The 64,446-nt window shown below is 44.7% G+C and overlaps 1 protein-coding gene across 1 annotated transcript; it reads left to right on the top strand.

Moving 5' to 3' along the window:
* Nucleotides 1-15,812: 15,812 nt before the first annotated feature.
* On the top strand, nucleotides 15,813-33,733 carry LOC307180918 (uncharacterized protein). The gene is made up of 5 exons (XM_079911545.1): nucleotides 15,813-16,128; nucleotides 16,285-16,493; nucleotides 16,542-16,720; nucleotides 29,848-29,893; nucleotides 33,057-33,733. The coding sequence occupies exons 1-5, from the start codon at nucleotides 16,023-16,025 to the stop codon at nucleotides 33,582-33,584; spliced, it is 1,068 nt and encodes a 355-aa protein (XP_079767671.1). The 5' UTR covers nucleotides 15,813-16,022; the 3' UTR covers nucleotides 33,585-33,733.
* The last annotated feature ends 30,713 nt before the right edge of the window (nucleotides 33,734-64,446 follow it).

The raw sequence follows: 64,446 nt of genomic DNA, 5'->3' as shown, positions 1-64,446 counted from the left end.
ATTCATCACCCCAAAATGACACCCCTATTTATTCAGCAGTCATTCCCCAGTCCTCCCTCCTCCAGCCCCTGGCAACCACTAATCTGCTTTCTGTCTCTGGATTTGCCCACTCTGGATATTTAATACTCGTGGAATCATACAATATGTGACCTTTGCTGCCAGCTTCTTTCACTTGGCATAATGCTTTTGAGGTTCACCCACACTGTAGGAGGTGTTAGTACCTCATTCTTTTTTTCTCTATGTGCCATTATATGTTAAGATTTATAGGTGACAAAAGAACGGGGCCCTGGGGATTTACAAAGTTACAAAATATACATGTAAAAAGTCTAATAAAATATTTAAGCTTAAAAGCAAACCAAGCCAAATCATTCTAAAAGGAAGAGAAGAAAGTGCTTTCAAATCTCAGATTTCTCTTACTAGATCAATAAACTGGACTTGATTTTATAATCACTAATGTTAAAAGAATAATATGGATGTATAATTTTTCATTTTCTGATAACATACCACTTTAAATGAAAGAACTGTACCCTACACCCAGGAGACTAGGGTCAAGCGATAATCATCTGGATCATTATATAAAGTACCTTCAGTGAGTCAGAGAACAATAAAGTCAAGTCCTTTTTATAAAATAGCCAACATGCGATAGAAACTATTTTTCTCGCTCCACAGATGAGGAAGTTGAGTCTCAGGTGTTTAAAGCCATTTGCTGGGAATTCCCTGGCGGTCCAGTGGTTAGGACTCGGGCTTTCACTGCCAGGGGCCCTGGATCAATCCCTGGTCGGGAAACTAAGATCCCGCAAGCTGCACGGTGTGGCCAGAAAACGAAACCAAACCAAAACAAAACACTCACTTGCTTAAATCAGTAGGGGAGCAGAAAACCAAGGGTAGGATTGCAGGCTTGCCTCTGCCTCTTCTGGGTGTTGGGGTTTGGAGAAGTGGAACTTTGGGGTTTTTCTGTGTATTATCAAACTTTTGAAATAAGATGTACTGATGAATTAATTATGTAATAAAAAAAAGCTAATTCAGCTTCTCGAATACACTTTGTAGATAGTGGGCCACAAACAAATCTAAGCTATCACTTTGTAAGGAGCCAAAACAGATTTGCAGGTGGCTGCTTGTACTCATGATTTAATCATCACACAAGTACCTACAACGCGTGGTTACTGTTAGGAATTAAAATGATACTATCATTTCTCCTAACTAGCTATAATCTATTTCTAGATAGAGCATAATGTTACATGATTCTTTATGGTGTAATACAAGTGAGCCAAAGATAAACTCTGTATATTGCTTCTATATTGTTTACTTCTTCACAGCAGACCGGGACCCGTTAGCTCAAAGGTACCTATCCAACTGGTGTAAATATAGCCTAAATAAGCAGACACTTATAATATTGTTAAAATGGCCACACAACACAAGGGAACTGGCAAACAAGCCGTAGAGTCTGCTCCGCAGTTGGAGAACGCATTAAACAACCTCCTGCAACACCTGAAGGCCTCGGCTTCTAAAAATACAGAAACCAAACTCTCACGCTTCATGAAAACGTTCCTGGATCAACAGACCAGGAACATAAGCTATCTGGAATACCAGCTTAACTATCCCAAGGACTTAGAAAAGGCAGCCCAGAGTGAGGGACAGCTTGAAAAGGCTGCTAAAGCATCTGAAGCATCAGGTAAAGAGACAACATCTGAAGGCAACACGGCAAGTCTTCCCACCCAGCAGGTCCCAAAGTCAGCTACAAGGACACACGTTCTTTCTCAGCATCGAACTTGAAATAACCGAAGGCAAGGACAACAGGCCACTAGATACGTTTCAGAAGGGTTATTTTAACAACACAAGCCAATTCTGCTTGTGTTCCGGGTATTTTCCGGGTATGTCTGTGCTTCTATCACAGACATGTGCTATAGGGTGCACACCTGTGTAGTATGTGTGTGTGTGCGTGTGTGTTTTCTACCTGGCAGTTCCATTGGAAGAAGGCCCCGTGAACAACATAAGGTCTACCTGCTGCTCTTATTTTATTTTTCATTTTTATTTTTTTAACATCTTTATTGGAGTATAATTGCCTTACAATGGTGTGTTAGTTTCTGCTTTATAACAAAGTGAATCCGTTTTTCATATACATATGTTCCCATACCTGCTGCTTTTATTTATTTTTATTTTTAAAATGAATTTATTTTATTATTGGCTGTGTTGGGTCTTTGTGGCTTGCACGGGCTTTCTGTAGTTGCGGCGCTTCTCTTTGCAGTGGCTTCTCTTGTGGTGGAGCACGGGCTCTAGGTGTGCGGCCTTCAGTAGTTGTGGCACACAGGCTCAGTAGTTGTCGCGCACGGGCTTAGTTGCTCCGCGGCATGTGGGATCTTCCCACAGGCAGACTCTTAACCACTGCGTCATCAAGGAAGCCCTACCTGCTTCTTTTAAATAAAGTGATTATCCTGGATCAGTGCTCAGGGACCACCACCTCCTGGCTTCAGGCAACACTCACCCAAGAGGTTCCCTTTCAGTGTTGAATTAGCTGGAACCAGAGTTCTCCCAAGGATGTTGAAGGTGACAAAATACACTTGAAGGCCACATCATCCGTCAGCTCTGAGCTGCGGAAGGAGCTATGATATGCTTTCCGCATCTGGGGGTGGGGGAGAGGGGGTGAGAAGAGCCGCATGCGGGCCTGGACAGTCTCCTCTTGTGTTACCTTCGCAGAGGTAGGCCCCTCCCCCTCCGCTAGCATGGTTTCTGTCCCCAGGTGCCCTCCACAACAGGGAAGGCGGTGAACAGAACTGGGAGAGAAGCCGACAGTGCCCCGCTCCCTCTCCTCCATAGAGCCCTATGAGTAGTCACTGCAGAAGTGTCCCTTGGAGTCCTCCTTGTACCTGAGCTGGTCACCATGAATGGGCCTCAGGCCTGCTTTGAAACACACTGCTCTCCCATTCGAGACTCACACCACCCGTCTTGCACATCTAGGTGGTCCCAATGGGGCAGCGTGCGGGGAGCATGGGTGCTGGGGGAGAGGGTGGAAGAGAACAGGTGGGTCTGTGTAAACCCCTCACGGGCACCTGGCAAACTTCTGAGATGTGCATGGCCTATGATGGTGACTCAGGGCTGTTACTGCATGAAAGGAGGCCTCCTGGGCATTCGGTCTGAATGCAGTTGGCTTAGCCATTTCCATCAAATTTACTAACCCCATGTGACACAGAGAACAAATATGCAGAGAACTCACAACTTTATTGAAAATACAAAACATGCCCTAAAACAGTGGGTCAAGGCCTCTACTTCTATTTAATATACTTGGCAGGCATTTGGGGAACTGTTCTTGGTGGTGAGGTATGCAGAATTTGAAACTGGCTCAAAGGCCCTTTGGAAAAAACCGTCACAGACACAATTCAATAGAAAGTCGGGGCAGCTGAAGGATCTCCAATGGAAAGGAACGACGCGATGCCACATGAGGGCACCAACAGTGAAGCACGTGTGGAAGATGACAGGGCGGAGGTGGCAACAGCATAGGAGGAAAGGGTGGCAAGGGTGGCACAGGTGGCTCAGGTGGCACGGGTGGCACGGGCAGGTTAGGTGGCACGGGCGGCATGGGTGGCACGGGTGGCTCAGGCGGCAGGGGAAGGTTGGGTGGCATGGGGGGCATGGGTGGGACGGGCGGCATGGGCGGCATGGGTGGCACGGGCAGGTTGGGTGGCATGGGCGGCATGGGCAGCAGAGGCAGCTCCAGTGGCACTTGCTCCAGAAAAACGTGGACCCAATCCAGCTCCTGAAGCAGAATGGCACTGCAGGGTCGACACACGCTGACGACAGCAGGGAGGACCGGGGGCACGTGGGGCACGTTTCTGAGCATTACTGCCCTCTGATGTCTCCGACACTTGGCCCTTCTACTCCTAAACCAAACCTTCAAGCAGAGAGAAGAAGGGATTGATTAGTATATTGAGCATTTCATGTCAGACATGAAAAATTGCAGCAGGGAGCTCTCGGTGCCTTGAAGATTTGAAAGTGCATCAGGAGAAGCTATTTCCTTCTTGCTAAAGTATCTTAGGATATGTAGCTGAAGGCGCTCCCTTCAGCCGCCCTCCCCCCCAAGAGCGAGCACCGACTATGTGCCAGGCTCTGGATTGGCATATGGCTTTGTCTCTCCCCTCCCACCTTTTCTATTATTTCCCCCACTCTTACACGCAGGTGGAGCTGACCAACTGCACTCTGTCCCTGCTGTTATTACTGTGCCTGGGAGGTCTGCGTCCTGACAACTGACCGTCAGCTCCAGCTGCCACTAATCCCTACTCATTGGGCAGGTGTCACCTTAGTTATGGGGGAAGTTGAGCATAGGAAAAAGTGGGTGCCTTTTAAAATCATACTGAGGGGAACGGTCCCCATTTTGAAAAACCCATCTTTGGTTACAGTAAATAATCAATAGGAGTGGGTTGGATTTTTAAACAAAAGCTTTCCCCAAGGATGACTAAAAAGGGTCATTCATCCTCTGGAGCCTTGGGAAGGTTATAAAGAAGGAGATGGTATTGTGAGGGAGGTTTGGTCATGGGGGGCCCAGGGACTTTGTGGCTTGTCTTGCTGGACACCGGCGGAACTGAAGCCCTGGACACTGCCTTAATATTAGACTATAGGGGTAACGAATGCTTAGACGAACTCAGCCCAAATTTACTAAAACTCTTAAAATCTTTGCCCAGACAAGAGTTTGGGGGGAAAGAGGCATACCATTGTCACCTCTGTCAATTCTGCACTCTCCAACCTGCCCCACCCTCCAAACCTTCCTGGGCTCAGGACCAGGTCAGCTCACTCCGCTCTGGCTACAGTTGCAGGGCCTCGGAGCAGAGCCTCTGGTGCCCAGCAAGGTTGCGCCCTCTAGGAGCTGCTAATCAACCAGGAGATCCCCATCCTGTCCCTTATGCTTAAGTCAAGAGGGTGCAACCTGCATTTTAGGAAGACAGCCGACAACCACGTGAGTGAGGGGTCACAAAACGGCTCCCCCCTAAATATCTGCCAACTATTAACAACTGAAAGTAAAACCTGTCCTGTGGACTCCACTGCTCCCTCAGCATCTCAGTTAATGGAATTGTGCCATATTTAGTATTTTTGGATGTTTCCACTCGGCAAATTTTACATGAGACCAAGGGCCTCCTCTCTCTGTCGCCCCATCTTCCCTCTCCCATCTTAGTATTTGGGTCCTTCTGCTGCATGAATATGTAGTCGAGAAAAGCCAGTGTAATAGAGCTCATTTTGGGGGGTTCGAGTGTACCAATGGTCAAATCTGCATAAATATAAGCAATGTGCAAAGCTGGCTATGTGAGGTTCAGGCTGACACTACTTCCATATTTCCAATACTGGTTTCATAAAACAGCTCCTACTGTCCTTGCAAACCAAGGGAGGGTGTCCATTAAATGTTTCTTTGGGACGCTCATGCTGTAGAGTTTGGAAATAGATGAAAACATTCTCCCGTCTTCTTCATTTGTTTCTTGTTGCTCCTTTTCCCTTCAGAACTCCATTAAGAGACCACTACGTAAACCCAGGAGAAGCAAGCCACCAAAACTTCAGTTTCTCTTTTCCTCTGAGCTTGCTTTGCCTGCTTGAGAAAGCAGAGGCCTGCGCCTCCCAAGCCCTGGCCAGACCTGACTGTGAGCCCAGCCCGTGGCCTTAGGCCGCCAGCACTGCTTTCCAGACCCCACCACCAGCTCTGCAGCCCGTGTCCATCACTGCCCTCACACACGCTCTCTGCAGCAAAGCTAGTGAACCCGTCCTGATTCTTCTGTTTCTCTCTTTCTTTCTTTTCTTCTTCTTTCCCCCCACAAATACTCCTTGGATTTAACTTAGGCTTTTCTATAGTCTCAAATAATCACTCCTGATCCTTTGACTCACAAACTAGTCATCACTGGAAGAGCATATGTATTTCACCTTACCACAGGTAAGAATCCTGCCTGAAGTAAGAGTCATCCTCCACTGCCAACAAATTCCACACACCCCATCTCTTCGTAACAGTACCACGAAAAGGAAGAAAAGCCTCAGGTGTCAGAAATTCCTCAAGAGACTATTCACGAATGCATTCGGTAGTCTCAAAACTTTGAACGTGTGAGGAATCCTCACGGCGTACGTTCCACTCTGTATAACTCTTGCCTGACTTCCACCTTTCTCAGGTCGGTGGAACTTTGTTTGAAATTGTTGTTTTAGTTTGTTTTGTTCTTTAAGACATATGTCAAAGGTTGCAACTCGCCCTCCCACCTGCACTATAATGCAAAACCTACTATGTTAGCAACGCTTTCAGGCTGGCATAGCAAAGAATTCCAGAAAATGAGGATTTAGGGCTGCCACTCTCTCCACTACGTTACCAAACACTTAGAAACTCCAGCAGGAGAGGGCCTCTCTCCCATGGGGCTGTGTGTGTCGCGGGGAGGGGACCTCTTCTCCTCAGCCCTTGGGCTGGAAGCGCAGATCAGCCCTGGGGGATCCCTGTCGGGGCTGCCATGAGCTGGGCACCCTTGTTTTCCTACCTCAGACGTTTGTAGTTGCTGGGAGCCCCTACTTGGTCTACACCAGGCTGGGCCTTACGTGGCAGCACTGGGCACGGGGCCTCTGGCTTTCTTTCCCAGGACACTGCCAGGCTCTCATGGGCTGATCCTGGCCTAGGCTGTCCCCAGGCAAGGACGTATGCACCCCCAACAAGTGACCACCTACTGTACAGACACCCGCCAGTGAGGGGGCCTCTCACCTCCTGCCCTCCTAGACGCAACTGCTTGTTCCCAGCGGATGTCACCTGGAACGGGGTCCAGGCACGGAGGCTGTTGTACAAGGGCTTCTGAGGCCACCTCAGTTGGGGGGAAGCTCACCGTTTTCCCCGCCTGGACTGACCTGGGCGCCAGCCAGGCCGCTCCAGCCCTCAGCCCCCAGCTGTGTCTCCTGCACAGGGTCCCGTGCAGGATTGTGAGGCGGGGGTGGCGAGGAAGAGCCCTGAGTGGGTGCTGGAGAAGAAGGGCACCCCGGGCGTCGGGGCAAGGAAGCCAGACCTGCCCCTCAGCACACTGGCAGCAGCTCAAGCCCTGCCCTAGGCAGCGAGCTGCCTCCAGTGGGACAGCTCGGGGACCCAAAGCCTATGAGCTGTGCCACCCAGCCCGGGCCCTCGCCTCTGGAAAGTGTTCGACATCCAAGTGCCTCCTTCATCCGCTGACAAAATGGTGTTTTACAAAAGTTCTAAAAGATTCTAAAGTCCTAAAAGTATTTTCTTCGCTAACCAAAGTTCTGAGAGCATCTTAGTTTGTTCTGAAAGCAAGAAACCACTCTCTGTGGAAAAGATAACAAAAGAACAGCTGCGGGAGGAGCAGACTTGGACTCTACGCTCTCCCCTCCGCATCAGCGTCAGCGTAACGAAACCTACATCAGTTGCTCGTCTGTTGTGTGCTGAGTGTGAATTATCCCCTCACTCCGATGCCTAAGTATTCATATATTCACTCCTTATGCAAAGCATTTATGCCTGGTTTTATATAATTTAATATAGTTGGGCTCCTCGGTGCATTAATTTGAATAATTGCCACTTCAGACTTAACCTCAGTGTGACTCCACACAGAAGTGGTACCTAAAGGATGCCAGTGTTAGAAGGAATTGGACGTGTGTGTGTAGAATTCAGAGACATATAATATATAAGTTCATATAGGTAGAGTCTAAACAAAGAGATATATAGATATATGTACATATATACACACACACATATATGTATATATATACACACACATACGTATATCTGTTTGTATATATATGTATACACCTTTGTGTAAACTATACCTATATACATATATTTGATTATGGATCTCTATCCATCTACTCAAGCACATATGAAGTCAATTCCTCAAGAATAGGTTCTTACGGGACTAAAGATGCAGACCTACTAGAGAATGGACTTGAGGATACGGGGAGGGGGAAGGGTAAGCTGGGACAAAGCGAGAGAGTGGCATGGACATATACACACTACCAAATGTAAAATAGATAGCTAGTGCGAAGCAGCCGCATAGCACACGGAGATCAGCTGGGTGCTTTGTGACCACCTGGAGGGGTGGGGTAGGGAGGGTGGGAGGGAGGGAGATGCGAGAGGGAGGAGATATGGGGATATATGTATACGTATAACTGATTCGCTTCGTCATAAAGCAGAAACTAACACACCATTGTAAAGCAATTATACTCCAATAAAAACGTTAAAAAAAGTGTACAAGGCAAAAAAAAAAAAAAAGAATAGGTCCTTAAAAGGTGTACAAACATTTTAAGTTCATTGTCTGTATGCCTTCTTCATATTCATTTGCATCAACATTTATGTAATTGCTGCCCAGGGCCTGGGAAACCAGGCTACAAAGGCTTTGCCCCTGCACGCCATCAGCTATTGAGCTAAGTGGTGGGTATAGTTACTGTCTGTGAAGTTTTGGTGTCCTAGAAGTTAAACCTTTGAGTGCCAAGATAATCTAGCATGAATTCAAATTACACAAAGAGCAGGACTCTGCACACTATCTACAGTATGTGGAATATAGTACTTGTAAAAGAAATTATAGGATAAGAAACTGAAAAGGTAGTTTTCATTATCACCCTTGCATGTTAGACAAGGTTATAGTTCAGTTTAATTTGTTTTAGTTTTGCTTTCTTCATCATCTCCATGTAAATTACAATGATAATCTGTTACTTTTGTTCTTGAGTGTTTCTTTGGGGAAGGCAAAGAAGAACTCCCACGCACACCTGAGTCATCTTTAAGTCCACTTCTTCAAGTATGCTTCCAGATTTGTATTGAAAGTAACATCTACCTTCTTTGAACTCCCATATTATTGCTTTGTTACTCACCTGTGGCATTTGTCTTGTTCCAGAATATATGTGACTTTAACTCATGTATTTTCTTTCTCTCCATGACTTGCTTATGTCTTTCTTTGGCCCTCATTTATAGTACATGGACAATGAATTAAAAAATTATACACACACACAGACACATACACACACTAATGATAGGGAGGAAAAGGATGATAACTATGAAGAAGGAGAGAGAAACAGGAGAGAAGAGCCTTTGCAATTCAGACTTCCAGGGCAGCTCCACACACAGTGCTTCAGACACAGAGGAGAGCACGTTGCTGATCTGTTTCTCCACCCCCATGGAAGGCCACCAGCTAAGTGCTAGAGGCTTTCTGGGAAGATCTTTGCTACCTCAGAGTCTGTCGCTCAGGACTGCCAGATGGGCTGGGAGGAAAATAAGAGAATGGAGCCAACACTGGACAAGCTCAGCTAGTAAAAGTCCCCAGGCTCAGTGGCCTTAGTCAAGGCCATCCACCCTTCTTCTATATTCACTTTCAACCAATCAACAAGTCCTTACTGAATGCCTGCTACGTACACAGCACTGCTCTGGGGTACTGCATGGGGAATGCTAAGAAGTGTGTCAAGTGCCAGATTACACCGTAACTGAGAAGTCACAAAATACACATACGTATACCTACGTATTACATCCGCCCATGGACACACACACACACATACATACACCATTCATGCTTCCATACATTTAAGACTGACTCGCAATGCAAGCAATGTGTGATAGGGATCCAATGAATTGGTCCCATTTCAAGAGCAGTAAGAGCTCAGAAGATGACAGTACTGTGGCTTCCTCCAAGAGATGGGGATTGAGCTAGAACTTGAAAAATCTGAAAGTTGACAGGAATTAGCACATTGCATTTCTTTTACCATCGAGTAGACTAAAAGGAAATAGCTTGGGCTTCCCTGGTGGCACGGTGGTTAAGAATCTGCCTGCCAGTGCAGGGGTCACGGGTTCAAGCCCTGGTCCAGGAAGATCCCACATGCCGCGGAGAAAATAAGCCCCTGCGCCACAACGACTGAGCCTGCGCTCTAGAGCCGGCGAGCCACAAGTACTGAGCCCGCGTGCCACAACTACTGATGCCTGCGCGCCTACAGCCCATGCTCCGCAACAAGAGAAGCCACCGCAATGAGAAGCCCGCGCACTGCAACGAAAGGTAGCCCCTGCTCGCCACAACTAGACAAAGCCCGCACGAAGCAACGAAGACCCAATGCAGCCAAAAAAATAAAAAGAAATAACTAAAAAAGCAAATAGCTTTTCCCAGTCCTAGCAAGGCTCAAGAATGTCACGTAAGGTTTCCCTCTGAAGGATGCCCGCAGAGAATGTGGCTGCAGGGAGCAGCCCTTGAGGCTTGAGCCCAGGCTGCCTAAGGTAAAGACATCCTTAGCGAGACGCCTGGTTCATGCTTCACCACATGGAGCCACGAACAGCGGTGGTTCTACAAGCTTGCTGCTCATAATGGCCTAATATCTCTGGCAGAATTTAAAGGAAAATCATGCAATTTTACCCTTAATGCCTGGTTACAGCAAAGGGATGCACTGTCCCAGTGTCTGGACTGGGATTTAGTCTGCAAATGATTTGGAACAAACCCAAAGGGTCCATGCTGTCCTGAGATAGGGCAGTGAATGCAAACACTGAATCACTTTTATTGCCACATACAACCACCAGCAGTAGTGTATATCCAGGGCTGTCTTTAATTTCCTGCTCCGCTTTCTAAGGCTGGGATTAGATATGCAAATGCCCACCCCCTCAAGTTTTCCTTTTATTTTATCAGCGTAGACACAGAAAAACTTATATCCTAAAGAAACCAACTGTAAGAAGTCATTTTTGAGGCAATCAGGGAATTCAGAATACAAGCGACTGGGTGATGGCGCCAAGGGATTATTATTACCATTCAGGCGCCTGGATGGCACTCTGGTTATGTAGGAAAAAAGACTGTATTTTTTAGAAAGCGCAGAGACACATAAAGATACAGGGATGAAAACACAAGTTGCCTTGAGTTTCTTTTAAATCAGCACAGCAAGAAGAGGAGAGTGAGTGGGGAGGGGAGGAAGAGAGAAGGACAGAAAGAAGGAAGGGAGGGAAGAAGGGAGGGAGGGAAGCAGGGAGGGAGGGAGCAAGGAAAGAAGATAGATGAAACAGTTTGGTAAGATCGTGATAAATGCTGAAGCTGGGTGATGCTTTTTATGGGAGTCCCTTCCAGTACTCTTGCCATTGTTGTGTATATTTGAATATTTTCATGATAAAACGTGTTTTTCAAAAGAAATGAGTAAAACCCCTATCACAAGTAACAATTACAATGCAACTAGAGATTATCATCCTAAGTGAAGTAAGTCAGAGAGACAAATACCATATGATATCACTCATATGTGGAATCTAAAATATGACACAAATGAACTTATCTATCAAACAGAAACAGAATCAGGGACATACACAATAGACTGGTGGGACTTCCCTGGTGGCACAGTGGTTGAGAATCTGCCTGCCAATGCAGGGGACACGGGTTTGACCCCTGGTCCAGGAAGATCCCACATGCCCTGGAGCAACTAAGCCCGTGCACCACAACTACCGAGCCTGTGCTCTAGAGCCCGCGTGCCACAACTACTGAAGCCCGCATGCCTAGAGCCCATGCTCCGCAACAAGAAAATCCACCGCAGTGAGAAGCCCGTGCACCACAACGAAGAGTAGCCCCCGCTCGCGGCAACTGGAGAAAGCCCGTGTGCAGCAACGAAAACCCAACTCAGCCAAAAATAAATAAAATTAAACATTAAAAAAAAAAAAAGACTGGTGGCTGCCAAGGGGGAAGGTGGGGTGGGACAGGGATGGATTGGGAGTTTGCGATTAGCAGATGCAAGCTAGTATATATAAAATGGATAAACAACAAGGTCCTACTGTATAGCACAGGGAACTATATTCAATATCCTATGATAAACCATAATGGAAAAGAATGTGTGTATATATATATATATATGTATAACTGAGTCACTCTGCTGTACAGCAGTAATCAACAAAGCATTATAATTCAACTATACTTCAATAAAAATAAACCATTACATAAATCACCCCTTATGTTTATACACAATTAAAGTTAATAGAGTATCTTTCCATACTTCATTCTGACTTCATAAGAATTCCGTGAGATGATTATCTTTATTTTAGCAAATAGTAGTAGTAAGAGTAAAAGTTGTTTATAGTTCGGGAAACTAAGGCTCAGGGACACTAAGGCTTGTCAGTGTCGTGTAGTGAGAATTCAGGGCCAAAGCTCTTGCTATGAGCAGGAAAGTAGAAGTGCCCTAAAACCAGATGCATATGCTGCAACTCCAGAGACTGCTTCCGTTACTCAATTCCTTGGTCTTTCCGATTATTATCATTAGTTATTATTTATTCTTCTTATTATTTTGGGTGGGAGGGGGTGGTTAGGGGCATTGTGTCCCACTTTTTCTGATGAAAAGTGCACACACTATTCTAATGCCACCATACACACGGAACTTTACATTCAAATTCAAGGGGACTCCCAATCCCGCTGACAGCCAGCTGTGGCCTCCAAGTAAGCCCTCCGGATCTGTACCTTGTTCCGCAGGCCCAGTAACTGCAATGAACTGAACCAAGAGCCAGCCTAGAGATTCCCTTCCTATAAACACATCCTAAAACACTGCTTTCATTAAGGCACTCCCCCGGCACAAAACTCTTACAGTTTTCCATGATCCCAAATGCAGACATTCTAACTCCTTCCATAAATTGGACCCCAACCTAACTTTTAAACTTCACTTCCCACCCAGTACAGAGTTGTCTCCAGGCTCCCCCTCCAGCTCCCTCTCAAGGTCAGCACCTCATATGCATTCATTCTCCTGGCCATCCTGTTTGGGTTGGTGTTCCCTAAGCCAAGCTTTACACTTGATCACTCCTGGGGCTGCTCATACTACCTCCCTGAACTGAAGTTCCATGCACAGCCTGCTTAGCATTTACCAAAATTTGACTCACTCTGTGAGGTGTAAGGGAAACCCCACCACCCTGCAAAAAAAGCCAAATCTGCTTCTACCACGGGCTGCTAAGAACAAAGTCTCTTCAACGGTTTGAATCCTGGCCCTCTTCCACTGACCTATGTAACCTTAGGGAAGTCACTGGACCTCTCCGAGCCTCCACTTCTTCCCTTAGGAAATAAAGAGAGTGATGGCCCCCTCCTCAGGGGACGGCTATAAGATCGATTGGCCAGGCCCTGGTGCACAGTGAGTACCCACATGGTGTCACCAGCCTGAGCAAGCACAGCTCTGTGCCACTCCACAGACTCTCATATCCACTCAGGGGCAGGGGCGACACTCCGTGTCCAGCATCCTCAGTCACAGTGCAGGCCCCTGTGCAGAATGACCGCAGTCAGTCCCGACCCCTTAACTCTAGCATCAGCTAAAGTTATCTGAGCCCTCAGCATGGGCCTTATTTGTATTCCTTCATGTAAATTTCACAACACGGTACAGCAGGTACCATCATGATCCCCATCCTACAGATGTGGCACCTGAGGCACAGAGAGGTCAGCTAATTTAGCTCTGGCCACACAGCAAGTTAGTGGCGGTGGGGCTGGGCACTCTGTCTCCAGAATTTTCAGCTTCTTTCTCTCACATGGGCTGATCTCTCTCCCCAGACTGTGAGAACCCATGGCACAATAGCTGCGTCTGGAATCATGACACTCTCCACACTGCCTGAGGCAGGGCCTTGTAAACAGAGCAGCCAACAGAGGATTCCTGACTGAAGCCTGTATAGGGACACAAAAACATGGCAGCGACATATTCACAAGAAAACTTTCTGTCCTCATTGCCAACTGCCAGAGAATAGCCATCATCTTTCTTCTCTCATGGACCTTTGTGAATAAATAAACCACAAAATTGATGAAAATTGGAAATGTGAGACAGCATGATATGGCCGTTGGTAACACTGTGTTTTCACCATCTCAGTTAATCCTCACGATAACCTGGTGAGGTAGTTACTATTGCTAGCCTCATTTTACAGATGTGGAAACCACGACTAAGTGAGAATAAGCAACCTAACAGTTTAGCCAGCTAGCAAGCGTTGAGCGAAGCCAGGATTTAGATGCCAGCAATCTGGCTCCAGGGCCCCTGCTCCCATAAATCTGCTACATCGACTACGATTCATGGCTGTTACTGCTTAGGATGAAGCTCCGTTCAGTATTTAAGGTTTTCAAAGTGTGAAGTCAAGTAAAACTTTTAAATAAATACGACCATGACTGATGCCAAGGTAGGGCAACATTTGTCAAGGGTCACATGGGTGACTAAAGTTGAGAAAACACAAATTCACTGTGGAAATCTGAGATGTGGAAGGACACACCTCCTGAGCTGTCACAGACCTCCTAGCTTGTCTAATGCAAATCATGATAAAAACCCTCATAGGTCTCGCATGTGATAACTGATATGGAACCAAAATTGTGTACAGGGTATCCAGCCAAGAGAGGGACAGGCCTGCCGAACTCACCAAGGGCCAACCTGAGGAGGAAATGTCTTGGTTAAAATCAGGAGGAGGTACTCATATTGCCATGTCTTACCAGTTTTTGAAAGAGAATTGGTCAACAAACCTTTTTTAGTTTCTGGACCACCCTCCACAGACGTGAGGCAGGGGCACTTATCTCTTAGGCACTGTAGGTGAGGGGACTAGGTCCCATGATATGTTTAGGAGCCCACAAAAATGATTTGGCTTCTGATCCCCAATGGGGTTGATGAAAATGGTTGTCCAAGGAAACACAGGCTACATCAAGTACATTGTCAAGTATAGGGCCCATTATTATAAGCTATTTTCAATATTTAGGATATTAAGTCTTGGGGCATCTATAAAACACTTCTCCAAGGAAAAACCATAGAGCTGTAAATCTGGCCTGGCCCTCTTTTATTTGACAATAAATAAAATTTATTTACTCCTCAGCAAGGGCTCAGGAGAATATTTCGAGAAAACGTGAGGAGATGAGATGGGGGGATAGGCAGCGGCAAGAAAGCGGGTAAATTTACCCATGTCCACAGGGGCCCACCACAAGGGACATGTATGCTTTTGTAGAGGATCCACAGCCAGAAGCAATAGGAGCTTAGGAGCTGTGCACAAAGATGTAGCATAGTCCAGAGCTGCAACAAGGACCAAAAAAAAGAAAAAGAAAAAAGGCAGGAAATCTGTACCCGGCAAGCATTCTTGAGTGCTTGAAACACTGTGCAGGTTTCTACACCTGCAATCTGATGTTGATTCATTACTAAAAATCTATAGGCTAATGGGGGGGGGCGCTGGCTTTCGCTTTCTTTTGTTTTGTTTGCATAGTGCATCTGAGCACCAGGCATGCTCAGAAAACCCAGCCCTGAACTCCTGCTCCTGGAGACCCGGGGAGTATGGCGGACTCTGACTTCAACCTCATTGCAAAAATTCAGAGCAAGCAAACTCCTAGCTAATAATACGGTCGACCCTTCAAATACACGGCTTTTGAACTTGCAAGTCCACTTAAACACAGGTTTTTGGTGTTTTTTAAAAAAATTTCAATAAATATACAGGCGGCCCTCCATAGCCATGGGTTTCGCATCAGCAGATGCGGAGGGCCGACTCTGGGACTTGAGCATCCGCCGATTTTGGTATCCGCGGCGGGTCCTGGAACCAATCCCCCGCGGATACCGAGGGGCGACCGTATTACTTTGATTACTGTTCCCTTCTTGGTACTGGCTGCCGGATATGGAGGGCTCGGTCAAGAGATAGTCCCCAAACGCTTCTCCAAGGTCTATGGAGCTTGGGTGAGGTCTCTCTCTTACCCTCCACAAAACGGGCACAGCCCCTTGATCTGGGAAGGCGCCCGACCAAGTGCGGAGTACTTAGTCAGCTAGGTTGCAACCTGCGACCCGGAATTCTGCTCTCACGCATGCTCCCTACCAGCGCCTGGGCGGCGCGCAACATCCTCTGCGCCCTGCCCGCGCCCCCTTAGACGGTCCCTAGACGGCCGACGCCCTGCCGCATGCGCACATCAGCTAACCCAACCCCCAGCAGGCTGTGGTAAACCCACAGCGGGCGTCATACCAGAATCTCTGAAACCGGACCAGCCGCCAGAGGAGCCTTAACGTGCCAGATCGTGGGCCACCGCTCTAGCCTTGAGTCGTGAGCCGGGGGTCTCAGGAGATCCAGAGCAGCCTCTGCTGAAGCTCACAGCCTCCTCGACAGCAGTCGGGACATGGAGCGTCAGCCGCAGAGCAGCCACGATGCCTATGACGTCACGGATGCAGCCATTGCCCGCTTCTTCAAGCTGGGGGTCGAAGAGGAGCGGGAAGAAGCGAAAGGTCAGTGGCGGGTGGGGCATTCGCTTTAACGGATTCCAGGAAAGGTACTTTCCCAGGGCGGGGCGAACGGCAGGACCCCCCCTCGGACGCAGGCCCTCCCCAGAGCCGGGCTCACTCGACGGCCTGATCTTTCTCTTTGGGTTTCCTCCCTTGCAGAGGTGAAGCCCACGGAGATGTCGCCTCCCGGAGAGGGGGGAGAGGAGCAGAAGGCTCAGTCCGAACCGGAGCAGGGAGCAGCCGCGGAAGGGAAAGAGGCGGGAGACGAAGGAGAAGGAAAGGAAGGCTGCGAGGTCAGCGTCGGAGCCGCCGGCCCCGCGGACGGCGAAAGCCGCGAGGCCGAGGCCGAGGCCGAGGCCGAGGCCGAGGCCGAGGCCGAGGCCGAGGCCGAGGCCGAGGCCGAGGCCGAGGCCGAGGCGGGCGGCGGCGAAGGCGGAGAGCAGGGCGGCGAGGAGCAGCCCCCGCGGGCCGCCGTCGAGGGTCCCGAGACCGCAGACGGGCAGCGGCGGGGCCCCCGCGCCAGGTTCACGCAGGTGCAGGTGCAGGACCTGGAGAGCGTTTTCAAGCACACTCAGTACCCCACCGCGCTCATGCGGTAAGCAGGCGTCTCGGGTGGCGCGGGCTGCCGCGCGGGTGGTGGGCGGCGCTCTCGCGAGTCCCTCTCCTAGGCTCCGGATCTGAAAGCCCCGGGGCCTGGCGGCGGCCCGCCCTTCCGGCACACTCGAGGCCTAGGACGGGGGCGGGGACTCTGCCTGGCGGGAATCGAGGTCGATATTTCCGTGCGGTGTTTGAGTAAGTCACGTTGGGGAGCTTTGTGGGCCGCCGGTTCACATAAATAATGAGTCGCCCGAGACGTGGTGGAGCAAATGCAGAGTTGGAGTCTACTTTTATCTGAAATTTTGATCATCAGTTATTCATGGATTATATTTGCATTAGTTTAAACACTACATGAAAACATCCTTTATCTTTTCTTTTTTTTTTTTTTTTTTGCGGTGCACGGACCTCTCACTGTTGTGGCCTTTCCGGTTGCGGAGCACAGGCTCCGGACGTGCAGGCTCAGCGGCCATGGCTCACGGGCAGGCTCAGCGGCCATGGCTCACGGGCTCAGCCTCTCCGCGGCATGTGGGATGTTCCCGGACCGGGGCACGAACCCGTGTCCCCCGCATCGGCAGGCGGACTGTCAACCACTGCGCCACCAGGGAAGCCCTAAAACATCCTTTATCTTGATTACTGAATTTTTAAAAATAAATCAATTTATTTATTTATGGCTGCATTGGGTCTTTGTTGCTGCTCTCGGGCTCTGGGCGCGGGCTTTCTCTAGTTGCGGCGAGCGGGGGCTACCCTAAAATTGCGGTGCGCGCATTGTGGTGGCTTCTCTTGTTGCAGAGCGCGGGCTCTAGGCGGGTGGGCTTCCGTAGTAGTTGTGGCACGTGGGCTCAGTAGTTGTGGCTCGCGGGCTCTAGAGCGCAGTCTCGGTAGTGGTGGCACACGGGCTTAGTTGCCCCGCGGCATGTGGGATCTTCCCGGACCAGGGCTCGGACCCGTGTCCCCTGCATCGGCAGGTGGATTCTTAACCCCTGCGCCACCAGGGAAGCCCGATTACTGAATTTTTAGTTACCCCTGAAGTTTGTGCCTGAGGCAGAATTGTTCCCTAAAGCAAGCTTCTGTGTGGAGAATGAATGGGTTGCTGAGTACCTGTGAATGCGGCTAAAATTTAAAAAGCTATCATTTACATTGCGCTTACTGTGTGTTAAGCACTTGTTTTAAAGGGTTTTTCTACATACTGTCATTGAATCTTCACAACCCCTTGTGAATGTGGTAGCCACTGTTATTATCCCCACTTATAACTGTGAAAAAACTGAAGCTCAGAGAAGTGATGAGACTTGCCCAAGATGGCACAGCTGGAATGTGGCAGAGCTGGGATTCAGTCCTAGGAGGCTGTTCAGTAGGCAAGGCCAGAGGTGATGGTGTGTTGGTCCAGGGTAGTGGCGATGGAGAGAACTGAACAGATTAAAGAGATATTTAGCAGGTAAAATTGATAGCAATTCATGGTAATTTGAACACGGGGGTAAAAGGAAATGTTTAAGAAAAATGTATAAATTTCTGATTTGCCCAAATGAATGGCTGCTGGTATATTCAGTGAGCTAGGGAATATTGAAAGACAATAAAAGAAGCTTGCAAGAGACAGAGGAGGAGTGTTTGGAGAGGCTGTTTGTAGGCAAACCGTATCGTGGAAACCTGGATGGCGGTAGGAGACGATTCAACAAGAAGGGATGGTAACTAGCATCAACTTCGGTTTAGGATTTTCTGTTCAACTCGATTACTCCAAGTTCGGTTGCTTTTTGCTGTGGTGTGATAATTGGATCAGCCCAATTTCTCCCTTTCTCAAAAGTGTCAAACTCAAGATGCCCCTTGATTTGGATGTCTAGAGCTGCCTGATAAATATTTTTTCTTCCAGTCTATTATGATATAATTAACATTCAGTACTGTATAAGTTTAAGGTGCACAGCATAATGAGTTGGCTTACGTGCGTCATGAAATGATTATCATAATAAGTTTGGTGACCATCCATCATCTCATATAGATACATAATTAAACAGAAAAAAAGTTTTTTGTGTGATGAGAACTTTTAGGAACTCTCTTAACAGATTTCGTATATAACATACAGCAGTGTTAATTTTATTTATCATGTTGTACATTATATCCCTAGTACTTATTTATCTTATAACTGGAAGTTTGTACCTTTTGACTGCCTTCATCCAATTTCCCCACCTCACTCAATTTCATTTCTTTTTATGGCTGAGTAATATTCCATTGTATATATATGCCACATCTTCCCCATCCATTCATCCGATGATGAGCACCTAGGTTGCTTCCATCTCTGGGCCATTGTAAATAGAGCTGCAATGAACATCCTGGTACATGACTCCCTTTGAACCATAGTCCTCCCAGGGTATATGCCCAGTAGTGGGCCCGCTGGGTCACGTGGCAGTTCCACTTGTAGTTTTCCAAGGAACCCCCATACTGTTCTCCATAGTGGCTGTACCAATTCACATTCCCACCAGCAGTGCAGGAGCGTTCCCCTTTCTCCACACCCTCTCCAGCATTTATTGTTTCTAGACTTTTTGATGATGGCCATTCTGACCGGTGTGAGATGATATCTCACCGCAGCCCTGATCTGCATTTCCCTAATGATTAATGATATTGAGCATTCCTCCATGTGCTTGCTGGCAGTCTGTACAACTTCCTTGGAGAAATGTCTACCCAGGTCCCCTGCCCATTCCTGGATTGGGTTGCCCGTTTTTCTGTTATTGAGCTGCACGAGCTGCTTGCATATTTTGGAAATTAATCCTTTGTCAGTTGCTCCATCTGCAAACACCTTCTTCCATTCTGAGGGTCGTCCCCTGGTCTTGCTTATGGTTTCCTCCGCTGTGCAAAGGCCCTGAAGTTTCACTAGGTCCCACCTGTTCACCCTTGTTTCTATTTCCATTTCTCTAGGAGGTGGGTCAAAAAGGATCTTGCTGTGATTTATGTCACAGAGTGTTCTGCCTATGCTTTCCTCTAAGAGCCCGACAGCTTCTGGCCTTACATTCAGGCCCTCCATCCATTTTGAGCTTATTTTTGTGCATGGTGCCAGGGAGTGATCTAATCTCAAACCTTTACATGTACCTGTCCAGTCCTCCCAGCACCACCCATTGAAGAGGCTGTCCCTTCTCCACTGTACACTCCTGCCTCCTTCATCAAAGATAAGGTGACCATATGTGCGTGGGTTCATCTCTGGGCTTTCCATCCTGTTGCATTGATCCATCTCCCTGCCTCTGCGCCAGTACCACAGTGTCCCGACCACTGTAGCTCTGTAGTACAGTCCGAAGCCAGGGAGCCCGACTCCTCCAGCTCCGTTCCTCGTTCTCAAGACTGCCCTGGCCATTCGGGGTCCCCTGTGTTTCCTGTATGGATATTTTAGCAATATTAATTCTTCCAATCCAAGAACACAGTGTATCTTGCCATTTGGGGGGAACATTTTCAAATCCCTTCATCAGTGTTTTGTATATAGTTTTCAGAGTATAGGTCTTTCACTTCCTTGGTTAAGTTTATTCCTAGGTATTTTATTCTTTTTGATGCTATTTTATTTCTTATTATTAATTAATTAATTACTTTTATTTTTGGCTGCGTTGGGTCTTTGTTGCTGCACGTGGGCTTTCTTTAGTTGCGGCAAGTGGGGCCTTTTCATTGCGGTGGCTTCTCTTGTTGCAGAGCACAGGCTCTAGGCACGCGGGCTTTAGTAGTTGTGGCACGTGGGCTCAGTAGCTGTGGCTCGCAGGCTCCAGATCGCAGGCTCAGTAGTTGTGTCCCACAGGCTTAGTTGCTCCACGGCATGTGGGATCTTCCCAGACCAGGGCTTGAACCTGTGGCCCCTGCATCGGCAGGCGGACTCTCAACCACTGCGCCACCAGGGAAGCCCTGTTGGAAGATTTTTAATCACAGTTTCAATTTAATTACTTGTGATTGGTCTGTTCATATTTTCTATTTCTTCCTGGTTCAGTCTTGGAAGGTTATACCGTTCTAAGAATTTGTCCATTTCTTCCAGGTTGTCCATTTTATTTCCATAGAGTTGCTTGTAGTAGTCTCTTAGGTTGCTTTGTATTTCTGCAGTGTCTGTTGTAACTTTTCCTTTTGCATTCCTAATTTAATTGATTTGAGTTCTCTCCCTCTTTTCCTTGAGGAGTCTGGCTAATGGTGTATGAATTTCGTTTATCTTCTCAAAGAACCAGCTTTTAGTTCTGTTGATCTTTGCTATTGTTTTCTTTGTTTCTATTTCATTTATTTCTGCTCTGATCTTTATGATTTCTTTCCTTCTGCTAACTTTGGGTTTTGTTTGTTCTTCTTTCTCTAGTTCCTTTAGGTGTAAGTTTAGATTGTTTACTTGAGATTTTTATTGTTTCTTGAGGTAGGCTTGTATTGCTATAAACTTCCGTCTTAGAACTGCTTTTGCTGCATCCCATAGGTTTTGGATCGCCGTGTTTTCATTGTCATTCGTCTCTAGGTATTTTTTGATTTCCTCTTTAATTTCTTCAATGATCTCTTGGTTATTTAGTAACGTATTGTTTAGCCTGCATGTGTTCGTGTTTTTTACGTTTTTTTCCCTGTAATTGATTTCTAATCTTATAGCGTTGTGGTCAGAAAAGATGCTTGATATCATTTCAATTTTGTTAAATTTACTGAAGCTTGATTTGTGGCCGTAGATGTGATCTGTCCTGGAGAATGTTCCATGCGCAGTTGAGAAAAAAGTGTAATCTGCTGTTTTTGGATGGAATGTCCTATAAATATCAATTAAATCTATCTGGTCTATTGTGTCATTTAAAGCTTGTGTTTCCTTATTAATTTTCTGTTTGGATGATCTGTCCATTGGTGTAAGTGAGGTGTTAAAGTCCCCCACTATTATTGTGTTGCTGTCGATTACCTCTTTTATAGCTGTTAGCAGTTGCCCTATGTATTGAGGTGCTCCTATGTTGAGTGCATATATATTTATAATTCTTATATCTTCTTCCTGGATTGATCATTATGTAGTGTCCTTCCTTGTCTCTTGTAACATTGTTTATTTTAAGGTCTATTTTATCTGATACAAGTATTGCTACTCCAGCTTTTTTTTTTCTTTCTTTATTTTTTTTTGTGGTACGTGGGCCTCTCACTGTTGTGGCCTCTCCCGTTGCAGAGCACAGGTTCCGGACGCGCAGGCTCAGCGGCCATGTCTCGCGGGCCTAGCCGCTCCGCGGCATATGGAATCCTCCCGGACCAGGGCACAAACCCATGTCCCCTGCATAGGCAGGCAGACTCTCAACCACTGTGCCACCAGGGAAGCCCTCCAGCTTTCTTTTGATTTCCATTTGCATGGAATATCTTTTTCCATCCCCTCACTTTCAGTCTGTATGTGTCCCTTGGTCTGAAGTGGGTCTCTTGTAGACAGCATGTATATGGTTCTTATTTTTCTGTCCATTCAGCGAGCCTGTGTCTTTTAGTTGGAGCATTTAGTCCATTCACGTTTAAGGTAATTATCGATATGTATGTTCCTGTTACCATTGTCTTAATTGTTATGGGTTTGTTTTTGTAGGTCCTTTTTTTCTCTTGTGTCTCCCACTTAGAGAACTTCCTGTAGCATTTGTTGTAAAGCTGGTTTGGTAGTGCTGAATTCTCTTAGCTTTTGCTTGTCTGTAAAGCTTTTGATTTCTTCATCGAACTGAATGACATCCTTGCCGAGTAGAGTAATCTTGGTTGTAGGTTCTTCCCTTTCATCACTTTAAGTATATCATGCCACTCCCTTCTGGCTTTTGTAGAGTTCCTGCTGAGAAATCAGCTGTTAACCTTATGGCAGTTCCCTTGTATATTATTTGTCATTTTTCCCTTGTTGCTTTCAGTAATTTTTCTTTGTCTTTAATTTTTGTCAATTTGATTACTATGTGTCTCGGTGTGTTTCCCCTTGGGTTTATCCTGCCTGGGACTCTCTGTGCTTCCTGGACTTGGGTGGCTATTTCCTTTCCCACGTTAGGGAAGTTTTCCACTATAATCTCTTCAAATATTTTCTCGGGTCCTTTCTCTCTCTCTTCTCCTTCTGGGACCCCTATAATGCGAATGTTGTTGCGTTTAATGTGGTCCCAGAGGTCTCTTAGGCTGTCTTCATTTCTTTTCATTCTTTTTTCTTTATTCTGCTCCGTGGCAGTGAACTCCACCATTCTGTCTTCCAGGTCACTTATCTGTTCTTCTGCCTCAGTTATTCTGCGATTGATTCCTTCTAGTGTATTTTTCATTTCAGTTATTGTATTGTTCATCTCTGTTTGTTTGTGCTTTAATTCTCCTAGATCTTTGTTTAACATTTCTTGCATCTTCTCAATCGTTGCCTCCATTCGTTTTCTGAGGTCCTGGATCATCTTCACTATCATTATTCTGAATTCATTTTCTGGAAGTTTTCCTATCTCCACTTCATTTAGTTGTTTTTCTGAGGTTTCATCTTGTTCCTTCATCTGGTACATAGCCCTCTGCCTTTTCATCTTGTCTATCTTTCTGTGATTGTGGTTTTTGTTCCACAGGCTGTGGGATTGTAGTTCTTCTTGCTTCTGCTCTCTACTTCCTAATGTCTGTTTTTATTGAGGTATATTTGATTTACAATGTTATATTAGTTTCAGATGTGCAGCACAGTGATTCAATATTTTCATAGATTATTCTCCATTTAAAGTTATTATAAACTATTGGCTCTATTCCTGGTGCTGTAAAATATGTCCTTTTTTTATTATCCAATTCAGTTTCATTACTGATCATTGATGTATTCAAATTTTCTATTTCTTACTGCTTTAGTCTTGGGAGACGGTACATTTCTGGGAATTTGTTCATTTCTTCTAGTTTGTCCATTTTATTGATGTATGATTGTTCATAGTAATCTCTTATGATCCTTTGTATTTCTGTGGTGTTGGTTCTAACCTCTTTTTCTTTTCTGATTTTATTGATTTGGACCCTCTTTCTCTTTTTCTTGATGAGTCTGGCTAAAGGTTTATCAATTTTATTTACCTTTTCAAAGAATCATCTCTTACTTCCATTGATATTTTATATATTTTAAAATCTATTTCATTTCTTTCTTCTCTGATCTTTGTGACTTTGTCCCTTGTACTAACTTTGGGTTTTGTTCTCTTATTTTGTTTTTTTTGTTTTTTTAACATCTTTATTGGGGTATAATTGCTTTACAATGGTGTGTTAGTTTCTGCTTTATAACAAAGTGAATCAGTTATACATATACATATGTCCCCATATCTCTTCCCGCTTGCGTCTCCCTCCCTCCCACCCTCCCTATCCCACCCCTCTAGGTGGTCACAAAGCACCGAGCTGATCTCCCTGTGCTATGCGGCTGCTTCCCACTAGCTATCTATTTTACGTTTGGTAGTGTATATATGTCCATGCCACTCTCTCAGTTTGTCCCAGCTTACCCTTCCCCCTCCCCGTATCCTCAAGTCCATTCTCTAGTAGGTCTGTGTCTTTATTCCTGTCTTGCGCCTAGTTCTTCATGTCATTTTTTTTCTTAGATTCCATATATATGTGTTAGCATACGGTATTTGTCTTTGTCTTTCTGACTTACTTCACTGTGTAAGACAGACGCTAGGTCCATCCACCTCACTACAAATAACTCGATTTTGCTTCTTTTTATGGCTGAGTAACATTCCATTGTATATATGTGCCACATCTTCTTTATCCATTCACCTGTTGATGGACACTTAGGTTGCTTCCATGTCCTGGCTATTGTAAATAGAGCTGCAATGAACATTGTGGTACATGACTCTTTTGGAATTATGGTTTTCTCAGGGTATATTCCCAGTAGTGGGTTTGCTGGGTCGTATGGTAGTTCTATTTTTAGTTTTCTAAGGAACCTCCATACTGTTCTCCATAGTGGTTGTATCAATTTACATTCCAACCAACAGTGCAAGAGCGTTCCCTTTTCTGCGCACCCTCTCCAGCATTTATCGTTTCTAGATTTTTTTGATGATGGCCATTCTGACCGGTGTGATATGACATCTCATTGTAGTTTTGATTTGCATTTCTCTAATGATTAATGATGTTGAGCAGGGCTTCCCTGGTGGTGCAGTGGTTGAGAATCTGCCTGCCAATGCAGGGGACACGGGTTCGAGCCCCGGTCTGGGAAGATCCCACATGCCACGGAGCAACTGGGCCCGTGAGCCACAACTACTGAGCCTGTGCGTCTGGAGCCTGTGCTCCGCAACAAGAGAGGCCGTGATAGTGAGAGGCCCGCGCACCGCGATGAAGAGTGGCCCCCGCTTTCCGCAACTAGAGAGAGCCCTCGCACAGAAATGAAGACCCAACACGGCCAAAAATAAATAAATTAATTAATTAATTACAAAAAATGATGTTGAGCATTCTTTCATGTGTTTGTTGGCAATCTGTGTATCTTCTTTGGAGAAATGTCTATTTAGGTCTTCTGCCCATTTATGGATTGGGCTGTTGTTTGTTTGATATTGAGCTGCATGAACTGTTTGTAAATTTTGGAGATGAATCCTTTGTCAGTTGCTTCATTTGCAAATACTTTTTTCCATTCTGAGGGTTGTCTTTTGGTCTTGTTTATGCTTTCCTTTGCTGTGAAAAAGCTTTGAAGTTTCAATAGGTCCCATTTGTTTATTTTTGTTTTTATTTCCATTTCTCTAGGAAGTGGGTCAAGAAGGATCTTGCTCTGATTTATGTCATAGAGTGTTCTGCCTATGTTTTCCTCTAAGAGTTTGATAGTGTCTGGCCTTACATTTAGGTCTTTAATCCATTTTTAGTTTATTTTTGTATATGGTGATAGGGAGTGTTCTAATTTCATACTTTTCCATGTACCTGTCCAGTTTTCCCAGCACCACATATTGAAGAGGCTGTCTTTTCTCTACCATATATTGTTGCCTCCTTTATCAAAGGTAAAGTGACCATATGTGCGTGGGTTTATGTCTGGGTTTCCTATCCTGTTCCATTGATCTGTATTTCTGGTTTTGTGCCAGTACCATACTGTCTTGATTACTGTAACTTTGTAGTATAGTCTGAAGTCAGGGAGCCTGATCCCTCCAGCTCCATTTTTCGTTCTCAAGATTGCTTTAGGTATTCGGGGTCTTTTGTGTTTCCATACAATTTGTGAAATTTTTTGTTCTAGTTCTGTGAAAAATGCCAGTGGTAGTTTGATAGGGATTGCATTAAATCTGTAGATTGCTTTGGGTAGTAGAGTCATTTTCACAATGTTGGTTCTTCCATTCCAAGAACATGGTATATCTCTCCATCTATTCGTGTCATCTTTAATTTCTTTCATCAGTGTCTTATAATTTTCTGCACACAGGTCTTTTGTCTCCTTAGGTTGGTTTATTCCTAGATACTTTATTCTTTTTGTTGCAGTGGTAACTGGGAGTGTTTTCTTAGTTTCACTTTTCGATTTTTCATCATTATTGTATAGGAATGCCAGAGATTTCTGTGCATTAATTTTGTATCCTGCTGCTTTACCAAATACATTGATTCACTCTAGTAGTTTTCTGCTAGCATCTTTAGGATTCTCTATGTATAGTATCATGTCATCTGCAAACAGTGACAGCTTTACTTCTTCTTTTCCAATTTGGATTCCTTTTATTTTTTGTTTCTCTGATTGCTGTGGCTAAAACTTCCAAAACTATGTTGAATAAGAGTGGTGAGAAAGTGGGAAACCTTGTCTTGCTCCTGATCTTAGTGGAAATGGTTTCAGTTTTTCACCATTGAGGACGATGTTGGCTGTGGGCTTGTCATATATGGCCTTTATTATGTTGAGGAAAGTTCCCTCTATGCCTGCTTTCTGCAGGGTTTTTATCATAAATGGGTGTTGAATTTTGTCGAAAGCTTTCTCTGCATCGATTGAGATGATCCTATGGTTTTTCTCCTTCAATGTGTTAATATGGTGTATCACATTGATTGATTTGCGTATATGGAAGAATCCTTGCATTCTTGGAATAAACCCCACTTGATCATGGTGCATGATCCTTTTAATGTGCTGTTGGATTCTGTTTGCTAGTATTTTGTTGAGGATTTTTGCATCTATGTTCATCAGTGATATTGCCTGTAGTTTTCTTGCTTTGTGACATCTTGTCTAGTTTTGGTATCAGGGTGATGGTGGCCTCGTAGAATGAGTTTGGGAGTGTTCCTCCCTCTGCTATATTTTGGAAGAGTTTGAGATTGATAGGTGTTAGCTCTTCTCTAAATGTTTGATAGAATTCGCCTGTGAAGCCATCTGGTCCTGGGCTTTTGTTTGTTGGAAGATTTTTAATCACACTTTCAATTTCAGTGCTTGTGATCGGTCAGTTCATATTTTCTATTTCTTCCTGGTTCAGTCTCGGCAAGTTGTGCCTTTCTAAGAATTTGTCCATTTTTTCCCGTTGTCAAATTTATTGGCATATAGTTGCTTGTAATCGCTCATGATCCTTTGTATTTCTGCAGTGTCAGTTGTTACTTCTCCTTTTTCATTTCTAATTCTATTGATTTGAGTCTTCTCCCTTTTTTTCTTGATGAGTCTGGGTAATGGTTTATCAATTTTGTTTATCTTCTCAAAGAACCAGCTTTTAGTTTTATTGATCTTTGCTATCATTTCCTTCATTTCTTTTTCATTTATTTCTGATCTGATCTTCATGATTTCTTTCCTTCTGCTAACTTTGGGGGTTTTTTTGTTCTTCTTTCTCTAATTGCTTTAGGTGCAAGGTTAGGTTGTTTATTTGAGATGTTTCCTGTTCCTTAAGGTAGGATTGTATTGCTATAAACTTCCCTCTTAGAACTGCTTTTGCTGCATCCCATAGGTTTTGGGTCATCGTGTCTCCATTGTCATTTGTTTCTAGGTATTTTTTGATTTCCTCTTTGATTTCTTCAGTGATCACTTGGTTATTAAGTGGTGTATTGTTTAGCCTCCATGTGTTTGTATTTTTTACAGATCTTTTCCTGTAATTGATATCTAGTTTCATAGCGTGGTGGTCGGAAAAGATACTTGATATGATTTCAATTTTCTTAAATTTACCAAGGCTTGATTTGTGATCCAAGATATGATCTATCCTGGAGAATGTTCCATGAGTACTTGAGAAGAATGTGTATTCTGTTGTTTTGGGATGGAATGTCCTATAAATATCAATTAAGTCCATCTTGTTTAATGTATCATTTAAAGCTTGTGTTTCCTTATTTATCTTCATTTTAGATGATCTGCCCATTGGTGAAAGTGGGGTGTTAAAGTCCCCTACTATGATTGCGTTACCGTCGATTTCCCCTTTTATGGCTGTTAGCCTTTGCCTTATGTATTGAGGTGCTCCTATGTTGGGTGCTTAAATATTTACAGTTGTTATATCTTCTTCTTGGGTCGATCCCTTGATCATTATGTAGTGTCCTTCTTTGTCTCTTGTAATAGTCTTTATTATAAAGTGTATTTTGTCTCATATGAGAAATGCTACTCCAGCTTTATTTTGATTTCCATTTGCATGGAATACCTTTTTCCATCCCTTCACTTTCTGTCTGAGTCTTTAGATCTGAAGTGCATCTCTTGTAGGCAGCATGTATGTGGGTCTTGTTTTTGTATCCATTCAGCCACTCTTTGTCGTTTGATTGGAGCATTTATTCCATTTATATTTAAAGTAATTATTGGTAGGTATGTAATTACTGCCATTTTGCTAATTGTTTTTGGAGTTCTTTTTTGTTCCTTCTTCTTTTGCTCTCTTCCCTTGTGATTTGATGACTATCTTTAGTGTTATGTTTGGATTCCTTTCTCTTTCTGTGTGTGTGTATCTATTATAGATTTTTGGTTTGTGGTTACCATGAGGTTTATATATAGCAGTGCATTAGATTATACGTATATATGTATATATCTATATTCTTTTTTCTTATTCTTTTCCATTATATTTTATTACAAGATATTGAATAGAGTTCCCTGTTGCTATACAATAAATCCTTGTGGTTTATCTGGTATCTATGGTAGTGTGCATCTGTTAATCCTGTGCTCCCAATTTATCCCCCCACTTGGTAACCATAAGTTTGTTTTTTATGTCTGTGAATCTGTTTTTGTTTTGTAAATAAGTTCACTTGTTCTGTTTTTTAGATTCCACATATAAGTGATATCATGTAATATTTGTCTTTCTCTGTCTGACTTACTTCACTTAGGATAGTACTCTCTAAGTCCGTCCATGTTGTTACAAATGGCAGGATTTCATACCTTTTTATGGCTGAGTAATATTCCATTGTATATATATACCACATCGTCCTTATCCATTCATCTGTTGATGGACACTTAGGTTGCTTCCACATCTTAGGTATTGTAAACAGTGCTGCTCTGAACATTGGGGTGCATGTATCTTTTCGAATTAGAGCTTTCATCTTTTTCAGGTTTATGCCCAGATATGGGATTAGTGATGTTGAGCATCTTTTCATGTGCCTGTTGGCCATCTGTATGTCTTCTTTGGAGAAATGTCTATTTAGGTCTTCTGCCCATTTTTTGATTGCGTTGTTTGTTTTTTTGTTATTGAGTTGTATGAGCTATTGGCATATTTTGGAAATTAAGCCCTTGTCAGTTGCATGGTGTGCAAATATTTTCTCCCAGTTCGTAAATCTAATGTGCTTGGACCCCTTGCTTCTTGGGGAGAACCTCTGCAATTGTAATTATCCTCCCATTTATGGGTCGCCAACCTGGGGGTGTGGGTCTTGACTATACCACATCTCGGCCCTTCCTATCCATCTCATTGTGTTTCCTTCTTTATATCTGTAGTTGTGGAAGCTCTTGTCTGCTAGTCTTCAGGTCATTCTCATCAATAGTTGCTCTGTAGGCTTCCCTGGTGGCGCAGTGGTTGAGTGTCCGCCTGCCGATGCAGGGGACACGGGTTCGTGCCGCGGTCCGGGAAGATCCCACATGCCGCGGAGCGGCTGGGCCCGTGAGCCATGAGCGCTGAGCCTGCGCGTCCGGAGCCTGTGCTCCGCAACGGGAGAGGCCACAACAGTGAGAGGCCTGCGTACCGCAAAAAAAAAAAAAAAAAGTTGCTCTGTAAATAGCTGTAATTTTGGTGTACCCATGGAAGGAGGTAAGCTCGGGGTTTTTCCTATGTCATCATCTTGGCTACTCTCTGAATAAACATTTTAACATAGCATAAAATGTGCATTGTATATTTCGTTTCATCCATAATGTCAAGTGCTGAATATTTTCAATATTTTTCCCCTCAGAAAGGAGCTTGCAAGACGCCTGGGAGTGACTGAAGCCAGTGTGTGGGTCAGTAAACCTGAAAAAAGCAACTTGGCAGGGCAGCCAATCTAAAACCTGCTTTAGGAATTGGATACCTTGTCCTAGACATTCTCAAGTTGGTGTGTTTTTGTACACTTGTCGATGTTTTGGAAATAAGATTTGGACTTTTGGGGCTTTGGGGCCAGAATATATGTAGCTTCAGTAAAGTTAAACTCCTTCCAAAACTGGTATCCCTTAGGGGACAAGTCTCTGTGGAATCATGTTGGGGCTGATTCTGACTTGGCAGTTATTCAAATTAATGCACCAAATAGCTGGGTTAGAAGAGGGTTCAAGTATACTAAATTATTTAAAAGTTTTAAAGCCAGGCCTAAGCTCTTTGTATAAGGAGTGAATTTACAAGTATTCAGGCAATTGGGTAAGGGAATAAATAACTCACCTCGGAACACAACATGTGAGCAACTAATATATGTTTAGTTTAGGTGAGACTGATGGGGAGGCGAATAGCTTAAAATTCCAAGTGCCTGGTCCTCTTGCTGTTGTTTTTATGTGTTTGGTAGAGCAGTGTAGAGAGTTTCAGCCGTAAATTTTAATTTTCTGAAATTTTTTGATGTGCAGCCTGAAAACATTGCTAACATAGTAGGTTGTGCAGTATGATGGAGAGGGGGGAAAGGTTTGCAACCTTTAGGAATTTGTCTAAACATATAAAACAATAAAACAAACAAAAAGAACAAATTTGAATAAATTTCCACTGACCTCAAAAGGTGGACGGGTTTGAGAATAATTGGATACTATCGATATATGTCTTGGAGATACTGCGTAAATTCAACATTATGAAACTACCGAATGTATCAGTGAATATTATTTTCAGCAATTTCTAATGTCTAAGAATTCTTTTCTTCCGTTTTCATACTATTATGAGGGATTGGTTTCGAAGAATTTGTTTGTGATGGTCAGTGGTTGGCTCTCAGCTAGTCGCTTACCTGTGTTAATTTGAAATACTTGCTCATTCATTCAGGTAGTGGTTACTAGTTGGTAGCTCATGGCACAGAAGCTGATTATTTGTCCATAGAACACAGTAAGTTGTATCAAAGGAGTATATATATATATATTACATATATATATATATTTAATATATTTATTTATTTATATTTGGCTGCGTTGGGTCTTCGTTGCTGTGCGTGGGCTCTTCTCTAGTTGAGGAGAGCCGGGGTTACTCTTCGTTGTGGTGCGTGGTCTTCTCAGGGCAGTGGCTTCGCTTGTTGTGGAAGAGGAATATTTTTTAAAACACAAGATTGATAGAAAGGAAGGAAGAAGGAAGGAAGGAAAGAAGAATCAGGATGGGTTCACTAGCTTTGCTGCAGAGAGCGTGTGTGAGGGCAGTGATGGACACGGGCTGCAGAGCTGGTGGTGGGGTCTGGAAAGCAGTGCTGGCGGCCTAAGGCCACGGGCTGGGCTCACAGTCAGGTCTGGCCAGGGCTTGGGAGGCGCAGGCCTCTGCTTTCTCAAGCAGGCAAAGCAAGCTCAGAGGAAAAGAGAAACTGAAGTTTTGGTGGCTTGCTTCTCCTGGGTTTACGTAGTGGTCTCTTAATGGAGTTCTGAAGGGAAAAGGAGCAACAAGAAACAAATGAAGAAGACGGGAGAATGTTTTCATCTATTTCCAAACTCTACAGCATGAGCGTCCCAAAGAAACATTTAATGGACACCCTCCCTTGGTTTGCAAGGACAGTAGGAGCTGTTTTATGAAACCAGTATTGGAAATATGGAAGTAGTGTCAGCCTGAACCTCACATAGCCAGCTTTGCACATTGCTTATATTTATGCAGATTTGACCATTGGTACACTCGAACCCCCCAAAATGAGCTCTATTACACTGGCTTTTCTCGACTACATATTCATGCAGCAGAAGGACCCAAATACTAAGATGGGAGAGGGAAGATGGGGCGACAGAGAGAGGAGGCCCTTGGTCTCATGTAAAATTTGCCGAGTGGAAACATCCAAAAATACTAAATATGGCACAATTCCATTAACTGAGATGCTGAGGGAGCAGTGGAGTCCACAGGACAGGTTTTACTTTCAGTTGTTAATAGTTGGCAGATATTTAGGGGGGAGCCGTTTTGTGACCCCTCACTCACGTGGTTGTCGGCTGTCTTCCTAAAATGCAGGTTGCACCCTCTTGACTTAAGCATAAGGGACAGGATGGGGATCTCCTGGTTGATTAGCAGCTCCTAGAGGGCGCAACCTTGCTGGGCACCAGAGGCTCTGCTCCAAGGCCCTGCAACTGTAGCCAGAGCGGAGTGAGCTGACCTGGTCCTGAGCCCAGGAAGGTTTGGAGGGTGGGGCAGGTTGGAGAGTGCAGAATTGACAGAGGTGACAATGGTATGCCTCTTTCCCCCCAAACTCTTGTCTGGGCAAAGATTTTAAGAGTTTTAGTAAATTTGGGCTGAGTTCGTCTAAGCATTCGTTACCCCTATAGTCTAATATTAAGGCAGTGTCCAGGGCTTCAGTTCCGCCGGTGTCCAGCAAGACAAGCCACAAAGTCCCTGGGCCCCCCATGACCAAACCTCCCTCACAATACCATCTCCTTCTTTATAACCATCCCAAGGCTCCAGAGGATGAATGACCCTTTTTAGTCATCCTTGGGGAAAGCTTTTGTTTAAAAATCCAACCCACTCCTATTGATTATTTACTGTAACCAAAGATGGGTTTTTCAAAATGGGGACCGTTCCCCTCAGTATGATTTTAAAAGGCACCCACTTTTTCCTATGCTCAACTTCCCCCATAACTAAGGTGACACCTGCCCAATGAGTAGGGATTAGTGGCAGCTGGAGCTGACGGTCAGTTGTCAGGACGCAGACCTCCCAGGCACAGTAATAACAGCAGGGACAGAGTGCAGTTGGTCAGCTCCACCTGCGTGTAAGAGTGGGGGAAATAATAGAAAAGGTGGGAGGGGAGAGACAAAGCCATATGCCAATCCAGAGCCTGGCACATAGTCGGTGCTTGCTCTTGGGGGGGAGGGCGGCTGAAGGGAGCGCCTTCAGCTACATATCCTAAGATACTTTAGCAAGAAGGAAATAGCTTCTCCTGATGCACTTCCAAATCTTCAAGGCACCGAGAGCTCCCTGCTGCAATTTTTCATGTCTGACATGAAATGCCCAATATACTAATCAATCTCTTTTTCTCTCTGCTTGAAGGCTTGGTTTAAGAGGAAAAGGGCCAAGTGGAGGAGACATCAGAGGGCACTAATGCTCAGTAACGTGCCCCCCGTGCTCCCTGTTGTCGTCAGCTTGTGTGAGCCCTGCCCTGCCGTCTCGCGTCAGGAGCTGAATTCGTCATGCGATCTTCTGGAGCCACTGCTGATGGACCTGTCCCTGCTGCCCAGACCGCCTGTGCCACCCAGGCCACCTGTGCCACCCATGCTGCCCGTGCCGCCCGTGCCACCCGTGCTGCCCGAGGATCCCATGCCACCCATGCGGCCTGTGGTGCCCAGGCCGCCCGTGCCACCCATGCCGCCCATGCAGCTCATGTGGCCTGTGCACCCCATGCCACCAATGCCGCCCGTGCCGCCCATGCTGCCCGAGCCGCCCCTGTGGCACGTGCAACCCATGCCACACATGATGCCCATGCAGCCCTTTCCTCCAATGCCGTTGCCTTCTCCACCCAGGCTTCTTCCACACTTGCTTCCCTGTAGGTGCCCTCATGCAGCATGGCCTGGTCCCTAACCATCGGCGATCCTACGGTAGCCCTAGTTTCCTCTTAAATGGTGTCCATGACAGTTTTTTTCAAAGGTCCTTTGAGCCAGTTTCAAATTCTGCATACCTCACCACCAAGAGCAGTTCCCCAAATGCCTGCAAAGTATATTAAATAGAAGTAGAGGCCTTGACCCACTGTTTTAGGGCATGTTTTGTATTTTCAATAAAGTTGTGAGTTCTCTGCATATTTGTTCTCTGTGTCACATGGGGTTAGTAAATTTGATAGAAATGGCTAAGCCAACTCCATTCAGACCGAATGCCCAGGAGGCCTCCTTTCATGCAGTAACAGCCCTGAGTCACCATCATAGGCCATGCACATCTCAGAAGTTTGCCAGGTGCCCGTGAGGGGTTTACACAGACCCACCTGTTCTCTTCCACCCTCTCCCCCAGCACCCATGCTCCCCGCACGCTGCCCCATTGGGACCACCTAGATGTGCAAAACGGGTGGTGTGAGTCTCGAATGGGAGAACAGTGTGTTTCGAAGCAGGCCTGAGGCCCATTCATGGTGACCAGCTCAGGTACAAGGAGGACTCCAAGGGACACTTCTGTAGTGACTACTCATAGGGCTTTATGGAGGAGAGGGAGCGGGGCACCGTCGGCTTCTCTCCCAGTTCTGTTCACCGCCTTCCCTGTTGTGGAGGGCACCTGGGGACAGAAACCATGCTAGCGGAGGGGGAGGGGCCTACCTCTGCGAAGGTAACACAAGAGGAGACTGTCCAGGCCCGCATGCGGCTCTTCTCACCCCCTCTCCCCCACCCCCAGATACGGAAAGCATATCATAGCTCCTTCCGCAGCTCAGAGCTGACGGATGATGTGGCCTTCAAGTGTATTTTGTCACCTTCAACATCCTTGGGAGAACTCTGGTTCCAGCTAATTCAACACTGAAAGGGAGCCTCTTGGGTGAGTGTTGCCTGAAGCCAGGAGGTGGTGGTCCTTGAGCACTGATCCAGGATAATCACTTTATTTAAAAGAAGCAGGTAGGGCTTCCCTGGTGACGCAGTGGTTAAGAGTCTGCCTGCGGGAAGATCCCACATGCCGCGGAGCAACTAAGCCCGTGCGCCACAACTACTGAGCCTGTGTGCCACAACTACTGAAGGCCGCACACCTAGAGCCCGTGCTCCACCACAAGAGCAGCCACTGCAATGAGAAGCGCCGCAACTACAGAAAGCCCACGCGCAGCCACAAAGACCCAACATAGCCAAAAATAAAATAAATTCATTTTAAAAATAAAAATAAATAAAAGCAGCAGGTATGGGAACATATGTATATGAAAAACGGATTCACTTTGTTATAAAGCAGAAACTAACACACCATTGTAAGGCAATTATACTCCAATAAAGATGTTAAAAAAATAAAAATGAAAAATAAAATAAGAGCAGCAGGTAGACCTTACGTTTGTTCACGGGACCTTCTTCCAATGGAACTGCCAGGTAGAAAACACACACGCACACACACACATACTACACAGGTGTGCACCCTATAGCACATGTCTGTGACAGAAGCACAGACATACCCGGAAAATACCCGGAACACAAGCAGAACTGGCTTGTGTTGTTAAAATAACCCTTCTGAAATGTATCTAGTGGCCTGTTGTCCTTGCCTTCGGTTATTTCAAGTTCGATGCTGAGAAAGAACGTGTGTCCTTGTAGCTGACTTTGGGACCTGCTGGGTGGGAAGACTTGCCGTGTTGCCTTCAGATGTTGTCTCTTTACCTGATGCTTCAGATGCTTTAGCAGCCTTTTCAAGCTGTCCCTCACTCTGGGCTGCCTTTTCTAAGTCGTTGGGATAGTTAAGCTGGTATTCCAGATAGCTTATGTTCCTGGTCTGTTGATCCAGGAACGTTTTCATGAAGCGTGAGAGTTTGGTTTCTGTATTTTTAGAAGCCGAGGCCTTCAGGTGTTGCAGGAGGTTGTTTAATGCGTTCTCCAACTGCGGAGCAGACTCTACGGCTTGTTTGCCAGCTCCCTTGTGTTGTGTGGCCATTTTAACAATATTATAAGTGTCTGCTTATTTAGGCTATATTTACACCAGTTGGATAGGTACCTTTGAGCTAACGGGTCCCGGTCTGCTGTGAAGAAGTAAACAATATAGAAGCAATATACAGAGTTTATCTTTGGCTCACTTGTATTACACCATAAAGAATCATGTAACATTATGCTCTATCTAGAAATAGATTATAGCTAGTTAGGAGAAATGATAGTATCATTTTAATTCCTAACAGTAACCATCCATTATAGGTACTTGTTTGATGATTAAATCATGAGTACAAGCAGCCACCTGTCCAAATCTGTTTTGGCTCCTTACAAAGTGATAGCTTAGATTTGTTTGTGGCCCACTATCTACAAAGTGTATTTGAGAAGCTGAATTAGCTTTTTTTAATTACATAATTAATTCATCAGTACATCTTATTTTTTTTCTATTTATTTATGTATCTATATGAGATGATAGATGTTCACTAAACTTGTGCAAATTATCTCGTGATGTATGTAAGTCAAAACATTTACAGTGTTGTATGTCAATTCTATCTCAATAAAACTGGGGGGAGGAAGGAAATGCTACATTTCTTTACGAGGTAATCCAAAATAAAGGTGTCATTATCCCACCCAAATAAAAGAAATAAATGAAAACAGCCCGTTTCCCTCTAGCACCTGACTATTAAAATGCACAAAGGAAAAGAATAGCAAGACCTCCATCAAGGAACGTACCAAGAGGCAGTTTCAAAACTTGCCATTTGCACAGAAGTGTCCTGGAGTCACGAGGGAAGATGGTGCCCAGGACAGCTCTTGAGAGTGACACCTTGAGCAGGAGCTGTAGGATTGGTTTCGGGAGCCTGGGCTGAAGCCTCGACAGCTGATGGCTGAGGCCATTCAGGTCTCAGGACTGAGGTTAGAATGGAAGCGAGAGTGGTGGCTAAGCGTGGAGCCTGCGGCTTTGCTGGGCTTGGGGAACCGCAAAGAAAGGCTGTGTTTTCTCCATCCGGAGGCACGATGCTGAAACCATCGCTACTGCGTAAGAAGGAGGCAATTCCGATCTCAGAGAAGATCTCAGGTGTCCAGGTTCCAAGAACCCTCTGCAGTGCTACCGCCCAAACCTGACTACCGTGGAAACGGTTTTTGGTCCGTCAGCAAAACTCTTCCTCAGGCTGGGGTCGTCCTACCAACAAGAAGCGTTGTGTGTGCCTGTGTAAATAAACTGGCGATGCAGCATGGACACGGCTTCAGTTCCGCATGAGCCCCTCCCCGTCCCCAAGACCAGGGTGGACAAGGACACACGTTCTTTCCCAGCATCGAACGTGAAATAACCGAAGGCAAGGACAACAGGCCACTAGATACGTTTCAGAAGGGTTATTTTAATAACACAAGCCAGTTCTGCTTGTGTTCCGGGTATTTTCTGGGTATGTTTGTGCTTCTGTCACAGACATGTGCTATAGGGTGCACACCTGTGTAGTATGTGTGTGTGTGCGTGTGTGTTTTCTACCTGGCAGTTCCATTGGAAGAAGGCCCCATGAACAAAGGTAAGGTGTGCCTGTTGCTTTCATTTTATTTATTTATTTCCTTTTTTTTTAACATCTTTATTGGAGTATAATTGCTTTACAATGGTGTGTTAGTTTCTGCTTCATAACAAAGTGAATCCGTTTTTCATATACATATGTTCCCATACCTGTTGCTTTTATTTATTTTTATTTTTAAAATGAATTTATTTTATTATTGGCTGTGTTGGGTTTTTGTGGCTTGCACGGGCTTTCTGTAGTTGCGGCGCTTCTCTTTGCAGTGGCTGCTCTTGTGGTGGAGCACGGGCTCTAGGTGTGCAGCTTTCAGTAGTTGTGGCACACAGGCTCAGTAGTTGTGGTGCACGGGCTTAGCTGCCATGGCTTACGGGCCCAGCCACTCCGTGGACCGCTGCCCTAGTGCATTTTCTCTCAAATTCAAAGAATTTAATGAAATGAATTGAATATTTGATTAAATGAATTCTGTTGTAGCCACTTGTCAGCTGTGTGACTTTAGGCATATTATTTAACCCAGGGGTCCCCTACCCCTGAGCCGAGGACAGTACTGGCCCGAGGCCTGTTAGGAACCAGGCCCACAGCAAGAAGTGAGCAGCAAGTGAGCTAGGGAAGTTTCATCTGCCACTCCCCATCCCCGCCATGGCTCGCATCACCACCTGAATCATCGCCCACACCCCCCATCCCCCAGTCCACGGAAAAATTGTCTTCCACAGGACCAGTCCCTGGTGCGAAAAAGGTTGGGGACTGCTGATTTAACCTCTCTCTGCGTTAGTTTTCTCCTCTGCAAAACAGAACAATGATAATTCATGCATATTGCTTAGCACAGTACTTTGTACACATGAAGCCCTCAGAAAATTGTAGCTGTTTTTTTTTGTTTTTGTTTTTGTTTTTGCAGTACGCGCGCCTCTCACTGTTGTGGCCTCTCCTGTTGCGGAGCACAGCCAGCGGACGCGCAGGCTCAGCGGCCATGGCTTACGGGCCCAGCCGCTCCGTGGCATGTGGAATCCTCCCGGACCGGGGCACGAACCCACGTCCCCTGCATGGCTAAGCGGACCCTCAACCACTGCGCCACCAGGGAAGCCTGTGTAGCTGTTTTAATTGTCATTATTCATGATTGTAAAGCACCACCTAGCCAGCTGTATTGAGGGAAACAAAAAAGCTAAAGACTCAGTGGGTACTTCAGGTACTTTCTGTGCAGGTAAGGGACACAGGATTTATATCACAAAACAGTTAAGTTTCATTGGGAGGCCGTTGTTTATGACCTTTCTTGCCAAATGAGTGATCCACACTTCAGGTTTTCAGGAGTTCAGGTAGGGGAGACACCAGGTGCGCAGGCTAGGATGAAAAAGGAAGGAGGAAGAACGAAAGGAGAATAAGGCAAGACCTGAATGAATTGTCTAGATGAAAAAGCGGGAAGAGGAACAGAACAAGCAAACTGTAGGGTCAGAAATGAGCGACATGTTCTGGGGATCCGCTGTGAGGTTGCAGTGTCCCAGAGTCATCGTTCTGGAGATCAGATTTCATTGTCAGAAGACTACAGCTAGAAAATTTGACAGAATGTGTGCTGAACCCTGGGACTTTTCTCTGAATGGTTACAATGGAAACAGTAAGAAAAATAAAAAAGATTAAAACTCAGCAAAAGAAAAAAAAGACTCTTTCCTGGCAATTTGCCTTTTCCTGCAGTAAATATGCAATCCTATGAACCAAAATTACCTCCTAGTATGTTTCTATGTAATTGAGATATTGCTGTACAATATTACAGGACTACCAGTGGTGAGGGAGAGCAAGCCGTGCTTGTGCAAAAGGCCCTGAAATGGCAAGGGAGTGTTAAGAGCTATTGAAAGTACCATTGGTCTGTTTCCTGTGGATTGAAGTCTTCTTATGGCTCTCAGGGGAAGGAATGGTGAGAAGGAGCAGGGTGAGGCTCATGGATTTCTATTTCTGGCCTTGGATTTGGTTACTATTCTTGGACGGCTGCCTCATGACTATGAGCTCTCTTTCCTATCTCTTCACACTCCCATCTTGGTGTGGTCAGCCTTCTTTTTTTCTTTTTCTTTTTTTGTTAATTGAAGTATAGTTGATTTACAATATTGTGTAAGTTTCAGGTGTACAGTATAGTGATATGTTTTTCTTTTTTGCAGATTATATTCCATTATAGGTTATTATAAGATATTGAGTATAGTTCCCTGTGCTATATAGTAAGTCCTTGTTGGTTATCTATTTCATGTATAGTAGTTTGTATCTGTTAATCCCATACTCCTGATTTATCCCTCCCCCTTCCCTCTCCCCTTTGGTAACCATAAGTTTGTTTTCTATGTCTGTGAGTCTATTTCTGTTTTGTATATAGGTTCATTTGTATTATTTTTTAGATTCCACATGTTAGTGATATCATATAGTATTTGTCTTTCTCCATCTGACTTATTTTGCTAAGCATAATATTCTCTAGGTTCATGCATGTTGTTGCAAATGGCAGAATTTCATTCTTTTTTATGGCTGAGTAATATTCCATTGTGTATATATACCACATCTTCTTAATCCATTTGTCAGTTGATGGACATTTCAGTTGCTTCCATGTCTTGGCTATTGTAAATAAATAGTGCTGCTATGAACACTGGGGTGCATGTACCTTTTCAAATTAGAGTTTTTGTTTTTTTCAGATATATAACCAGGAGTGGAATTGCTGGGTCATATGGTAGTTCTATTTTTAGTTTTTTAAGGAACCTCCATACTGTTTTCCATAGTGGCTACACCAATTTACACCCCATCAACAGTGTATGAGGAATCTCCCTGGTGGTCCAGTGGCTAAGACTCTGCGCTCCCAATTCAGGGGGCCCACGTTCAATCCCTGGTCAGGGAACTAGATCCCACATGCCACAACTGAGAGTTCACATGCCTCAACTAAAGATCTCACATGCAGCAATGAAGATCCCGCATACCGCAACTAAGACCTTTATTTATTTGGTGCAGCCAAATAAATAAATAAAATATTTTTTATTTAAATAAATAAATAAATAAATAAAAAAATAAATATTTTTGAAAAACCCAAAAAACAGTGTACGAGATGAACACTCTTTTATTTTTTATTTTATTTTTTGTTTGTTTGTTTTGTTTTTTGCGATACGCGGGCCTCTCACTGTTGTGGCCTCTCCCGTTGCGGAGCACAGGCTCTGGACACGCAGGCTCAGCGGCCATGGCTCACGGGCCCAGCCGCTCCACGGCATGTGGGATCTTCCTGGACTGGGCCCTGCATCAGCAGGCGGACTCTCAACCACTGTGCCACCAGGGAAGCCCAACACTCTGTTAAACTGAGTGTTAAGCAGAGTTTTGAAACTATAGAATGCATTCATCTAATGGAAGGCCAGGTTTGGTCACAGAGACCCCTGAAGTCTAAGTTTCTATGTTAAGTAAGTAACAGAGCCAATTTAGCACCTGGCAATATTTCTGTCTGACTCCCTGTTGGAGTTAAGGTTTTGATGTGGTGGGTGGGCCCACAGAATTAATTGGATATTCTTTATTTTTTATTTTTTTTTTAATTTTTGGCCACGCCAGGTGGCTTACAAGATCTTAGTTCCCCGATCAGGGATTGAACCCAAGCCCCAGAAGCCAAAGTGCAGAGTCCTAACCATTGGACCGCCAGGGACTTCCCTAATTGGACATTCTTAGGAATTTCTTCTTGTTAAAATGAAGAAATAGGACCATTCTGGACGTTTTTTGAGGTGCTGGGGTTGGGGACCTGGGCTAGGGCCAGTCACAGTGAGCGCCCCCCCAGCCCCCCCCATTTTGACTTTCCCTCCTTCCTTATGAATATTTCAGTCCTGGTGAAATCCTTTAAGGTGACCAGTTGCGTTAAAAGGAAGGTAGGCAAGAGAGAAAAAAAGAAAAAAGAGCTCTGTTGCTTGACCTCGTGATGGGGGCTGTGGAAGGGGATGTAAGGAACTCATCTGCACATGAACCTGAGTCCTGTTTTTCCTTTCTCTTAGAAAGCCCAGCCAGCCAGAGCCATCTCCTTGTACACCCCCGACTACTATCCAGAGGACATGCTGAGCTGCCAGCCCCCCTCAATACCCAGCTCCCTAAACTGGATCGAGAGCTCTGGGCCCAGCTGTTGACATCGATTTCCTTTTCCCCTAGAGCCTCCTTTCCACTTACTATGAAAAAATATCCTTTGTTTCACCCTTTGTCTCTCTTGTTCAAGGGAGAGGTGGACAGAGACTTTTCTTTGGTCTCTACCTTGTCTCCATTTTTTTTCCCTAAACAAAGATTCTTGGGCCTGGAATAGGAGGAGGTGGTGCTCCAAACCTGCAATTCTCAATAGCAGCTCTCATTTTGTCTGGGGGCCGTGCTTCAAATGGGTCTAGGCATATCAATTACATACCCGTGCCTGAATGCCACCACTTCAGTGTCTTGTGTCCCTTGATTTTGAAAGCAAGCTTGTGGGTAGGAGACGTGTTTTGTACGTCTGCAGTCTAAAATATTGGCATGTAAATGTTAGGAATTCAGACATTTACCTTAAGACCTACCCTTGGCATGGTGGGGGGGCGTGGGTAGGTGGAGACAGCTCACTGCAGTTGAAAATTATATTTACACCATCGCACCCAGGGTCCCCGCCCCATAGCTTCATGCTGATATCTGAGAAGAAGCAAGTGTGACATTGATCAAGGCAAACCATAAATTATCAACTTCAAAGTGAGTATTAATTGCCTAGTGACAGTTTCCATTATCCTCCTTTCCTAAAACAGCGGATTCAGCACAAGCTTAGGGCTGGGTCTTGATCATGGGTCATGCCGCTAGTTGGCAGACTTGGCAGGCTTGGCATTGCAAGGACATTGGGAGAAATGAGGGCTGTTGTAATGGAAGCACACTAAGCCTTTTGTGAGGAGGGTATAAATTTCATCACTCTCAGGGCCTGAAACTGTGGACATCAGGAGGCCGAATGCCTCTGCAGGGGAGGTTGATGCCTTTTCCTACAGGTAAAATGGCTCAGTGATCAGGCTTTGGTGGGAGCTTTGAGTCTTCAGTCCTTTGAAGGAAAGAGTTCTTGGGCAGGATGGAGGTTTAAGTGCTGAGGAGCTGAACCTGGGCTGATGTTCACTGCCCGTAGCTGGATGATACAAGGCCCAGTGGAAGGCATGGCCACCAAAAGCCTGGTCTTCTCTGGGATGAACTCTGTGTGCTTTTTTGGGCTGGCCACTCCACTGCTCTGAGCCTATGTCCCAAATCTGTAAAATGAAGGGTGTGAAGTGGATGACCCCAAAAGTCCCTTGCAGTGTGGAGACCACCGTGGTCTCTTCCTTTAAGCTAGGTACAGAAAACAAAGGCACTTTGCCTAGAAGAGCCACATGACCCAATGGGACTGGTTCTCTGTGGCTGCCAGCCTTTTCCTGCAGGGTCTGTGAACATTTGTCTCTTTTGCCGAATGAAGGTATCTTGTGTAAGGGTTCCACAAAGGAAAATGAGAATATGCCTGCTAAGAAAGATGATCTGGCGAAGGTAAGGATTCACTCTCACTGGGACACCCTACTGCTTTGGCTTAATGGGAGGGAGTGGAAAGTCTCAAATGAATCCCCAAATAAAAGTAATGTCTTACAGCATTCTTAGGATGAGGGGTACGTCATGAGGTTTATGTTATCATAGCAACTGACTCCTGAGGTGTCCACTCAAGGTTTTGGGAACCCCAGTCCATGTCATGGGCTACGGGAAGTCAAATGAGACCAACTTGGGCTTACCAGTCAGGAAATCCAGTGAAGAACTCTATTTTAGCTCCACTATTTCACGTCCAGGATTCCTACAAGTAAACTAAAGATGACTGTGATAGGTGGAATAGTTAGTTGAATCCAGGAAGTTGAAAAACAGATTCTTCTCAGCTCTACCTGCTTATTTCTTGTTGGGAAAGTCAGATAACGCTACAGATAACTGAGTGTCCCTAGGGTGCTAGATAACTAGAAACAGGTAGAGATAAGTAGAAAAACTTATAGATGTCCAGAACCTGGAAAACACATCTTTTTTTCTAATTTAAATACAAATTACTTGTGGAAAAATGAGCAAAGAGTATGGTTATCTAGTGGTGCCTAGGTAATTAGTTAAATGAAGGTAACTAGAAACAAGCGGAATAAATACTTTAGATGAGGCTGTTAAGAAAAACATTATTCTGGGACTTCCCCTGGCGGTCTAGTCGTTAGCACTCGCACTTCCACCATGGGGAGCACGGGTTCGATCCCTGGTGGGGGAACTAAGATCCCACATGCTGCATGGCCAAAACAAGAAAAAAAGAAAAAGAAAAACATTATTCTGAAATATAACTTTTATTTCTTGTGATAATAATGGGTATTATCAGTGAGTAGTGGTACCTATCTATTTATTTAATTAGGGGAAACTAGATATTCCTTAGAAGAATAATTTGAAGCCACGAAGCTGAAATCCATTTCTCTCAAAACTAAATATTAATTCTTGTTGCAGTACTGAGTTAGACTATAGATAACTATTGGTACCTAGGTAATTTGTCTACTATGGATAGCTAGAGAAAACCAGGAATCTGTATAAATCTGGACGTTGAAAACCACTCCTCACAGCACAGTCTTATCTCTTGTGGGAATAAAGATTTAGTACTATGGATAACTACTGGTAACGAGGTAACTACCTAACTACAGACAACTACAGATAAGTACTTGTAGCCAGAATGTGGAAAACACAATCTTCTCAACCCAAACTTCTCATTTCTCATTGAAATGCTGCATCAGTAATAAGATAACTATTAGTAACCAGGTAAGTAATATACCAGATATCTAGAACAGTTTGAATCTAGGATGCTAGAAAGCACTCTGCTCAATTCTTATGTTTTGAATATTCAGTTAGTAATGTAGAAAATGACAGTTGCTTAGGTAAGATTTAAATAGAGATAATCATATAAAAACAGAATAAAAATTTGAAGCCAGAAAGCTAAAAACATTCTTCTTAACTGTTAGTGCTTATCAAAACCACAATGCGATACCACTTCACACCCAGTAGGATAGCTGTTACCAACAAAACAGAAAATACGTGTTGGTGAAGATGTGGAGAAGTTGAAACCCTGTGTATTACTGGTTGGAATATAAATGGTGCAGCCACTATGAGAAAAGGTATAGTGGTTCCTCAAAAAAATTAAAGATAGAATTACCACATGATCCAGCAATTCCACAGCGGTTCCCTAAGAACTGAAAGCAAGGACTTGAATACACATTCATAGCAGCATTAATCACAATAGCCAAAAGATGGAAACAACCCAAATGTCCATCGACAGATGAATGGGCAAACAAAATGTGATGTATACATACAATAGAATAGTATTCAGCCTTAAAAAGGAATGAAATTCTGACACGTGCTACAACATGGATGAAGCTTGAAGACGTTAAGCTAAACGAAATAAGCCGGACACAAAAGGACAAATATTGTATGATTCCATTTATGTGAGATACCCAGAGTAGTCAAATTTATAGAGACAGAAAGTAGAACAATAGTCCCCAAAGGCTGGGAGAAGTGGTATTTGGGAGTTTTTGTATGGAGTTTGGGAAGGTGAAAAAATTCTGGAGATGGATGGTGGTGATGGCTGCACAACAGTGTGAATGTACTTCATGCCCCTGAACTGTACCCTTAAAACTGGTTAAGATGGTAAGTTTTATTTATGTGTATTTTATTGCAGTAGAATAAGATTAGTCTTAACTTTTGTTGCAGTAATGACTTCGTACTATAGACATTGGCACTAGGTGTCTAGTTACTTAGAGCTATCTAGAATAAGTAGTTGAAGTCAGGAGCTTAAATGTACGTTCTTCTGGACCCTAAATTCTTTTTCTCCTGGTAGATTAATGAGTTAATAATATAGCTAAATAATAGAACTTAGGTTACTAATTACCTAAACAGTATTAGTATATGGAGTTGAAGCCCTGAATTGGAAAACATATCCTTCTCAATCTAACTTTATGTTTCGTGTTGAAAGAACTCCTAAGTCTGAGATAAATAGTGGTACATAGATAACTAGTTTACAGGAGATATCTAGAGATAACTACTAATACTCATTGATGTCAGAAAGCTGAAAAATACATTCTGCTAAAATGTAAATTCTTATTTTCTTTTGGAATAATGAGTTAGTACTGTCGACTGAAAAAAATGCACAACCTAAAAGTTGAGAATTATGTTTTATTTGGTAGACAAAACTGAGGACTTCAGCCCAGAAGACAGCTTCTCAGACTGCTCTGAGGGACTGACTCCAAAGAGGTAAGGGAGGAGCCAGGATATACAGGGGTTTTTGCAACAAAAACCAGGTAGTCAGAACATCAAAAGATTACTGTTAATTAAAGAAACCATACATCGCAAGTTATGGAGACGCGCTTCTCTCTGTATGGGAAGATGTAAAAGTCTGGGCTCCTTGAAGTCATTCCTTTGATAGGCGCCTTAGCGATCTAGGGCCAGTTTCCTGCTTTTCTCCATCCTGAATCCCCTCAGGGTGCACCGCTGTGGGGGGCTGTAGTGGCTGCTGGCTTGGTGGCTGCAACATCCCTTGTTGACTGATATGGCAGGCGACAGTTTTCATCCACAGTACCATAGATATGTAAGGGGACCTAGATGATTTGTTAGCTATAGATAACTAGTGATAACTAGAATAACCAGTCCAAACCAGTAAGGTGAAGAGCACAATCTTCTGTCTAAATTCTTATTCCTTGTTCTAATAACGAGTTGAGTGTACAGATATCCAGTGGAATCTAGGTAATCTGTTAACTAGAGCTACCTAGACTAAGCCAGAAAGATGACTTGTAGATGTTGTTTTGCAGCACCGTAGAGAGTATCTGGGTCAGAGAGCACCAAAGGGCAGCAGTGGCCTGTGGTCTTATTGGCCCAGGGCTCATCTTACTGATAGCTAGCAGATGTTAGGCACAATTTCATGGGGAAGGTAAAACAGCCAGGCTCTAAATGGATAAAAATGTGGTTAATTTGGATATGTTTTAAACAATTGGATGTGTAAAAGTTTGTTTGGCTCCAGCAGGCTTTTGAGGTAATGGGTCTCAGCCTCCAGTGAAGAAATAAACACCTAGCGGCCAATAGACCGAGGCCATTTTTGGCTCATTTGTATAACGTAAGTTAAAGTCCCCAAGCTGAAAGACACCATCCTCTCAACCCTAAATTCATATTTCTTGTTGGAATGAAATATTAGTGCTAGAGATAACTAGTAATACCTAGACAACTACTTTACTAGAGTTAAGTAGAGGTGACTAAGAAAACTGATGAATCCAGGAAGTTGTAAAATCATTCAACACTAGCTTCTTTGCATCTAAATGCAAAACAAATGCAATGCATGAAACAGATACCTATTCTAAAAATAGCTATAAAATACATGTGGGACAATTGCGGAAGTTGGAATATGGACTAGACATATGCTAATATTATTACATTATTGTTAATTTTATTAAGATGTAATAGCATTGTGGTTATGTAGGAACATCTCCTTTTTTAAGGAGATGTATAGTGGAATTTTTTAGAGTTATAAATGTCATGACAACTGTAACTATTTTTGCAAGGTTCAGGAGACAGACAGAGAAAGCAAATATGACAACATATAACAATTTTTGAAATACAGGTGAAAGTTGTGCCGGGGCGTTGTTGTTCCTGTGTGTTTGAAATGACTTGACATCCAACCCTGTTATTTGTTCAGCTTCCTCCTAGTTTAAAGAACTAGTGTAGGAAGAGTCATCTGCAACTTATGACCATTTTCTCCTTCCGTCCTCCTTGGACCTGATGAGGGGTGTGGTGACTTGCTCCCGGCTGTGATAGGAGACCAGGCCCCACCGTGGGAATGTGTGCCAGCTGTGATTACATGGAGATTCTCTCCTTATAAGATGTTGGGATGTGTGAACTTGACAGACCAGGATAAAAGCCTCTTCATTTTAATGGTAATTTTATTTCAACAGAGATTCATATGCCAGGCACTCTTCTAGGCTCTGGGGATACAACAGTGTACAAAAGACACAAAAACCTCTGTCTGCATGGAGTTTCATTCTGCTGGTGGGGATACAGGCAGGGAATACGCAAAATAAATAAGGACATTATGAAGTGAGGAGAGCTAAAGAGAAGAAATGGAGCAGGGACACGGTGTAAAAGGTTTCCAGGAAGGGGGTAGGGGATGAAATTTTAGTTGGGGTGGGCAGAAAAGGCCCCCTGGTGAATTGTTTTTGAGGAAAGTCCTGAAGAGGGCGAGAGAGCAAGCCGTTGCAGATATCTGGGGGGAAGGCGTTGCAGGCAGAAGGAATAGCTAGGTGACCTCTACCCCTGAGCAGAGCATGGAGATCATGGGTCACAGATGGAGACCGTATAGGTCACCTCTCTCTTGTTTCCCTGGCGCATATCTTTGATCAGTCATTGAGCACTTCCCCACAGTACCCAGATACAGCCTCAGAATCTTCCTGAACACTGTGTATTAATTTGCTATTGCTGCCCATAGCAAATTACCACAAACGTAGTCACTTAAAGTAACACAAATTTATTCTCTCCCAGTTCTGTGTGGGTTGGCAGCCCAGGTAAAATGTAGCTCAGCTAGATCCTCTGTTGGGTGTCACAAGGCTGAAATCAAGGTGTCAGCTGCGTTCCTTCCTGGAGGCTTTGGGGATGAATTTACTCCCAAGGTCATTCAGATTGTTAGCCAGATTCAGTTCCTTGTGGTGTGGGACTGAGGACCTTGTTTCCTTGTTGTCTGTCAATTGGGAGTCAGTTTTTGCTACTAGACACTGCCCTCATTCCTTCTCATGCTTTTCTTTCCTTTTTTTTTTTTTTAATATTTATTTACTTATTTGGTTGCACTGGGTCTTAGTTGTGGCATGCGAACTCTTTAGTTGCATCATGCATGTGGGATCTAGTTCCCTGACCAGGGATCGAACCTGGGCCCCCTGCATTGGGAGCACAGCGTCTTAACCACTGTGCCACCAGGGAAGTCCCCCTTCTCATGCTTTTCATGTGGCCTTCCTTCAACAAGAGCTGGCCAAGTTCCTCTTACATTTTGACTCTCCAACTGCTCTATCTGCTACACCTCTCTTGCCTCCAGCCAGAGAAAGTTCTTGACTTTGAAGAACTCGTGTGGTTAGATTAGCCCCATCCAGCTAATCCAGGATAATTTCCCTATGTTAAGGTTCATAACCTTAATTATATGTGCAAAGTCCCTCTTTGCAGATGGCATATAAGATAACGTATTCGCAGGATACAGGGATTCGGGCATGAACATCTCTGGTCAGCTATTCCATCTACCACATTGCAATCCGGAAAGTCATCACTTGTTGGCATAGGAAGAGGAGATGAAACTTGTTTGATCTAGGTAATGATAGGGCAACTTAGGCCTTTTACATCCATATATCTGGACTTTGACTCAGCCCACTGCAACCTATGTGTTAGTTTTCTATTGCTGTACCACAAACTTAGCTGCTTAGACCAACACAAATGTATTATACCGTAGTTTCCTTGTGTCAGGAGTTTGGGCATGGCTCAACTGGATCCTCTGCTCAGGGTCTCACAGCCCGTAATCAGAGTGTCAGTCAGGCCAGGAACTCTTACAATTTTCACATTTTGGTGTGTTTTGGTAAAAGGCAAAAGAGAAGGAAAATTCTTTATAGAATAAATCCAAAGCTGTGTTCGTATTGTCTTTCATCGTTAAGTGTTTCTTTGGTATATTTTTGTCTCGTGGTGTTGGCTGTAATATAGTCCCTCGCCTCTGGAGGCTCATGTTCTTGGAAGAGCCAAATGATTTCTTTTGGGATTTCCACAAATCTTGGTTCAGGATTAAATACCAAATTGTTCTTTTTTTAGCGTCGCACTGAGAAGATGACCAGGCAGATCTTATTGGTGAATTCAGTTGTGGTAACTCACGTACCTGTTGTTTTATCAGTCTGAGCTTATTTTGTACCATCTGTTGTTTTGTATCTTGGCAGGAACCTTCATTACTTTCAGAAAACACAGAGAGACCAATTATTAAACTTGGTTTACGGAGTGATCAGATAAGACATTTAAAGTAATAATGTGATTTCTATTGCTGGGGCTCAGAGCAGGCCACCCCAAAACATGCCACAGTGGCATATTGATGATTTTGAATTAAAGTCACTTGAGAAACAGCTGATGTGAGAACACTTTGACCCTCCTCTTCTCTGTCCTCCTTGAAAGCAGGAAATAATTCTCCCATGCAAAATTTACTCTCTGTGTACCAGGAGAGAGACATCTTTATCACCAGAGACAGGGAATTCAGGGCTGAGAAGCCTGTACAAACAAACGCTGTTACTTCTTTGCTAGTTTACTACCCCCAAACCCAAACTCTGCTTATAGTCTTCCCCAATTAAGCATTCAAGCCTAAGTTTCTTTGTCCTGTCAATTCCTCACAGATTTATTCTTTCTTTGTCTGAAAAGGTAAAAGCTGCCTGCCTTGGTTGCTTCTTGGGTCCTATTTGCATGACACCTCTGTACATACGAATTAAATTTGTTTCTTTTTCTCCTGTTAATCTGTCTTCTGTCAATTTTTAATTATTAGACTAGCCAGAAGAACCCAGAAGGTCACTATTATGACTCTAATGAACTGCATTCCGAAGGCAGTAGGTGAAAGGTAGTGAATACAATGAGAACATGGAGTATTACTTCCACAAGAAAAATAATGTGATTTTTCATGTGTTTAAGTTTCTTCAATATATTGTGTGTATCCTGCTGTGTGGTACCTACCACACGACTGTCTGGGGGAGAGTTTTATTCAGCATATACCTTTTCCTTCCAGGCCTGATATGTTTGTTTCTGGAGGCCAGAAAACAGCCCCACACCCCAGAAGCCCACTATTTTCTCTTACTTATAAGAACTTGTATTTGGGGGTGGGGTTGGTTAGGACTCTCAGGCAACTCTGGTGTTTTCAGCCTGAGCCTGTAAGAGCAGCCCACCGTACACATGACGGTGGACCTGACTGGAAGAAGAGAACAACACCAAGGTATCGGCACCGGGTATTTGGTCAACAGAGGGACAGCTTTCCCACAGTACACGGCACTGTTCAGTGAGGCGCCCAGCTGTGTGGCAGAGTCCCCCCTCCGCCCCATGCTCAAGGGTGACTGGAGTGTTCTGAACAGTCATTTTGACATCATGACTCTCAAGGATCCACCCACCTGGGAGTGACCAGCATGATACTCGGGATGTATGGCCCTTAATGTTGGAGGATGGACCTCAGCTTGGGAAATGCCCTGGGACCACTTCTTCCCATTTTGGGGGTCAATCTGGCTGCCTTTTAGTCTTGCATAGAACCTACCTAACCCTAACTTTGCCTGGAGTTTTTTTTTTTTTCCACATCTTTATTGGAGTATAATTGCTTTACAGTGTCGTGTTGGTTTCTGCTGTATAACACAGTGAATCAGCTCTATGTATGCATATATCCCCATATCCCCTCCCTCTTGCGTCTCCCTCCCACCCTCCCTAACCCACCCCTCTAGGTGGTCACACAGCACCGAGCTGATCTCCCTGTGCTATGCGGCTGCTTCCCACTAGCTAGCTATTTTACGTTTGATAGTGTATATGCGTGCAGCAGGCTGTTGTTCATGAGCTGTGCTGCCAGGTGGCAGGCTTGGCTTTGCAAGGAGATTGGAGGAAATGAGGGCTGTTGTCCTGGAATCGCACTCAGCTTTTGTGAGCCGGGTGCACGTTGCGTCACTCTCTCAACGCTCTCGTGTTTGCTGTTCAAGGGGGAACCCCAGGATACTGCATGCCTTAAGGGTGGAGAGTGGGGGCCTTAGTGCTGAGGCCGAGTGAGAAACCTTAAGCCAGCAGCCCTTTGAAGGAACGAGTTCTGTGCAGGATGGAGGTGGTAAGCGCTGAAGAGCTGAACCTGCGTGTGCACTGCCCATAGCTGGATGAATCTGGGCCCAGGGAAGGGCATGGTCATCCAGAGACTGACATTCTCTGAGACGAACTCCACATGCTCTCTCTCTTGCAGGCCACCCCATTGAACTGGACTTGCATTCACTCCTCTGTAGTATGAAGGGAATGGGCTGGATGCCCACAGAGGTCCATTCCCTGCGATGCAGAGAGACTACCGTGGTTTCTTCCTTTAACCTGGGTGTCCCCCAGAAGACAAAAAGGTACTTTGCTTGGAAGAGCATCATGAAATGATGAGACTGGTTTCTCTGTTATTGCCGACCTTTTACTACAGGGCTGGTGAACATTCGTCTCGTTTGTCAAAGATGATCTTGTGTGAGTTCCACAAAGGAAAAAAGAGTGTGTGGTCTGCTAAAATGATCTGGCTGAGGCAAGGATTCGCTTTCCATGAGACACCCTACTGTATTGGTTTAATGGGAGGGAGTGGAAGGAAAGTCTCAAATGAATCCCAACACAGAAGTAATGTCTTGCAGCATTCTTAGGATGAGGGGTATGTGATGAGGGTTATGTTGTCATAGCAACTGACTCCTGAGGTGTCCACTCAAGGTTTTTTGTTTTGTTTTTGTTCTGTTTTGTTTTTTTGCCGCGCCGTGCAGCATGCGGGATCTTAGTTCCCTGACCAGGGATCGAACCCATGCCTTCTGCAGTGGAAGCGTGGGAGTCCTAACTGCCACTGGAGTGTCAGGGAAGTCCTTGCTCAAGGTTTTGAGAACCCCAGTCTGTGTTGTAGACCAAGCTGAACTTACCAATCAGGAAATCCAGTGAAGTGTTCTATTTAGCTTCATTATTTCCTCATTATTTCAGTTCCAGGGTCTGACATTTCCTAGGGGAGCCACATCAGCACCAAATGACTGCACGGTAGATCAGTATGTGTGCTCAGAGCACGCCCCGTGGTAAGCACAGCACCCCATGATCAGAATTCAGGCACATGTAGTTTTGTTCCTTTGACGACAACTCAAAACAAACTTCATTGCCCTGTTTTGTATACATTTATTAATTTTAAAAGTCACTTTTCACATCTATTTGGAGGGACCACACTCTTGTATTGCCTGATAAAGAATTGTTTCTGGTTCCTTCCTTTCCTGCTGCCCTTTGTTTCTAAGTACTTGTAGTTAAAATAGGAGCTTGGAATTTTGACTGTCAGGCACTTCCGAGTTAGATCTCCAGGGTTCTCGGTATATTATATTCGTTTGAATCAAGATCCAGTCTACATAAATCTAGTTTTTTAAAAAAGTTTTTCCCTCAAACAGTTCATACCGTGGATGAAAACTGTCGCCTGCCATATCAGTCAACAAGGGATGTTGCAGCCACCAAGCCAGCAGCCACTACAGCCCCCCACAACGGTGCACCCTGAGGGGATTCAGGATGGAGAAAATCAGGAAACTGGTCCTAGATCGCTAAGGTGCCTATCAAAGGAATGATTTCAGTGAGCGCAGACTCTTGCATCTTCTCAGACATAGAAAAGCACGCTAAATTCAGTAACTTGAGATGTCTGGTTTTCTTTAATTAACAGTAATCTTTTGATGTTCCGACTACCTGGGTTTTGTTGCAAAACTCCTATATATCGTGGCTTCTCCCTTACCTCTTTGGAGCAGTCCCTCGGAGCTCTCTGAGAGGCTGTCTTCCGGGCTGAAGTCCTCAGTTTTGTTCGCCAGATGAAGCATAATTCTCAACTTTTAGGTTGCGCATTTTTTTTAGTCGGCAATACCTTCTTCCTACTTAATTTGATCACCAACCTTACTATTTTGAAAGTTCACTAGCATGTGTTCTTCATTGTGAAAAACTTTAGAAAGCAAGACTACATCCAGAACTATTAGATTATTGTAATAGGCTGAATCTACTGTACTCCTTCCAAGATTGTGCTTATAACTTTTTAGCCAAAACTAACTTCTTCAAAGACAACCTCCCTCAGGTCTCTGTATTTGTTGGTAGCTAGTTTCTAAAGATTTTTTTTTTATAAATCAAAGTTATTTCATTATGTCAGAATAATTAATTTCTGATCTATGTCTGGGATATTTGAAATGTACATTGAGAGAAATTCTCTTTGGGGCACTAATTAATTTGGGGGATTAATTTTAGAAGACCTATCTATCTCTTTGCAAACCTAGACTAAGGGTAAATTATCATCTACAGCAATGTTTTGCTTATTTCTTATGCCTCATGCCACCACTCTGCCTTAATATACCTGGCATCTGAAAGAAGTAGAGACATGTTTAAAAAAAAGAGTGTATATGATGAAGACACCAGCCACTTACAGGAAAGATACTCACTTGTTTGTTTGTTTGTTTCTCCCAGGCAGCCTGAGCATGAAAAAAGAATGTTGTTAGAGTGTGCCAGACTGGATGTGAGGGTTAACTGGGGGATTTGTGCTGAGCATTCTCTGACTTTCAGTCTCAGGTTGGAAAGGTTGAATGTGGTCCTTTCCGCTGTGGCCAAAACAGAGAAGGGGTCAGGACTGGGTCTGATGGTGTCCTGGAGCTTATTTGTACAGGCCCTGTAGTTCTGAGGGTCCTTAAAGCACCGAGAAACCTAATGTTTAAAAAAGGATAGTGGGGCTTCCCTGGTGGTGCAGTGGTTGAGAGTCCGCCTGCCGATGCCTGCAGGGGACACAGGTTCGTGCCCCGGTCCGGGAAGATCCCACATGCCGCGGAGTGGCTGGGCCCGTGAGCCATGGCCACTGCGCGCCTGGAGCCTGTGCACCGCAAAAAAATAAATAAAATAAAATATAAGCGGATAGTGGTCAACATTAGGAAATAAGAATTTTTGGTTTCAGAATCATCTGGTAAGAATGACAGTGGGCATACACGGGAACATCCTCGAATTTCTCCCACTCCCCATAAGGTCCGGCGTCTCTGTGTAGCAGTAACATCCTTCTCTCTGTGGAAGCCTGACATTACAACCGCTTGGCTGACATTTGACACCCACAAGTGAGAAAGGTGGGGAGAAGGAATAAAAATTAGTGGACACCATGGCAAAGAGTGTAAGCTTTCCTGAGAAAACAGAGCCTCCTTCACACTGGGAACATAGAAGTGCTGTGAGACTGGTCTTTGATTAACTCCTCTGAGAGGAAAATCCGATGTAACCAAGGCACCTTATCTGTAGTCATTGAAATATTTAATCGCTTTTAACATCAAAGCCCACTTGAGGAGCCTCACATTGCTAAAGATTACTCAACACCAAAGGTTCAACTGAGAAGAACATAGTGCTTTTTAAAAAGTGGGCCTGGCTTTTCACTCTCCTAAACTTCTTTTTTTCCCTACCCTGGTCGTTTCACACAAAGAAGACAACATGAATAAAGCAAAAGTATGACTGCTTCTTTGCAACGAGGGATTATTCGGGAGCACTGCTTGGGAGAACATCTCCTTATTCTTGCTTTGAGCACCATTAAACCAAAAGTTTCCCTTTCAGTGTTTAACAGCAGAAATTGGGGTTCTCTCAAGGATGTTGAAGGTGACAAAATACATCTGAAGGTGTGATAGTCAGCTTCTCAGCTGGGGAAGGAGCGATGAACATGCTTTCCTGGGCTGGTGGGGGGAGGGCAGAAAAGTGAGAAGGGAACAGAATTTGGAGCATACTGGATGCTTGCTCTGCTGCCACCTTCCCATGAACCTTTGTGAGCAGCCTCTTAAGGAAGATTCCCTTAGGGTCCAGTGTTCAGCCTGAACTTGTCAGCATGAACGGAGCTCATCCCTGTCTGGAAACACACTGTTCTCACACTAGGGACTCACCCCGCCCAATCGTGCATATGCACGTGGTCCCAAAGGGGCAGGGCGGGGTTAGGGATGGAGTGATGGGGGAGAGACGGAGGAGAATATATGGGTCAGTGCAAACTCACCAGTGGGCACTTGGGAAACTTCTGTGAGGTACAGGACCTACTGATAGTGATTCAGGGGTGTCACCTCACGAAAGGAGGCCTCCTTGCCATTCTGTTTAAATGGCATTTCCTTAACCATTTTCATACATACCCCGCTTGCCGCATTTGACACACAAAGACAAACATATGGAGGATTTGCCTCTTCATTGATAATACAAGTACAGAGGAGGTACGGCTGGCATGGGCAGCACGGGCAGCCCAGGTGTCAGTGGTATCAGAAGAACCCATCTCCAATCTGGCTCCTGAACGAGGATGGTATTTTAGGGCCCATCCAACATTATGACGGCAAGGTGGTCCAGGGAAACAGGTGGTGCATCTCGAAGCATTGATGCTCTCTCATTTCTCCTGCACTTGGCCCTCCTATTCTTAAACCAGACCTACAATCAGAGCGGGAAAAGGATTGGTTTAGTATATTGAACAGTTAATGTCATAATACAAACAGCATAGCACGCAACTTTATATGCCATTGAGATCTTAAGCTGCATCAGGAGAAATATTTCCTTCTTGCTAAAATACCTCAGGAAAGTTACCACCACACTCCCTCCCTTCCACTTACCCTTCGTGAGCTCCCCCGTCTGTGTGCCAAGTTCTGGCTTAGGCTTATTATTTTGTCTCCTCGCAATTTTAATTTTTAATTGTTTTTCTTATTTTTTGGCCGTGCCACGCGGCATGTGGGATCTCAGCTCCCCAACCAGGGATCGAACCTGTTCCCCTTGCAGTGGAAGCTCAGAGTCAACCACTGGACCGCCGGGGAAGTCCCTCTCCTCTCAAGTTTAATATTCTAATTTTTTTCCAGGTATTGGATGCAGGTTTAGCTTATGAATTGTTGTACCAGGTCCTTGCTGTTGATACAATGTCTGGTAACAGGATAAAAATAGTCTGTACCCTGGCAGCTGATCATCAGCCATCTGGCCGCCTCCTGCCCCCTCCTCACCTTGTTGTGGGGGTGGATTTGGGCATGGTAAATAGTGGGCCCCACGTACAGTCATATTGAGGGGAACGGCTCCCTATTTGAAACGCCTACATTCAGTGTGAAGTAAATAATTAATAGGAAGGAACATGTTGGTTTTTTTTTTTTTTTTTTTTTTTGGCTGTGCTGGGTCTCAGTTGGGGCGCACAGAATCTTCATTGCGGTATGTGGGCTCCTAGTTGCAGCAGGTGGGATCTAGTTCCCCCACCAGGGATCGAACCGGGGCCCCCTGCATTGGGAGCACAGAGTCCCACCCACTGGGCCACCAGGGAAGTCCTGGAACATGTTGGATTTTTAGACAGAAGGTCTCCTTCAAGGATGTCCAAGGGGTCATTAATCCTTTGAAATGTCTTGAGAGTTAGAATGGTGGTCTGGCAAGGGGGCCCAGGGGGGTTGTGACTTGTCTTACTGGGACGTGAGAGTTGCTGAAGCTCTGGACACTGCGTTGATATTTTAGCCTGTAGTGTTAAGGAAAGTTGAGATCATCTCGACCCAAGTTAACAAAGACTGTCAAAAATCTTAGGCCACCCAAGAGTTTAGGGGAAAGAGGCATACCATTGTCACCACTGTCAATTCTGCACGCTCCAACCTGCCCCACCCTCCAAACCTTCCTGGGCTCAGGACCAGGTCAGCTCACTCTGCTCTGGCTACGGTTCCAGGATCCTGGACCGGAGCCGCTGTTGTCCGCCATGGCAGGTTATCCTAGGTGCTGCTATTCAACCAGGAGGTCCCAATCCCATCCCTTATTCTTAAGACAAGAAGGTGCAACAGGCATTTTAGTAAGACAGTCAACAACAATGAGGGTAAAGGTCATAAAATAGCTCCTCCCTAAATATCTGCCTACTATTTTTGCAAACAAAACTGTGGATTAGACTTCACTGTCTTCTCAATATCCTAGTTAATGGGGTTTAACACTGTATTTAAATCCTGTTGAAAGTTTCCAAACTGTAAATTTTAAGTGACACAAAAGGCCTTCTCTCCCTGCCTGAGACCTCATTTTCATTCTCCCATCTTAGGACTTGCAGTCTTTCTGCTGCATGCATAGATAGTTTAAACCAGGCCGGTGTAACAGGGCTCATTTTGGGGGGTAAATGAGTTATTTGCGCACACATGCTCACTGCAGCATTATTCACAATAGCCAAAAGGTAGAAGCAACCCAAGTGCTCATTAATAAAGGAACAGATAAACAAATGGCAGTATTTACATATAATGGAATATTATTCAGCCCTAAAAAGGAAGGAAATTCTGACACATGCTACAACATGGATGGATACTGAGGACATTATACTAAGCGAAATAAGCCAGTTACAAAGAGACAAACACTGTACAACTCCACTAATATGATGCGCCCACAGTAGTCAAATTCATAAAAAGAGAAAATAGAAAGGTGGTTCCCAGGGGCTTGGGGTGGGGTGCATAGTGACTTGTCTTCCCCGTACAGAGTTTTAGTTTTGCAAGACAAAAAAATTCTGGAGATTGCTTGCCTGACAACATTAATATCCTTAACAGTACTGAACGGAACACTTTAAAGTGTTAAAATAGTAAATCTTACGTTTACGTACATTTTACCACAATTTACAAAAAACACCACCAAACGACCACAAACCAGTTTCCAGACTTGATCCACGTAACTACTGTATGAAAATATTCCCTTTAATGTGCAGAAGGCATTCTCCTCCCCCCATCCTGGGGCACAGGTGGCTTTTATGGCTTCGGAGGGGAAGGAGGAGGCCCAGCAGAGGGACGAAGGTGCCTGGAAATGAGCCCGAACCACCCGGAGCCCGCCACATACCTGGTGAGTACGTCCGGGCACCGAGTGTTCTGGAAGAGGCCCTCCAGTTCCTGCAGCTGCAACGGTGTGAACTTATTGCACAGGACGCAACGTCAAGGCCGGTTTCTGGGCTGCTGGGCCTGAGCAGCCGTCGCCACATGGCCTGGCTCCTCAGGTGGCTGCTTCCCGGGCTCCTGGCCGCCATCGCCGCCCTCGTGGTTCCCGTCGCCTTCTTGGCTCATGTCGCCCACATGGTTCATGCCGTCCGCAAGGCCCGGACCTCCTTCCTCCACATAGAGTTCTCTGGCTTCTGGCGCTGGACCCTGCACAGATTCAGATCTTATTTCCACTTCGTACCCTCCCAGGATGTACTACCCGGGGTCATAGTGGTGGCCCCGGGGCGGAGGCTCCATGGCTGGCGCGCCATGGAAGCCCTGTGCCTCCATGAGCTCTGCTAGGTGCGAACAGAGGCTGAGGCTGGTGCTCTTTCTGATGCCTGGTACGGGTTACAACGGTCTCGGCTGGGTTCACCGCTTACTCACTCTGCTTTGGACGATTGCTATTGGCTTTTTTTTTACCGCCAGTCGCCGGGGGTGGCACTTGCTTAAGTGCGGCAGCGGCTGGGGCGTGGGCCCAAAATGGGGGCACCCTGGATAAGCAGGGTGCTGGTGGGGGCATGGGCATCTGCGGAATCGGGGCTCTGGTTTACAGTTCAGCTCACTACTGCCCACGCGAGCAGAGTGTCTGCCCTGAGGAAGGGGCTGTACTGGGTTATGCAAGCTCTTTTTTGGGGGGAGGGGAGGGGAGGGGGCATGAGCTCACAGTAACTACAGGAACCCTCGCGGAAATGTTTGGAGACCGTTGCAGAGTCCAGCCTTTCATATTTGGCAGCCTGCCCATGCCACGGGCTAGTAATTAAGCTGAAATGACTAACTAGGTTGCTCCTTGCTCTGAGCTTCTGCAGAGCCCGCTGTGCACCCTGGAGTGCTGGGAGCGTGATCTTGGAGCTGCATTTGCAAAGGATTCTGGGTCAGATAAGTTCTGCAGGAAACTTACTGCACCCCTTGAGAAAGTTCAAGCACTCCAGATTCTTGGTAATGAATCCACATCATAGTGGAAGTGTGGACTACAGCCCAAGGCTTAGTGCATCCAAGTGCACGCTTGCATTGCATGGGCTCGGGACCGCAGAATGGAGTATGCATCCTCTACTGTGCTCCACCCCAGCATCTCTAGTTGCAGGTCTTCTGCACAAGTTCAGGCTGTCCTGTGCTGAGCTCCTGCTGTGAACCCAGGTGAATTTACTCTTCCCCCTTCCACCTCCCCCCTCCCTTTCTCTATAAATAGCATCCTGATCTCTTGCTTGCTTAGGAAAAAGTTAAATTGTATTTGTTTATCTATTTTTGGCTGAGTTGGGTCTTCGTTGCTGGGCGCCGTCTTCCTCTGGTTGCCGCGAGCGGGGGGGGGGGCTACTCTTGTTGTGGTGCGCGGGCTTCTCATTGCGGTGGCTTCTCTTGTTGCAGAGCACGGGGCTCTAGGCACACGGGTTTCAGTAGTTGTGGCACGTGGGCTCCAGAGCGCAGGCTAAGTAGTTATGGCGCACAGGCTTAGTTGCTCCATGTTATGTGGGCTCTTCCCGGACCAGGGATCGAGCCTGTGTCCACTGCATTGGCAGGTGGATTCTTAACCACTGCGCCACCAGGGAAGTCCGTGGGATAGGTATTTAAAAGCAAGCACGGGGACTTCCCTGGCGGTCCAGTGGTTAAGACTCCAGGCTTCCACTGCAGGGGGTGCGGGTTCAATCCCTGGTCCGGGAACTAAGATTTAAAAAAAAAAAAAAAACAAAGCAAGCACGAACAGAACATGGTGTATTTCATTTCACCTTCAACTCCAAACACTGAATATTTGTGGTTTTCTCCCTTCAGAAAGGAGCTTACAAGATGCATGGGTGTGACTGAAGCCAGAATATAGGTCAGTAAACCTGAAAAAATTGTGGAGGCAACCATTCTAAAACCTGCTTCAGGACTTACACACCTTTGTCCTAGATATTCTTAAGTTGTGTGTTTTGTTGCCTTTTCCATGTTTGGAGAATAAGTTTTGAACTTTGGGTCTTTGTGAGTGGAAACTGGGATATGTAAACCCCAGCTTCTGGGAATTCCCTATTACCACCAGAAACATGATTTCCTAAAGGAAAAAACCAATAGAACTGAACCACTTCTTTTAGTCTCTGAATACAATTAAATATATATATGGATAATTTATAAGTAACATAAAATCTGGCAACCACCTGTTCTCTGTATCTATAACTCTGTTCTGTTTGTTCATTTCTTTTTAGATTCCACATATAAATGAAATCATACAGTATTCGTCTTACTGTCTGACTTATTTCACTTAGCATAACACCTTCTAAGTTCATCCATGTTGTTGCACATGGCAAGATTTCATTCTTTCTTATGGCTGAATAATGTCCCATTGTGTATATATACCACATCTTCTTTATCTATTCATCTATTGATGGGCATTTAGGTTGCTTCCATATCTTGACTATTGTGAATAATGCTGCAATGAACTTAGGGGTGCATATATCTCTTCAATGAACTTAGGGGTGCATATATCTCTTCTAATTAGTGTTTTTGCTTTCTTTGGATAAATACCCAGGAGTAAAATTGCTGGGTCATATGGTAGTTCTATTTTTAAGTTTTTGAGGAATATCCATACTGTTTTCCATAGCGGCTGCACCGATTTACATTCCCACCAGCAGTGAACGAGGATTCCCTTTTCTCTACATTCACTACATGTTTTTTATTTATTTATTTGCGGTATGTGGGCCTCTCACTGTTGTGGCCTCTCCCGTTGCGGAGCACAGGCTCCCGACGCGCAGGCTCAGCGGCCATGGCTCACGGGCCCAGTCGCTCCGTGGCATGTGGGATCTTCCCGGACCGGGGCATGAACCCATGTCCCCTGCATCGGCAGGCGGACTCTCAACCACTGCGCCACCAGGGAAGCCCCACTACATGTTTTTTAAAAATTAGAATCAGATCTGAGTAACATAAGCGTAATCCTCTGAAATGTAGCCTGTCCAGCTATGCTTTCTGTCCAATCGATCTGCTAGATTCTAGCAATCTATGAAATGCTACCAGAAATTTGTTTCTTTCACGCAAACCGTAGTACCAGATTGACAGACCATTGATGACATAATTGCCTGAGAGTTGCAGTAGTGAAATGTTGGAAATATTTCTACTAAAAGGCATATATATCTAAGTTGACTCTCGGATATCACCAAATTTTGAGCACTTTCTCTAGCTAGCCCAAAAATTGAGCCTAAGCATCCTTAAATTTGGTGGACAATGAACTTAAGACATAATTTACTTAGGGACTTCCCTGGTGGTGCAGTGGTTAAGACTCCACGCTCCCAATGCAGGGGGCCTGGGTTCTATCCCTGGTCCGGGAACTAGATCCCACGTGCATGCCTCAACTAAGAGTTCGCATGCCACAACTAAGGAGCCCTCGAGCCGCAGCTAAGGAGCCTGCCTGCCGCAACTAAGACCCGATGCAACCAAATAAATAAATAAATATTTAAAAAAACCTTCCTATTAAAAAAACCCCCAGAAAACATAAGTTACTTATATTTTACAATGAAAAAAAAAACTAAAATGGAAATCAAAGACATCTGGGAGATCTATAACAAGTCATTAAATCTTCTTTCATGACATAACATACACAAGTACGTAGCACAATGTCTAGCCACAGAAGAAGCCCTCAGAAATGTTCACTACTGTTACTCCATAATATATCCTTATCATCACGGTGTATTACCTGTGGCATATTTGGCATAATGGAAAGAGGCCTGATTAGGAACCACACATTCTGGTTCTTTAAGAGACACACACTGAAATATTTACAGATGAGATGATGTCTAGATTTGCATCTAAATAATCAAGGGGCAGATGCAAGTGTGTTGGAGAACTGGTTAGGGTGTTGATGAAACAACGTTGGTGATGGATAATTGTTGATACCGTGTGAGGAGTACATGGAGTTTATCCTAAGATTCTCTCTGCTATTATTTTGAATAATAAAAAAACATGTTTTTAAATGATCAGGGTTACAAACAAATGCTGACAAAGGCAGGCCGATAATTTAATAGCAAGGAGAGTGGGGACTGGCAAATTGGGGAAGAATATGTCTCTTCCAAAGAAGATGGCCAGTACTCAGCTCCAGCTCAGTGTCGCTGGGCAGGAATGTTGGGCCAGGACTGCCAGATTTTCCCAGTTTTTCAAGACTGGCCCCAAATCAAAATGTTTATATGAAACCTTCCATTCTTTAAATGTTGGCAACTAACTGAAATATGTTTTATTGAAAAGCATGCTGCCTATCTAAAACAGGTCTGTGGAATAGACTCAGTCTGCAGCTGCCAATTTGCAGCCTCTGCCTGAGAAGCTAATAACATTAAACAATTTTCATTTTCTGGAGCAGAAGAATGTAACTGAAAGCACACCTAAAGCTAACAATCATAGGATGCCACTGTTCTGCCCTGTTGTTTCTCATTATAAGTCCCGCTCCCATACATGCTTTGGTCTCTCCCCTCCATCCCTGCCTGTGAGTTTCTCTAACTCGATCCTTCACTCTGGTTACCTAGTTCTGATCTCAAATTTCTGACCACTGAGGACTAAGACATCATGAGTGTCCAGGACAGGAAGTCCCATGGTAATGAACCAGGTCCCACTTGTCCTAGTCATCCTTGCTGACAAATTTTGTAGCTGTTATTAGCGATAAGCATGCATCTTGGGAGAGTCTTTTTTTCAAATAAATTTATTTATTCATTTATTTATTTTTGGCCACGTTGGATCTTCGTTGCTGTGCAATGGCTTTCTTCAGTTGCGGCGAGTGGGGGCTTCTCTTCGTTGCAGTGTGCGGGCTTCTCATTGCGGTGGTTTCTCTTGTTGTGGAGCACGGGCTCTAGGCGCATGGGCTTCAGTAGTTGTGGCGCACAGGCTCAGTAGTTGTGGTGCACGGGCGTAGTTGCTCCGCGGCATGTGGGATCTTCTCGGACCAGGGATCGAACCCGTGTCCCCTGCATTGGCAGGCAGATTCTTAACCACTGCACCACCAGGGAGGCCCCTTGGGAGAGTATTAAGAAACATTATGCCTCAGGGACAAGGTAACAGGCTGGGAAGGTCAGAGTACCCTGGAGAAGAAAAAGGGGATTTTATGAATCCCCTTTTTTCCCTCATGTGGTCAAGAACATTTTCCTGAAGTTCAGCAGTTTTTTTCAATCTCCTTTGTTTCTTTTCCTTCTGTTAAATGAAGTAAAATTTAAACATAATACTCTATATTTTAAGTGTATGTGGTATGATTCCAGTCTTATTAGATTCTCCTGCTGCACACACGCCCCCATTCACCCTCTCTTCTTCATCCTTGTGTGTATAGGGATGTCGGTGGGAAGGTACATCAATATCATCAACCCTGATTATTTCATCTTCATCAGATGTGAGTAGATTTGTTCTTTTTACTTGGGACTTTTATGAAGCCCTTGTATTTTCATAATGCCAATTATCAGTTTATGACTAAAATGAAGTATTACATAAAAGAACAAATGTATAGAAATTTGAAAATTTAAAACTGCATCAACATTTTAATCTTGTTGATTTTGAAGAATAGGAAATAAACTTGCATTGGCAGATAAAATGCAGGACCCTGACTTATATTTGAATTTCAAATAAACAACAATGTTTTAATATAAGTATGTCTCGAATATTGCATGGGACATTCTTATCCAGAAATATATTTGTTGTTTATCAGAATTAAAACGTAACTCAGCCTCCTGTATTCTTTGTGCTAAATATTGCAACTGTAATACAAACATATTGTCATTTCCGTAGGAAATATTTTCATTACTTTGTACTTTTCTCCCCATTCCATTTATATTTTTTAATTCAGGGGAGATTTAAAAAATATGTACTTTGATTTGAGCCATTCCTGTATTATACACACATATATACATAGAGATATATGACACAGTACACACCCATATTATATAATATATATGTAGTGTGTATATGTGTGTATACGTATATACATATACACACATACCCCAGACACAAGATGAATTCACTGTATTGTTGAAATGGCCTCCGTGAAATATGTCCTGTGTCCCATCGCCCTTCCCTTCAGTTATTTCAAATACGGGGCTGAGAAAGGACACGGTCTCCTGTTCAGCTTAGACTCGGAGAGTCTCCTGAGGAACAGGAAGACCGGGAGGAGGTGAGTGATGCGGCCGCACCTTCGCTCTGAGGAGCCCACCTGCCTTCAGAGTTCGCTTCATCTCTCATCCCGCTTCTGAACGGTCCCGGTTAAGCACTTTCTACCTTCCTTGTGCGCATCTTCATCCTTTAATTCAATCCATCCGCAACCACCTCTTATAAATCCTACTCCCTCAACATTCTCATTCTTCCTCAGGTTCTTTCACAAGGTGCCCTGGTCTCCCACTCTCCCTTCCATCTCCCGTCTTGGAACAGACGTGGCCAAGCACCTAATACCTGTAACGGAGCAGGAGGCCTTCCCCCATGTCCGCTGCTTTAGCTCCTCTCTGAAGTACATAGATAACAGTATCTGATGCACAGCTCCTGAGTTGTTTTACTGATTTGAAAGCCCCCCCACAGAATGGAAGATGTTAACTACTTGATGACCCTGACCGCATAGCCCCCAGGCCTACTGGAGCCTGAGGATTGATAATGTTAACCCCTGAGACAGCGCCCTGTTACCTCACCGTCAACCAATCAGAGAATTGTGCGCCAGCTGATCACATACCCT

The sequence above is a fragment of the Stenella coeruleoalba genome (genome assembly GCF_951394435.1).
Source record: "Stenella coeruleoalba genome assembly, chromosome: X".
In the NCBI taxonomy this organism is placed as follows: Eukaryota; Metazoa; Chordata; class Mammalia; order Artiodactyla; family Delphinidae; genus Stenella; species Stenella coeruleoalba.
Note: the sequence above shows the minus strand (reverse complement) of the source record. Positions and strands in the feature narration are given on the sequence as shown.

What these genes read in the sequence shown, in the direction of transcription:
- LOC307180918 (XM_079911545.1), top strand. Translation starts at nt 16,023, where the DNA reads ATGGAGCGTCAGCCGCAGAGCAGCCACGATGCCTATGACGTCACGGAT. An exon ending in GGAGCGGGAAGAAGCGAAAG is followed by an intron (nt 16,129 to 16,284) that starts GTCAGTGGCGGG and finishes CCTCCCTTGCAG; the next exon opens with AGGTGAAGCCCACGGAGATG. An exon ending in TACCCCACCGCGCTCATGCG is followed by an intron (nt 16,721 to 29,847) that starts GTAAGCAGGCGT and finishes TTTTCCCCTCAG; the next exon opens with AAAGGAGCTTGCAAGACGCC.